Source organism: Magnolia sinica, chromosome 17 (assembly GCF_029962835.1).
Source record: "Magnolia sinica isolate HGM2019 chromosome 17, MsV1, whole genome shotgun sequence".
NCBI lineage: Eukaryota > Viridiplantae > Streptophyta > Magnoliopsida > Magnoliales > Magnoliaceae > Magnolia > Magnolia sinica.
This window is the reverse complement of record NC_080589.1, coordinates 53,235,030-53,307,118: the sequence shown is the minus strand read 5'-3', so window position 1 is coordinate 53,307,118 and position 72,089 is coordinate 53,235,030. Positions and strand designations below refer to the sequence as shown.

Here is a 72,089-nt window from a genome sequence, read left to right as displayed (position 1 = left end):
TGCATGTCACCAGGAAAACATGAAACCCAATTAAAGTTTCATAATAATCACCAACTGAGTTTTGCCTTGACCAAGCTTTCCATCAGGCCAACAACTCTGATTCTCAAATCCCCAAATCTGTAAGCCCTAAAATCCCTAAAATCTGTAAGCCCTAAAATCTCCAAATCTATAAGCCCTAAAATCCCCAAATCTGTAAGCCCTAAAATCCCCAAATCTGTAAGCCCTAAAATTCCCAAATCTGTAAGACCTAAAATCCCCAAATCGAAAGGGGAAGTGAGATAGACAGAGATAAAGGAAGAGAGATCGAGAGAGATTACCTTCGATTTGATGGTAGCTGTTGTTGATGGAGGTTGGGCGGCCATGCATTGGGACTTGATCCGCTGCTACCGCCGATGGGGAAGACTATGGACATCGTCGGTGGATGATGGGTTAGCGTTTGGAGTAGAAAGAGGAGGGCGAGAGAGAGAGAGAGAGGAGAGGGGAACGCAGATAAGCTACTGACAGGTTGAGAGAGGGGGACGTCGATTAGCTATTGACAGGTTGAGAGAGAGAGAGACAGAGAGAGAGAGGTAGGAAGGGAGAAGAGGAGGGCGAGAGAGAGAGGAGAGGGGGACGAGGATTAGCTACCGACGAGCGAGAGAGAGAGAGAGAGAGAGAGAGAGGGAGAGAGAGGGAGGGAGAGATTTTAGGTTTCGGGGTCGTGGGGGCGCACGGGACGGATTAGCTACTCCCCCTGAAACCAGAAATCGGATTGTGTACTGAGTTACTCAGTACGCTCTTATCGTACTGAGTAAACTCAGTTGGGCCCATTGCGAATGCATGTGGTTTATCCACGCCGTCCATTCATTTTTCTAGATCATTTTATGGGTTCAACCCAAATTTGATGCATATACAAAGCTCAAGGTGGAACTATTGATTTCAACCGTTGAAATTTTTCTAAGGCCCCCAGTGATGTTTATTTGTCATCCAACCTGTTCATAAGATCAGAAGGACATGGATGAAGGGAAAACACAAATATCAGCTTGATCTAAAACCTCTGTTGTCCCCAATAATTTTTCAATGGTAGATGTTCAATTCACACAGTTTCTGGTGGTGTGGTCCATTTGAGGTTTGGATATACTCCATTTTTGAGATAAAGCCCTAAAATTATGTCTTAAAAGAGATGGACAGAGTGGATATAATGCATGAATGACACAGGGGTCCACGGAGTTTACTTAGTACGCTTACCGTATTGAGTTACTCAGTACGCAATCCGCTTCCCTGAAACCAGCCCCGTGGCCGGTGTTTGGTGGTCTGTGGGCCCCACCATGATGTATGTGTTTCATCCCATCCGTTCATCCATTTTTAAAGATCATTTTAGGCTCTTATCTTAAAAATAAGAGGATATAAATCTTAGGTGGACCACACCACAGGAAAACAATAGTGATTGGATATCCATCATTTAAATCCTCCTAAGGCCCACTGTACTGTTTATCTGACATCCAATCTGTTGATTTGGTCATAAAGGCCCAGGTGAAGGGAAAAAACAAAGATCAGCTTGATCCAATACTATTATGGCTCCCAAAAAGTTTTTAATGGTCGACATTCATTCAACACTTTTTCTTATAATGTGGTCCACTCGAGATTGGGATATAACTCATTTTTTTTTGTAATATTATAAAATGATCTATAAAAATAGATGGACGGCATGGATGAAACACATACATCATGGTGGGGCCCACAGACCACCGAACACAAAAGTTGAGAGGGGTTACCCTCCATTAAAACATTCATAATTATTTTTTGGGCTCACATAGATGTGGTTCACAAATCTAGCCCATCCATTATGTGTGTGCCACTTGGATGAGGGGTCATACCAAGTTTCAGACGCATCCAAATTTCAGGTGGGGCCCCACCAAGTGCTTTTATATGTTTTAGGCATGTCTTCACATGATTTTAGATGGTATGGCCCACCAGAGTTCTGTATACGGCTGATTTTTGGGATATCCCATAATTTAAAGGGGACCCATCAAATGCACGGTGTTGATTTACGACACACGTCGTGGTGGGGCCCACACAGCTCAACCTCATGGGGAGTTCCCAAGAGCTCAACGTATAGAACCTTTTCTATATATATATATATATGTATATATATATATATATGTATATATATATATATATGTATGTATGTATGTATATATATATATATATATAATATTTTATGTATTTGTTATATCGACACCGTCCGTCCATTTTGAGATATCATTTTAAGTCACGAGCCAAAGAATGAGACATAAAAATCTGTAGTAGACCCCACCACAGAAAACAATGGGAGTGTGATTCCCACCGTTGAAACTATCCTAAGGCCCATCGTAATGTTTATTTGAAATCTAATCTTTTCAAAAGTTAAAAAATACATGAAATGTGGGAAAACACACACAGCACCAACCACCAGCCAATGGATGGTGTAGGGGGAGTAGCCAATCTGTTTCCCTTATTTGTGGTGTGGTCCATTTAATCTTTGAATATGATTCAATTTTTAGATAATTCTGTAAAATGATCTCGAAAAATGGATGAACGGTGTGTGTTGATCCCAAATTTTCGGTAAATCCAAAACTCAAGTGGACCATGCCACACAAAATAGTGTGGAATAATGATTTCCATCGTTGATACCTTCCTTGGGCCGATAGTAATGTTTATTTGCCATCCAACATGTTCATAATATCAAAAAGATATGAATGAAGGGAAAACACAAACATCAGCTTGATCCAAAACTTCTATCAAATGCACGGTGTTGATGTTCGATACACATCATGATGGGCCCCACAAAACTTACTAACATTAATTCTTAAAATCTCAGGGTGTCAATAAGTTGGGTCACAATTTTGACCAGAATATTTAACCCATTTTACATGTCTGGTCCACTCACTCTATTTTACTGATCATTACTCTCAATTTGACTAGTTACTCGCCCCGATCATGCTACATATAAGAAAGATATTGGGCAAACAAGATTAATCAACAATTTAAGTGAATTTTGATTTAAACATATGAAGTTATTACTCTTCAATCTGGACTAATCAGATTGTCCAAAAACGGTTAAAGGTTGTTCATAATATCAAAAATATATGAATGAATAAAAAACACAAATATCAGCTTGATCCAAAACTTCTATGGCCTCCAAGAAATTTTAAATGGTAGAGGTTCAATCACACTATTTCCTGTGGTGTGGTCCACTTGAGCTTTGGATATGCTTCCTTTTTGTTCTTTAGACCTCAAATTATTTGTTAACATGGATAAATGGAGTGCATAAAATAAATAAATAACAGTGGACCCCATAGAGTTTACTCTGGTAAGAGTAATGAGTAACTCACCTAAATGTAGTAGAGAAGGGTAATTCCTTAAAACATTCATAATTATATATTAGGCCTGCCTAAATGTGATTCAAATATCTAACCCACTCATTATATGTGTCCCACTTGGATGAGGAATCAGACCAAGTTTCAACTGTACCCATGTCTGTATTAACTTATAAACAGATTGGATCTCAAATAAACATCGCGACGAGCCCTAAGAAGGTTTCAATAGTGGGTGTCACTATCCCACTCTTTTCTATGGTGGGTCCACTTGAACTTTGGATCTGCCCCGTCAATCAGATGCACCATTCCATGGTGGGCCACAAGCTTAAAAATAAAGTCAATCCATGACTTGGGTGGGCCACACCACATATTATAGTTGAGAGGGTTACCCTCCCATTAAAACATTCATAATCATTTATTGGGCCCACCTAGATGTGGTTCATAAATCCAGCCCATTCATTATGTGTGTCCCACTTGGATGAGGAGTCAGACCAAGTTTCATACACATCCAAAACTCATGTGGGCCCCACCAAATCCTTTTATATTTTTTAGGGATGTCTTCGCACAGTTTTAGATGCTATGGCCCACCTGAGTTTCGTATACGACTGATTTTTGGACTTAAAGGGGACACATCAAATGCATGGTGTTGATGTTCTACACACATCATGGTGGGGCGCACACAGATTAACCTCATGGGAAGTTCCCATGAGGTGACCTTATAGTACCATTTCACTATTTAGGTAACTCCTTCATGGGTGTTACTCTAATCGTGTAGGGCCCACCTTGATATATTTTATGTATATTGACACCGTCCATATATTTTTCCATCATATTTTAGGATGTGATTTCAAATCACAAGAACTCAATAATCTCAGGTAGGCCATACCAATCAAAACAATGATGAATAACTATTAAAAACCTTTTAAAGGCCACAAAAGTTTTGGATCAATTTGATCTTTGTAGTTTACCTTCATCTAGATCTTCCTTACATTATCAACAAGTTGGATTGCAAATAAACATTAATAAAACCTTACGATGGGCTCTTTATAATTTTTAATGGCGAGGTACTATATTATCATTCTTTCTAGTGGTGTGGTCCACTTAAGATTTAAATCTACACAATTTTTTATACCCGACCCAAAAATGGGTTAGAAAAACATAGGGGCCGCAAGGGTATACAACACATCATCCAAATCTCACTTTTGTTATCTAACTTTTCAATTTTTCTTGTCAAAATAAAAAATCTAGTTTTCTTTTCTAAAATATATATTTTTTTACAATTTGTCAATTTTTTCATAATTTTGTTTAATTTCTTAAATTTTCTTTTTCAAAATATCATTTTTTTAATCTCACTTTTGTTCTTTAACTTTTCAATTTTTCTTGTCAAAATGCAAAATCTAGTTTTCTTTTTTAAAAAATATATTTTTTTTTCAATTTGTCAATTTTTTCACAATTTTATTTAATTTTTTAAATTTTCTTTTTCAAAATATCATTTTTTTATCGATATTTTTTCAAAATTATCAACATTATTCAAAGTTCTTAATTTTATTTTTTTTTCAAAATCTTGATTTTTATAAAATTACAATTTTTTTTTTCAAAATTTAAAATTTTCTTAAACTTTGTTAATTATTTTTCTAAGCTTCTCAACTATTTTTTTTTTTCAAAATTCATAAGGTTTTTGAGCCTGGTGCTGGATCCGAGCATTAGAGACGGTCTTTGACAGTCTCTAATAGAGACGGTCTAGGACTGTCTCTAATGGAGATGGTCTTTGACGAGGCTATAAGACAGTTAAGGACTGTCTCTAATAGAGACGGTCTTTGACAGTCTCATAGTACAAGTAAAAGACGGCCAATGACCATCTCTAATGCAGACAGCCAATGACCGTCTCAGATGACTGCATATAAGACGGTCAAGGACCGTCTCAAATGACTGCATATAAGACGGTCAACGACCGTCTTAAATGATTTTTGGACGTTCAAATTTTTAAGACAATATTAAGGACGGTCAGGGGCCGTCTAAAATTTTAGAGACGGTTTACGGCCGTCCCTAAAGTGTCTTTAAACCAAGCAATTTTAGAGACAGTCTAGAACCGTCTCAAAATTCGTCCTTTTTTTTTCCATTTTTCATGTAGTGTATTCCGTGTAAGGCTGGGAGGGAATGGTTTTGGATTTGATTCTACTATTAGAGTCATCTCTCTTTAAGGCTTGAAGTGAATAGTTTTGGACTTGGATTTTAATATCAGGGTCAAGTCTCTCTCTCTCTTTCTCTCTCTCATCTGGGCGTAGTTGGCTTTCAAGAAGTTGAGCATCGGATTAGATCGCTTTGTACCAAAATTCTACCTTTAGAGTCAGTCTGATTTTTGTTGGGTACTCCAATTTTCCAAGGAGTGGGCCTAAGATTGGATGGTATGATCCCACATGGATCAAATTCTACAGTCAAGTCTACTCTTTTGTTAGGTGTATCGAGACTCCAACCAGTGGGCTGAAAATGAATGGGTGCCGCTAAATTCTAAGGAATGGGCCTGTGACTAGATGTGGAAAAATATTTTATTGATTATTTGGGCTCATCGAGTGAAAATCCATTCAAAGTTTTTATTTTGAACAGTGGAGCTTTAAATGAAACCCTAAATTGGGGCTACCAATGCGTCCGTGACTCTTGACAGCCCATGAACCAGCTGGCCATGCTTGCTTCTAACTCGGGCTCAGATGTATTTAGTGGGTTGTGCTTTGATTTCAGCATGAAAACAAGGCCTTTAGAAGTAAGAGAGCTAGGTTATGGTAGACTCATTTCCATCTCAAACTACTCCTAGGATGTATGCTAGTAATGAGTATTAACAAAAAGTTTCAATTCCCAAATCTTATAAAAACTAATGTCTATGTAATAAAAGCCATTAAGTAAATGGGATGGAGTGGTGCTTGGGCCCAATGATTTGTTTACAGGTGGGACCATCTGTTAGAAAATTCTAAACCCAATTAGTAAATGGGTAGGGATTGGATCATGGGTCCATGGGCTATGGCTCGGATTTGATGGGGTTTTTGTCCCAGGCTTGACCAGTTGTGAACCTCGCTCGACCGGTCAAGAGCTGGTGCATGACCAGTCGAGCGGGGCTCGACTCAAAGTCCAGTGACGAATGAGGTATTTTCCCGTTTTGCTCGACCAGTCAAGGGAGGTGCTCGACCAGTCGAGTGGGCCGCTCGACCAGTCGAGGACACTACTCGACCAGTCGAGCTTACGTAGATTTGAGTCCAGATCTTGTGCGGACTGCGAAAATCTGAGGCCTTTCGCAACAGGGTGCGAATGAGAGTTTCCTAAACTATAAATAGGAGGTACCTAAGGCTTTCTAGGTAATACAAGAAGGTTTCCTAAAGCTTTACAAGGGTTTGCTAAAGGATTTAGGGCTATCAAAGGTGTGAAAGAGAGAGATAGAGAGAGAGAGAGAAAGAGAGGAAATTTGTGGAAGGAAGGTTCTGCTTGTAGAGGTGATCTACTGTGCACTTGATATCTCAGTGCTTTTCGTCCTCGTAATCGGTTAGATCTCTCCGTTTTTCTTTTATTCTCTTATAGTTTATCCACTCCTGCATCAGTGAAGAAGGTTATAACGTTCTACTTCATAGTAGATTGTTGATCTGGATGAGATCCCATGGTTTTTACCTCTTTGAAGGTTTTCTCTCATGCCCCAAACCCGAAAATCGGATTTACATGAATCCCGATCACCGAATCCAGTGCCAACAGCCTCCGTAGTACCCCATTCTCGACTCCCAGCGCTCATATGTCAGGTTCCGATCTTGGGATCTTACAAGGAGGATTTTCTAACGTACATTTATCTCGTAAGAAGCATAACCATAAGTTTACCTAAATCACAAAGGCAACATCATCATCACATATCCACTAATATAAACATTTGAATACAATGCTGAAAGAAAAATACATATATCAAAATCAAGCTCCAGAGGTTAGCTATATGCTCCAAGCTCCACGTTGTTGCAACCTAACATCACCTGCATGCATCTATCGTGCATAAGCTTATAGAAAGCTTAGAGGGTGGTATAAGTGTATGCATAAGATAAGTGCCAAGTAAGCAATATCAGAGTAATCAAAGTAATTAGAAACATGCTTATAGGGTCATGAATCATACGATATCAAAGTAAGCAATGTAGATCATAATGAGGCAAATACTAAGGAAGTAATGTAGATCAGTTATGCAATGCGGAGACATAGTAAGCCAAGTATTCAATATAATGCCATAAAGAGTCAAGTATCAGATGCCGAGGATGCAATGCAATATGCGATGCAAATGAAATGACCAAGCTGGAGTGAAGTCGGAATGATAGTACATAGTATCATAGGCTATGGGGTCTATCATAAGGGATTTCTATCCAAACCAGTCCCATACCTAAATTTGGATAGTCAGACTCAATGTGGTAAACTCCTGATCTCAGGTTAGTCGCGCGCCCTAACCGAAATTCTGACCAATACGAAAGTACACATAACAATTAGTTGCGCACCACCAGCTCGAGTGGATAGTGAATGAATGAATGAATGAGTATAATGTTAAGTATAAAACTCCTGCCCAATCAGTCTACAAATCAGTACTATACATCTATGGGATCATCACCGGGGTCTAGTACACTTCAAACTGGCTACCGCCCCTGCAGGCCGTGTAGCCCAGTGAGTAGAAAAGACCTCACTACCTGCATGCTAGCAGTATACCAATGCCTACCCGGCTCGTCGATAGCGGACCCATTTAGGAGCTGGTCAGACTGAGCTTAGTTATGCTTACTCCCTCAGGCGGGTAAGGCCACACCCCCTCCCAACCGACTATAACACAGTGGGAGATGCAGCCTCCTGGTATTCAGCACTCGGGCACTCATGTATCCACTCGGTCTCGACGTTAGGGCGTTCTCTGGTATGAAGAGGGTTTAGGAATTTTTACCCAAGGCCATCTATGGTAGTCCGATGCTCGAACTAAACATTTTCGATGTCCCATCTGGCCATCCACAATATGCCTGTGGAGGCTACGACCCTGATGTCGCTAGGGCGTACAGTAATCACAACACACAATGCAAGATGCATAAGTCATACAATACAGTCATGCATTAATCCTGTGCATACCGTGCTCTCATGTGAGATAACCTCCACCTATCAGGGAGTCTCATAACAACCTGTCCAATGACATATGCAATGGTAAACCACATCTCATAATAAACATGCAGATGATGCGTATGGGCATGTATCATGATACTATGCTATCACATACTCATAATCGGTATTAATAATCGACATCAACAATTGGCCTTGATAATGTGGACATTCAACCAACATTGCCCCAAGGAATGACCCACATAGAGCCTAACATATAGTGGAACCATGGCTTCGCATAAGGGCCTAATATACAACACTATGGGCATTACTCAAGAGCTCAATACACATCACGATGGGCCTCTCACATAGGTCTAAGATACATCACAATGGGCCACAAATACGGGCTGAATACACATCATAATGGGCCTCAAATACGGACAGCATACACATCACATTGGCCTTTAAACAATCGGAATCGGCCTCGACAATCAGAATCGGCCTATACAATCGACCTCAACAAATCGGAATCGGCCTCGACAATCAGAATCGGCCTATACAATCGGCTTCGATAAATCGGAATCGGCCTCGATACTCGACCTCAAGAATCGAAATCAGCCTCGAGAAATCGAAATTGGCCTATATAATCAGTCTCAACAATCAGAATCGACCTCGATAGGAGTTTCAACTCCCGGTCAAGGGTTTGAGTACCCATAGGTGGTGAAATTCAACTAGCGTGAGTGTGTGGGGGTGTGCGTATGTAAAAACAAAAAAAATATCAAAATCGACCTCGATACTCGGCTTCGATAATTGGAATCGGCCTATACAATCGTCCTCCATAAATGGAATCGGCCCATACAATCGACCTCGATAAATCGGAATCGACCTCAATACTCGGCCTCGACAATCAGAATCGGCCTATATAATCGGAATCAGCCTCGATACTCGGCCTTGACAATCAGAATCGACTTATACAATCGGCCTCATCAAATTGAAATCGGCCTCGATACTCGGCAGGGTTCATATATGGATGGCCGATGATGAATCAAGCAATATCAATGGGGCCGAGTAATTTGAGTTAACCCACTAGAGAATGATGGGAATGGGCCTAACTAGGCCTAAGGGAAGGTCACAATGTGGACATTCAACCATCATTGCCCATCAATATAGACATTTAATCAACATCGCTCCCAAGGAGTGGTCCACATAGAGTCATACATATAGTGGGTCCATGGCTTCACACAAGGGCCTAATGCACATCACTTTAGGCCTCCCTCATGTGCTGCATATATATCACAATGGGCCTCAGCACATGGGCCATAATACACATCACATAGGTTGCATCACATGGGCCGCATCACATGGGCCTATATACATCACAATGGACCGCATCACAGTGGGTCACATACGATCACAATGCGCCACAAATACATAACAAGTGGGCCCTACACATGACCCTCAAATACATCACAATGGGCCATCTCACATGGGTCGAAAATACATCACAATGGGCCACGACATATGGGCTGGAAATAGATCTCAATGGGCTACGACCCATGGGCCTTAGTACATCACAATGGGCCTCTCTCATGAGACTTATATACACAACAGGTGGCCCCTGCATATGAGCCTAATATACATAACAGGTGGGCACTGCACCTGGGCCTCAAATACATCAAATGGGCCATAGATACATCAAGGTGGATCCCAAGTGAGAGCCTGGATTACACCTAAAAATCATTTCAATAGTGGTAGGTGCAACATGTGTATCACTGTATACTATCATTCCATGGGGCACATGGCCCACTAACAGTGATCAGCACTCTCCAAACATTATTCGGGTAATTCAACACCATCCAAACATTGTCTATGTAAATCAGCACCATCCAAACCTCGTCTATGCAAATCAGCACCATCCAAACCTTGTCTATGTAAATCTGCACCGTCCAAACATTGGACAACACCACCCAAGTACATCATGGTGTGGATGAGACAAATACATCACGGTGTGGCCACAGCACCACCCAAACATTGTCCAGCACCGTCCAGCACTCAGGACGGTGTGGATGTAATACATACACCATGGGTGGGGTCCACGTATGTGGCCCACCTGATATTTGAATCTGCTTCATCTTTTTATCTCAAGCTTAAAGAAGAGCTCGCTAATGGATGGACGGTGTGGATTTAAAATACATGTTTCCAAGGTGGGCCTTGCCCATTGCCAGGGAAAAACGAATGGACAGTGAGAATATACACCGTCCAAGTATGGACGGTGCTTATATAGCACATGTGGCCCCACAAGATTGCTGACATTAACCCAGCAGTCATCTATTGCTGGATGAACGGCAGGGATAAACACATACATCAGGGCAAGGCCCCACCAGCAAAATCGATGGACGGTCTGGATGTGAAATGGAGGGACAGTTTGGATATAACACATACATCACTGGGGGTCATAGCTGGACGGCTGGATGATATGCATGCAGCATGGGGTCCATGCACCGTATTTGGACAGTGTGGATAAATCACTCACATCACGGTGGATCCCATCGTCCTTACTGGACGGTGAGGATTTCACACGTGCAGGAGGTAGGCCCCATGAATGGATGGTCCATGTGAACACATACCTCAGGGCGGGACCCACCGTCCCAACAGATTGGACGGTGAGGATGGGACCCACACAGTACGGTAGGGCCCCATCGTCCATGGTCTGGATGGTGTGGAAAAACACATGCATCAGGGTGGTGCCAGCACGAGGTGGCCCACCTGATCAAGCTGTTATTTATTTCTTTGTCCAGGCCCATCCAGGAGGGATGGCCAGGATATACGACGTGTCATGATGGTGGGTCCCACGTAGGTGGCCCACCCTGCTTGGGATCAAAGCTGATATTTGTGTTATGCCTACGTCCAGCAACGCCTGCTGCTGGATGGTGTACATACAACACATAAATGGTGGGGTCCCCGTAGGTGGATGGCATGGATAAAATACATACATCATAGTGGGGTACACGTGGTAGTCTGGATGTGTTGTACACATCAGGTGGGCCCCACACCATTATTATATATATATATATAGAGAGCGAGAGAGAGAGATGGTGTAGTTGAGGGACCCCGCCACTATGGGCCCCTCTTAGATCATAACACATACATCAAGATGGGTCCCACCATAAGTGGGCCCTCAAATCATCAAATCATACAAATCAAACCTTAGGGAACACCCATCTTTGATCTCTTCTTTATTCTTCCACCAACACGATTTAGAGCTCCAAGGTGACGATTCCAACGGTCGAGATGTTCTTTGGATGGTGGAGATGGAAGGTAAGAAGTGAGCCACACAAAGCTCTCTCATGGAGCTCTCATGGACGTTGGGTTGCTTGCTTAAAAATGGAAAAATGAGAGAGAGAGAGAGAGGATGGGATGTAAAGAAAGAGAGAGAGGGATGGGTGGTGGAGTGAGTGATTTGTACTTGACATGTAAGGGTGTGTAAGAGAGAGAGTTGACTTTGGGGATGGTGTTGTACTTGACATGATGTGGTGATTGATGGGACATGTTGTAGAGATTCTCTCATAATTCGCAATGCGCGGTGTTTTCCTCGAACTGAACGCGGGCCCACATCTCTTGGCCCGGGTATCGCCTCAGCGCGTAATACGCGGCGTCGGAACCCGCGGCCGCAAGGGTATGAGTCTCGGGTCGAGCCGACTCTGATATACGGGACACGACTCAGGATCGCACGCAAACGTCGATAATAGATCGCCGGTCGTCGGAATTCGATCGGGAGGACCGCGGAAGCTTATGGAACAGTACGCGCTAGGATACGGGCCTCACATTTTTCATATAAAATCTCTTGTGTGGTGTGGTTTGTGCTTTGATTTATTTCATTGCTTTATTATCTCATAATTCTGGTTTGTTCTGAGAGGCTAGATCCTAAGGTTTTGTGCAAGGCCCCCAACAAGGTGGTATCATAGTTAAGTTCATTGAACGAAGTGGGATCGGTTTGGAATTATGGAAGGTGGCTCATCAAGGATGATCAACGTTAATGGTTCTAACTGGACCATATGGAAGGCTAAGATGGAGGACTTGCTTTATTGCAAGGACTTATATTCTCCAATTTTAGGTATATCAGCAAAATCCAAGGATACGTCTGATGATGATTGGAAGAAGTTGGACTGGAAGGCAGTGGGGTTTATTAGACAATGGCTGGATGATTCCGTGTTCCACCATGTGTCTACGGAGACCTCATCCGCTAGCCTATGGCTGAAATTGTAAAGGTTGTATGAGAGAAAGATAGCCAGCAATAAGATTTTTCTGATAAGACGACTTATGAATCTCAAGTGCAAAGATGGTGGTTCCATGGCTGAGCACATGATTGAAGTCAGCAATATATTGAACCAGCTCTCCACTATGAAGATGGTCCTGGACGATGAATTACAGGCTTTACTATTGCTTAGCTCATTACCTGGCAGTTGGGAGATATTGGTTGTGTCTCTAAGTAACTCTGTGCTAGACGGAAAGGTATCTATGGAATAGGTTACTAGCTGTCTCTTCAATTAGGAGACAAGGAGGAAGTCTCAGGGGTCTACTCAGCAAGAGGCCCTTTGTGACATAAGAACGTGGGAGAGGAAAGAACAGGAAGGGTGGAAAGGCCCGAGATAAATCAAAAGGCAAGTCGAGTACCAGGAAGGATGTTGAATGCTGGAATTGTGGAAAGAAGGGCCACTATAAGCATGAATGTCGTAAGAATAAGAACGACAAGAAAGGAAAATGAAAGGAGAAGGAAGATGAATCAGATTCCACTACGGTCGCTTCAGATGGCGACGTTGTAGTTATTCTTTCAGCAGATCACGATGTAGTCTCACGGCTACGAGTCAGGACACCGACTGAGTGATAAACTCAGGAGCTTCTTTTCATGCGACTCCACGCAGAGACTTCTTCATAAGATACATGTTAGGTGACTATGAGACCATGAAGATGGGAAATTCTGACGTATCAAAGATCGTAGGGGTCGGTGATATTTATGTGAAGACCAATGTGGGCTACACATTGGTTCTCAGGGATGTGAGGCATATCCCAAACATTCGCCTTTACTTGATGTCGTCGGGAAGGCTAGATGATGATGGCTATGAAAGCCGGTTTGCTGGTAGGCGCTGGAAGCTCATCAAGGGTTCGTTGATCACAGATATAGGAAAGAAGTGTTGTATACTTTATAAGGCAAGTATCAGCCTGTGCAAAAGTGGGTTGAACGCAACGGAAGATTCAGCTATTGACATGTGGCACAGGTGTCTGGGCCACATGAGTGAAAAAGTGCTTCAACTACTAGCAAGGAAGTGGCTCCTTCAAGATGTGACAGGTATACTTCTCAAAACCTGTATTTGATTGTTTATCAGGGAAACAGTATAAAGTTTCATTTGTTAAATCTGTTTCTCATGTTAATAAAGTGCATGCATTAGATTTGGTTTATTCTGATGTTTGTGGTCCTATGAGGACAAAAACCTTAGGTGGGGTATTGTATTTTGTCATTTTTATAGATGATGCATATACGAGGGTTTGAGTTTATGCTTTGAAATCCAAGGACGAGGTCTTTGGTGTGTTTAAATTGTTTCATACTATGGTCGAGAGAGAGACAGGTAGATCATTGTAGTGCATCTGCACTGACAATGGTGGTGAATACATCGGCGAATTTCATGAGTATTGTAAGTCCCTGAGTATACGGCATGAACAGACGGTTCCCAAGACCCCCCAGCATAATGGTGTGGCTAAGCGAATGAATCACACCATTGTAGAGAGAATCAGATGTATGTTATCCCATGCGAAGTTGCCCAAAATGTTCTAGGGAGAAGCAATGCACACAGCAGTGTATTTAATAAACAGGTCTCCATCAGCCCCATTGAATGGAGAAGTACCTGAGAAGGTGTGGACTGGATAGGATCCATCATACAGTCATCTCAGGGTGTTTGGATGCAGGGCATCCGTTCACGTACCAAAGGACGAGAGGTCCAAGCTCGATATGAAGATCAGGTAGTGTGTTTTCTTGGAGTACGGTGATGAAAAGTTCGGTTACAGATTGTGGAATCCGACCGAGAGGAAGCTCATCAGGAGCAGAGATGTAGTTTTCTTTGAAGATCAGTGTATAGAGGACATTTGTAAGCCAGAGAAGAACCAACCTAGTTCAGGTGAGCTAGAGGATATGGATCCGATTATTCCTCCCGTGGTGCCTGATGACGGGGGAGTATAACAAGGTGTAGAAGACGAGGGAGTTCCTACAGAAGATGGACCAGGGGAGCAATCCCCACTTGATCTACCTATTGAGCCACAAGTGAGGAGGTTATCTAGGGACAGACAACCATCCTAGAGGTACTTGTCGCATGAGTACATTATGCTCACTGATGGGGGAGAGCTAGAAGATTATTCTTAGGTCCTATCTGATGAGTATAAGGGGGAGTGGTTTAAAGCTATGCAAGAGGAGATGAAATCCTTGCATAAGAACCACACCTATAATATGATAAAATTGCCTAAGGGCAAGAAAGCTTTGAGCAACAAATGAGTGTTCAGAAAGAAGGTTGAGCAGAAGAATTCACAGATAAGGTTCAAAGCTAGACTTGTGGTGAAAGGGTTTAGTCAGAGGAAAGGCATAGACTTCGAGGAGATATTCTCACCAGTGGTGAAGATGATATCCATACGGGTGTTGCTTGGGTTGGCGGCTAGCATGGATCTAGAGATAGAGCAGTTAGCTATTAAAACTGTCTTTCTCCATGGTGACTTGGAAGAAGAGATCTACATGCACCAACCAGAGGGGTTCGAAGTCAAGGGCAAGGAACATATGATGTATAGGCTGATGAAGAGCTTGTTGGGCTGAAACAAGCTCCAGGACAATGGTACAAGAAGTTCGACTCGTTCATGTTGAAGCATGGATATGACAGAATGGAGTCGGACCACTATGTGTTCACACGCAAGTTCTCAGACGGTGATTTCTCAGTTCTGTTGTTATACGTTGATGACATGCTCATCATGGGAAAAGACATCAAAAAGATTGACTAGCTGAAACAGGAGTTGGGCAAGTCTTTTGCGATGAAAGACTTGGGCCCAGCTAAATAGATCCTAAAAATGGAGATAATCTGTGACAGAAGCAGTAGGAAGCTTTGGCTGTCACAAGAGCGGTATATTGAGAAAGTCCTAGAGCGATTCAATATGAATGCAGCGAAGCTAGTCAGTACTCCACTAGATGGTCACTTCAGATTGAGCGACATGCAGTGTCCCAAGACGAGGGTAGAGGTGGAAGAGTTGCAGAAGATACCCTACGTATCAGCTGTAGGAAGTTTGATGTATGTTATGGTGTGTACATGCCCAAACATAACATATGCGGTTGGTGTTGTCAGACGGTATCTTGCCAATCTTGACAAAGAGCATTGGGTAGCGATGAAGTGGATACTGCATATCTAAGAGGCTCATCCAGGTTGAGCCTATGCTATGATGACTGTAAACCTATGTTAGAGGGCTACACAGATGCAGATATGGCAGATGACATAGACTCCAGAAAGTCTACATCGGGGTTCATGTTCATGTTTGCAGGGGGAACAGTCTCTTGGCAAAGCAAGCTACAAAAGGCCGTAACATTGTTGATGATAGAGGCCAAGTATATTGCAATCACAGAGTTATGTAAAGAGATGCTTTGGATGAAGAAGTTTCTACAGGAACTTAGCCTGAAGCAGGAGCAGCACGTGGTCTATTACGATAGTCAGAGTGCTATAAACTTGAGTAAGAATCCAAGTCAGCATTCTAAGTCAAAGCACATAGAGATTCGGTATTACTGGATCAGGGATACTTTGGAACAGAAGGTGTTACAGCTTGAGAGGGTCCATATGGACGATAATGGGTCAGACATAATGACCAAGGCTTTGCTCAAGGACAAGTTTGAGGTTTGTAGAAACCTGGCTGGCTTGAAGAAGGTGAATCCCTCCTGGGTCAAAAAAGGGGAGATTTGATGGGGTTTTTGCCCTAGGCTCAACCAGTCGTGAACCTCACTCGACCGGTCGAGGGCTGATGCATGACCAGTCGAGCGGGGCTTAACTTAAAGTCCAGCGACAAATGAGGTATTTTCTCCATGGTGCTCGACCAGTCGAGGGAGGTGCTCGACCGGTCGAGGACACTACTCGACCAGTCGAGCTTATGCAGATTTGAGTCTAGATCTTGTGCAGACTGTGGAAATCTTAGGCCTTTCACAATAGGGTGCGAAAGGGAGTTTCCTAAACTATAAATAGGAGGTACCTAGGGCTTTCTAGGTAATATAAGAAGATTTCATAAAGCTTTACAAGGGTTTGCTAAAGGGTTTAGGGTTATCAAAGGTGTGTGTGTGAGAGAGAGAGAGAGAGATAGAGGAAACTTGTGGAAGAGAGGTTCTGCTCGTAGAGGTGATCTACTATGCACTTGATATCTCAGCGCTTCTACGTCCTCATAATCGGTTAGATCTCTCCGTTTTTCTTTTATTCTCTTATTGTTTATCCACTCCTGCATGAGTGAAGAAGGTTGTAACGTTCTACTTCATAGTGGATTGTTGATCTGGATGAGGTCTCATGGTTTTTACCTCTTTGAGGGTTTTCCACATAAAATCTCTTGTGTGGTGTGGTTTGTGCTTTGATTTATTTCATTGCTTTATTATCCCATAATTCTAGTTTATTCTAGGAGGTTAGATCCTAAGGTTTTGTGCAAGGCCCCCAACAGGATTGGGGTTTGAATGCTCAGCATGTTTTGTAGCAGCCCACTGCGCCAAATTAGTTCCACCATCTGCCACTCTTCTTTGACATAGGACGTGGCACAGATACATTCCTCGCATAGTTGGACCAAAAGAAAGTGGACCGTAAATTTATCATAACTTTTGATCTAGGTATCGTTAACGGGGACGCACAACCTATCAATTTTTACTGAAATGGGCCATCCGAGGTGAACCGACCGACGTAGTGGGTCTCATCTGTCCCTTTCGCCAGAAAATACGCACTTTTAGCTTAAAAATGAAAATTTAAGAAAACTTACTATTTTTAGTAATTTAGTTTATATATATATATATATAGAGAGAGAGAGAGAGAGAGAGAGAGAGAGAGTTTTAGATTTTCTTGTTTTTTAGAAATAACTTGTATTCATGATGGACTCTTCTAGCAAAAGCTTATTTGGAATTTTTATTTTTAGAAATTAGGCTTTAGAAGAGTTTTATTAGAATTAGGATTTTTATTAGAGTTAAAATTTTGCTATTTTTGTTAATCACGAATTTTTTTTTCTATATTAATGGTATAACAGGGACACATACATGAGATAATTAATCAATTTATTTCGAATTTCTAGAAAATTATTTCTTTTTTCTTATTTTCCTCAAGGATTCGTGGTATCTCTATGAGGAGTCTAAGGAAGCTCCGTGGCTTTGGAGTAATTATCCGCCTGAGGAAGATGATGCTCGACCTCAACACGTCCTTCCCTGCATTAGTTTAGCATCAGAGTGAGGCTCTCTCCTCGGATCTATGACTTCTAACGACAGGTCAGGCAACATTCCCATGGACAATGCTTCATCGAATTTACCTTTAACTGCGACGGCTTTCAAAACAACACAGTAAGAGAATCGACAAGTCATTTAAGGGTTACAAGATGCCATCAATTGCATGACGGAGGCCCTAGGGTAATCTGTGTTCATGGCGGTGATCCGCACTCAGAAGGTTCTGGCACTCGTAATCGCATTGATCATAGGATGGTGCTAGTAGTGAACAACAAGATCACTCGATAGATTGTAGGATCCAACGACATGTTTCCATAACATCCCGGACGAGGCATTGATTGGATAGATCGAAGGGATCAACAATTTAAGATGAAAGTCGATCTTCTTAGTTTCAACGATCAACTCCACTTTAAGGACTTCCTCAATTGGTTGCTTGGAGTTGAACGTTTCTTCGTGGACATTGTGAAATATAAGAAAGTTAAACTTGTGGCTTACAAGTTAAAGGGTGAAACTTCAACTTAATGGGAATAACTTCAACTCGAGCAGACGAGACAGATGAAAGGGTGAATTTGTACGTGGTCACGTATGAAGAAGTTATTGTGCATGCGATTCCTGCCTCGAGATTATGATCGAGTATTATTCAGACAAAGCTAAAATTCTTGTCAGGATAGCCGATCAGCAAGGGTTTATGTAAAGAAATCCAATTATTTATTGGCAAGACATGACCTCATCAAAACGAAGTCGCAAAAGGCCATAAGATTCATTAGTGGCAGACACGTGGCCCTTATGAGAACGGAGAACCAATCCAAGACTTCTAAAGCAGATAGACAATCTCTCATAATCAGACATGATTTAGTTAAACAATCTGAGGAGACAGGAGATGTAGATGCATTAATTGAAAAGAAAAAATATATGGAGCCTGTGAACATCCTAAAGGATTTGAAACCAGTGTTACAAGAGTTTAAGGCGAGTGTGCTCAATGAACTTCCTAATAAATTATCTCCCTTATGAGATCTACAAAACTAGATTGATCTTATCTCAGGGTAAGTGTCACGCCTCAAACCTGGAGATCGGACTCACAGGAATCCCGATCTCCGAATCCAGTGCCGACAGCCTCCGTAGTACCCCATTCTCGGTTCCCAGCGCCCATACGCCAGATTCCGATCTTGGGATCCTACAAGGAGTATTTTTCAATGTACATCTATCTCATAAGTAGCATAACCACAAGTTTACCGAAATCACAAAGGCAATATCATCATCACATATCCACTAATATAATTATTTGAATACAATGCTAAAAGGGAAATAAATATATCGAAAATCAAAGCTCCAGAGGTCCGTTGCATGCTCCAAGCTCAATACTACTGCAACCTAATGCCAACTGCATGCATCTATCGTGCATAAGCTTATAGAGACCTTAATGGGCGGTGAAAGTGTGTGCACAAGGTAAGTGCCAAGTAAGCAATATCAGAGTAATTAGAGTAAGCAGAAATACTGACATGCCCATAAATCATACAATATCAGAAATACTGGCAAGTTCATGAATCATACAATATCAGAGTAAACGAAAACATACTAGTAAGTCCATGAATGTTATCAGCCGTACCAAGGCTATGCGATACAAGAAGATAATAAGCCATTATCAAATGCCGAGGATGCAATGCAATATGCGGTGCGAATGAAATGACCAAGCTGGAGTGAAGTCGGGATGATAGTACGTAGTATCGCAGGCTATAGGGTCCATCACAAGGGAATTCTATCCAAACCAGTCCCATACCTAAATTTGGATAATCAGACACAGTGTGGGAAACTTCTGATCTTAGGTTGGTCGCACGCCCAACCGAAATCCTTGCCATGCGAAGGTATTCGTTACAAATAGTTACAAACAGCTCGAGTGGATAGTGAATGAATGAATGAGTATGCAATTCCTGCTCAATAAGTTCACATATCAGTACGGTTCCTCTCTGAGAAATCACCGGGGTCTATTACACTCCAAACCAGATTGCTGCCCCATCGCGCGCAATAAGGTGATTAGAAGAGACCTCACTATCCGCCTGCTAATATCGGGCCCGGCTCATCGATAGCGGACCCATTCCTCAAGCTGGTTAGACTTAGCCTAGCATTGCCCCCTCCTCTTAGGCAGATAAGGCCGTACCCCCTTCCAACCGACCGTGACACAGTGGGAGACGCGGCCTAACGGTATATGGCCCTCATGCGCTCATGCGTCCACTCGGTCTAGACGTTGGAGCAACCTCTGAAACCAAGAGGGTTTAGGGACTTTCACTTAGGGATATCTATAACACCCCATGTAGAACAGATTTCATGTGTCCTATCTGGCCATTCACGAAATACATGTGGAGGCTACAGCCCTGATGTCGCTAGGGCGTACGATGGTCATGTCACACAAATATGAGATGCATGAGTCACACAGTCCAATCATGCATCATTCCTGTGCATACCGTGCGCTCATGTGGGGTAACTCCGCCTATCAGGGAGCCCCATGAACAACCTGCCCTATGGCATATGCAATGGTCAATCACATCTCATAATAAACATGCAGATGATGCGTATGGGCATGTATTATGATACTATGCTGTCACATACTCATAATTGGTATCAATAACCGAACTCAATAATCAGCATCGACATTTGGCCTTGATAATGTGGACATTTAACTAACATTGTCCCCAAGGGGTGGCCCATATAGGGTCAAACATATAGTGGACCTATGGCCTCACAAAGGGCCTGATATACAACACCATGGGCCTCATTCAAGAGCTTAATACACATCATGATAGGCCTTTAACATGGGCCTAACATACATCACAATGGGCTCCATCGCCTAGCCCTCAAATGCATCATAATGGGCCTCATCACATAGGCCTCATATACATCACATTGGGCCTTAAACATGGGCTGAATACACATGACAATGAGCATCAAATACAAGCCGCATATACATCACACATGCCGAATACACATCACAATGGACCTCAACTACGGGTCGCATATACCTCACATAGGTTTTGACAATCGGCCTCGGCAATCGAAATCGGCCTCAACAAATGAAATCAACCTAAACAATCGAAATTGCCACTCGGAATCGGCCTCGACACTCAGCCTCGACATTCAGAATCGACCTATACAATCGACCTCTACAAATGAGAATCGGCCTCAATACTCGGCCTTCACAATCGGAATTGGCCTATACAATCGGCCTTGACAAATCAGAATCTGCCTCGATACTCGTCCTTGACAATTGGAATTGGCCTATATAATCGGCCTCGATACTTGGCCTCGACAATCAGAATCGGCCTATACAATTGGCCTCGATACTCGGCCTAGACAATCGGGATCGACTTATATAATCGGCCTCGACAAATCAGAATCGACCCCGATACTCAGCCTCAACAATCAAAATCGGCCTCGACAAATCGGAATCGGCCTCCATACTCGACCTCGACAATCGGAATCAGCCTATAGAATCGGCCTCGACAATCAGAATCGGCCCCGATACTCGGCCTCAACAATCGGAATTAGCCTATACAATCGGCCTCGATAAATCAGAATCGGCCTTGATACTCAGCCTCGACAATAGGAATTGGCTAATACAATCGGCCTCGACAAACCAGAATCGACCTCGATACTGGGCCTCCACAATCGGAATCGACCTATACAATCAGCCTCGACAATCGGAATCGGCCTATACAATCGGTCTCGACAATCATAATCGGCCCCGATACTTGGCCTCAACAATCGGAATCGGCCTCGATACTCGGCCTCGACAATCGGAATCGGCCTATACAATCGACCTCGACAATCAGAATCGGCCCCAATACTCAGCCTCGACAATTGGAATCGGCCTATACAATCATCCTCGACAAATCAGAATCGGCATCGATACTCGACCTTGACAATCAGAATCGGCCTATACAATCGGCCTTGTCAAATCAGAATCAGCCTCGATACTCAGCCTCGACAATCGGAATCGGCCTATACAATCGGCATATAAACAAGGCGTGGTCCATAGATGAACAGCCGATTAACCATAATATAAAGATCGGCCCTCGGCCGTGGTTATATCAAATCCGATAGCACGGAGCCATCCGTCTATGGTGAATGGGGCTCACTTATTTGGGTTAACCCACTAAGAGAATGATGAGAATGGGCCTGACAAGGCCTAAGGGAAGGTCATAATGTGGACATTCAACCATTATTGCCCATCAATGTGGACATCTAACCAACATTGCTCCCAAGGAGTGACCCACATAAGGGATTCATACACAACGTAACGGCCACACATACATTACTTTGGGCCCCATTATGGGCCTCTCATATATCGTGTTGGGCTTCATACAAGGGCCTCAAACGAATCACAATGGGCAACGCCCATGCTCCTCGAATACATCACAATAGGCCTTGCCCATGAGCCTCGAATACGTTAAATGGGCCTCGAATACATCACAATGGGCCTCACCCATGGGCCTTGAATACATCATAATGGGCACCCATGGGCCTCAGATACATCACAATGGGCCTCACCCATGGGCCTCATCACTGGGCCTCATACGTCAAGTGGGCTACATCACATGGGCCGCATTATTTGGGCCGCATCAATGTGCTTCATGTATATCAAATAGGCCGCACCAATGGGCCTCATGTATATCAAATCGGGCTCGCCTTTATGTATTTTTGAGATCCGACCTATTCATAAGTTAACATAGAGATAAATGAAGTGAAAACAAATATCAGCTTGAGTGGAAACTCCTTTGGCTCCTAAGAAGTTTGAATGGTGGATGTCACTGTCCCCATTAATTTTTCGATGGTGGGGGTCCGCTTGAACTTTAAATCTGACCCATTCTTTTAATCATGCCATAAAATGATATCTCAAATGGTTGGACAATTGGATACAACGCATGCATCATGGTGGGTCCCATAGATAAACGACGTGGCTGAAATAGGTGGGACCCACAGAAGTTGTTGCCGCCAGTACAGCAACTAGGCAGCTGCAACACGTGGCATAGGTGGGTCCCACGTAGGGTTTACCACAACATAAAATATATATATATATAATATATTATATTATATATATATTTATATAAAATATTATATTTAATATAATAACCACGTCCAGGCCTTGGACAGCCTGGACATATGCATACATCAAGGTGTAGCCCCACCGTGGGGTGGGTCCCAACAACGTCCAGGCCCTGGACGGCCTGGATCATACACATGCATCATGGTGTTGCCCATCCAAATGGATAGACGATGTGGATGGGGTCCCACAGACCCTGCTGACGTCAATACGACAGCTAGTAGCTACCTGCGTCAGGCAGAGCAAGTGGGTCCCACGTAGGACCCACCACCATATATTATATATAATATATATATTAATATAATATTAATTTTTTTTTATTTTTTTTACTAGCCTGCTAGTACACTCCACTATTAGTTCACACTACACTGTTAGCCACACCCACTGTCAGTTCACGCACTCCACTGTTAGCCATGTCTAGTGTCCTTAGACGCTGGATGGTATGGATACAACACAGGCATCATGGTGGGTCCCACATGGACGTGGCCCACCTGATTGGATCAATCTGATACTTGTATTTCCTCATCATCCAGGCCTATTGGATGGCCTGGATAAAACAGATGGACGACGTCAATGAAGACACATAATCATGGTGGGCCACACCGTTTGGATGGATGGACAGAGTGGATTAGAATAAATACATTAAGGACGGCCCCACCCACACGTGTGGGGTGGACCACATCCTAGATGGACGGTTGGGATGACATATAAACATCATGGTGTGTACCACATGGATGGGGTCCACCGGTAGATGGCATGGATATAAACATCATGGTGGGCCACACACTTCATCATCATCATTACCATACAAAAAGGAAAAGAGAAAGAAAGAGAAAAAGGAGAGATCAGATGGTGATGGGGGGACCCCGCCACTATGGGCCCTCCATGGTTCGATGGATCAATCTGATACTTGTATTTCCTCATCATCCAGGCCTGTTGGATGGCCTGGATAAAACAGATGGACGACGTCAATGAAGACACATAATCATGGTGGGCCACACCGTTTGGATGGATGGACAGAGTGGATTAGAATAAATACATTAAGGAGGGCCCCACCCACACGTGTGGGGTGGACCACATCCTAGATGGACGGTTGGGATGACATATAAACATCATGGTGTGTACCACATGGATGGGGTCCACCGGTAGATGGCATGGATATAAACATCATGGTGGGCCACACACTTCATCATCATCATTACCATACAAAAAGGAAAAGAGAAAGAAAGAGAAAAAGGAGAGATAGATGGTGATGGAGGGACCCTGCCACTATGGGCCCTCCATGGTTGCAATACATAGATCAAGATGGGTCCCACCATACGTGGGCCCTCAAATCATAAAAATTAAATCATAAAACACCCACCGTTAGATCTCATCTTCCTTCTTCCACCTTTAGGTTCTAGAGTTCTTAGGAAACAACTCCAATAGTTGAGATGGTCTTTGGATGGTGGAGATGGGAGGTAAGAAGGTGGGCACACACAAAGCTCTCTCTTGTGGAAGCTCTTGCTTGGACGGTGGACTCTCATGGAGTTTGCTTAAATGTGAAGGATTGAGAGAGAGAGAGAGAGAGCATGGGATGTAAAGAGAGAGAGGGATGGGTGAGTGAGTGAGGGATGATGGGTATGTACTTGAAATGTAAGGGTGTGTAAGAGAGAGTTGACTTTAGGGTTGGTCTTGTACTTGACGTGATTGATGTGCACTTAATTGATGAGACATGTTGTAGAGATTCTCTTGGGATTGCAAACGCGCGGTTTTTTCTCGAACTGAACGCTGGCCCACATCTCCTTGCCTAAGTATAGCCTCGGCGTGCGAGACGCCGCATTAGAACCGTGGCGACGGCGGGGTTGCTAGGGTACAAGTCCCGAGTTGAGTCGACTCAGGTTAACAGGACTCGGCTTAGAATCACGCGCAAACGTCGGATAAAGGTTGAAGGTTGCCAGAATTCGATTGGGAGGACCGTGGGAACCTACGGAATTGTACGGACTATGATACAGGTCTTACAGCTCTCCCCACCTAATAAAAATTTCGTCCCTGAAATTTACTATCACGTAGGACAAAGCAAGGGGAAGTGGAAGCATCAACTTATACATATACTAATCAATACCATACAAGGTATAATCATTCTATAAACAAATAACAATCTCTAACCTAAACCTCGTGCCCTTAAGATGCCTCATCAACGTTATGATGACCCCACTAATCCTCGGATCCTGGATCAGAAACGATCGAAACGGGAATACTATGCAGCCTCATAATCTCAACAGTAGGGAGCTATATCAGAAAATCTCTAAGTTATTCAAACTCGGGGATCAAACCGTTCTATGTTCTCAACAATCATAGAGTGCAGGGTAGCTATCAGCAGATATGTGATGTTATCTTTAGGTATTCCCAAGTTATGCTCTGATACCAACTTTTGTCACGCCCCAAACCAGGAGATCGGACTCATAAGAATCCCGATTGTCGAATTCGGTACCGACAGCCTCCGTAGTACTCCATTCTCGGATCCCAATGCTCATACGCCAGATTCCGATCCTGAGATCCTACAAGGAGGACTTTTCAACATACATTTATCTCACAAGAAGCATAACCACAAGTTTACTGAAATCACAAAGGCAACATCATCATTATATATCCACTAATATAATCATTTGAATACAATGCTGAAATGGAAATACATATATCGAAAATCAAAGCTCCAGAGGTCCACTGCATGCTCCAAGCTCAATACTACTGCAACCTAATGCCACCTGCACGCATCTATGGTACATAAGCTTATAGAAAGCTTAGTGGGTGGTGAAAGTGTGTGCACAAGGTAAGTGCCAAGTAAGAAATTCAGAGTAATCTAAGTAAACGGAAATACTGATAAGCCCATAAATTATACAATATCGGAAATAGTGGCAAGTTCATGAATCATACGATATCAGAGTAAACGAAAACATACTGGTAAGTCCATGAATGTTATCAGCCATACTAAAGCTATGCGAGCAAGAAGATAATAAGCCATTATCAAATGCCGAGGATGCAATGCAATATGCGGTGCGAATGAAATGACCAAGCTAGAGTGAAGTCGGGATGATAGTAAGTAGTATCGCAGGTTATAGGGTCAATCACAAGGGAATTCTATCCAAACCAGTCCCATACCTAAATTTGGATAGTCAGACACAATGTGGTAAACTCCTGATCTCATGTTGGTCGTGTGCCCAACCGAAATCCTAGCCATGCGAAGGTACTTGTAAGAAATAATTGCACACCACCAGCCCGAGTGGATAGTGAATGAATGAATGAGTATATAATTCCTGCTCAATAACTCCACATATCAGTACGGTTCCTCTCTGAAAAATCACCGGGGTTTATTACACTCCAAACTGGATTGCCGCCCCATTGCGCGTAACAAGGTGAGTGGAAGAGACCTCACTATCCGCCTGCTAATATCGGGCTCGACTCATCGATAGCGGACACATTCCTCGAGCTGGTCAGACTCAGCCTAGCATTGCCCCCTCCTCTCAGACAGATAAGGTCGTACCCCCTTCCAACCGACCATGACACAATGGGAGACCCGGCCTAACGGTATATGGCCCTCATGCGCTCATGCATCCACTCGGTCTAGACGTTAGAGCAACCTCTAGAACCAAGAGGATTTAGGGACTTTCACGCATGGATATCTATAGCACCCCATGTAGAACAGATTTTCAGTGTCCCATCTGGGCATCTATGAAATACATGTAGAGGCTACGGCCCTGATGTCGCTAGGGCGTATGGTGGTCATGTCACATAAATGCGAGATGCATGAGTCACACAGTCCAATTATACATCAATCCTATGCATATTGTGCGCTCATGTGGGGCAACTCCGCCTATCAGGGAGCCCCATGAACAACCTACCCTATGGCATATGCAATGATCAATCACATCTCATAACAAATATGCAGATGATGCTATGGGCATGTATTATGATGTTATGCTGTCACATACTCATAATCGGTATCAATAACCAGCCTTAATAATCAGCATCGACATTTGGCCTCAATAATGTGGACATTTAACTAACATTGTCCCTAAGGGGTGGCCCACATAGGGTCAAACATATAGTGGACTCATGGCCTCACAAAGGGCCTGATATACAACACCATGGGCCTCACGCAAGAGCTTAATACACATCACGATGGGCCTTTCATATGGGCCTAACATATATCACAATGGGCTCCATCGCCTGGCCCTCAAATGTAACACAATGGGTCTCATCACATAGGCCTCATATACATCACATTGGGCCTTAAATACAGGCTCCATATACATCACATAAGCCAAATATACATCATAATGGGCCTCAACTACAGGTTGCATATACATCACATAGGTCTCGACAATCGGCCTCGCCAATCGAAATCGGCCACGCCAAACAAAATCGGCCTCAACAATCGGAATCGACACTCGGCCTCGACAATCGGAATTGGCTTATATAATCGGCCTCAACAAATCAGAATCGGCCTCGATACTCGGCCTTGTCAATCGAAATCAGCATATACAATCAGCCTCGACAATCGGAATCAGCTTATATAATCGGCCTCAACAAATCAGAATCGGCCTATATAATCGACCTCGACAATCAGCCTCGACAATCAGAATCAACCTCGATATTCGACCTCGACAATCAGAATCGGCCTATATAATCGACCTCGACAATCAAAATCGGTCTCGATACTCGACCTCGACAATTGGAATCGACTTATACAATCGGCCTCGACAAATCAGAATCGGCCTCGATACTCACCCTCAACAATTAGAATCGGCCTCTATAATCAGCCTCGACAAATTAAAATCGGCCTCGATACTCAGCCTCAACAATCGAAATCGCCCTATTCAATCGGCCTCGACAATCAGAATCAGCCCCGATACCGGCCTCGACAATCGAAATCGGCCTCGACAAATCAGAATCAGTCTCGATACTCGGCCTCAATAATCGGAATCGGCCTATACAATCGGCCTCGAAAAATCAGAATCGGCCTCTATACTGGGCCTCCACAATCGGAATCAGCATATACAATCGGCCTCGACAAATTGGAATCGGCCTCGATACTCGGCCTCGACAATCAGAATTGGCCTATACAATCGGCCTCGAAAAATCAGAATCGGCCCTGATACTCGGCCTCGACAATCGTAATTAGCCTCGATACTCGGCCTTGACAATCGAAATCAGCCTATAAATCGGCCTCAACAATTAGAATCGGCCCCGATACTCAGCCTCGACAATCGAAATCGGCCTATAAAATCTGCCTCGACAATCGGAATCGGCTTATACAATCGGCCTTGTTAAATCAGAATCGACCTCGATACTCAGCCTTGACAATCGAAATCAACCTATACAATCAGCATATAAACAAGGCGGGGTCCATAGATGAACAACCGATCAATCAAAATATAAAGATCGGTACTCAGCCATGGTTATATCAAATCCGATAGCACGGAGCCATCCGTCTATGGTGAATGGGGCTCACTTATTTGGGTTAACCCACTAAGAGAATGATGAGAATGGGCCTGACAAGGCCTAAGGGAAGGTCACAATGTGGACATTCAACCATCATTACCGATCAATGTGGACATCTAACCAACATTGCTCCCAAGGAGTGACCCACATAAGGGATTCATACACAACATAACGGCCACACATACATTACCTTGGACCCCATTATGGGCCTCTTATATATCGCGTTGGGCTTCATACAAGGGCCTCAAACGAATCACAATGGGCCACGCCCGTGGGCCTCAAATACATCACAATGGGCCTCGCCCATGAGCATCGAATACGACACAATGGGCCTCGCCCATGAGCCTCGAATACATCACAATGGGCCTCGCCCATTGGCCTTGAATACATCACAATGGGCCTCGCCCATGGGCCTCGGATACATCACAATGGGCCTCACCCATGGGCCTCATACGTCAAGTGGGCCACATCACATGGGCCACATTATTTAGGCCGCACCAATGTGCTTCATGTATATTAAATAGGCCGCACCGATGGGCCTCATGTATATCAAATCGGGCCAACCCTTATGTATTTTTGATATCCGACCTATTCATAAAGTTAACATAGAGATAAATGAAGTGAAAACAAATATCAGCTTGAGTGGAAACTCCTGTGGCTCCTAAGAAGTTTGAATGGTGGATGTCACTGTCCCCATTAATTTTTCAATGGTGGGGGTCCGCTTGAACTTTAAATCTAACCCGTTCTTTTAATCATGCCATAAAATGATATCTCAAATGGTTGGACAGTTGGATACAACCCATGCATCATGGTGGGTCCCATAGATAGACGACATGGATGAAATAGGTGGGAACCACAGAAGTTGTTGCTGCCAGTACAGCAGCTAGGCAGCTGTGTATGATGCAACTACTGCTGCTTCACATGGCATAGGTGGGTCCCACGTAGGGTCTACCATAACATAAAAATACACACACACACACACACACACACACATATATATTTATATAAAATATTATATTTAATATAATAACCACATCCAGGCCCTGGACGGCCTGGACAGACGCATACATCAAGGTGTAGCCCCACACGTGGGGTGGGTCCCAACAATGTTCAGGCCCTAGACGACCTGGATCATACACATGCATTATGGTGTTGCCCATTCAAATGGATGGATGATGTGGATGGGGTCCCACAGACCCTACTGACGTTAATACGGAAGCTAGTAGCTGCCTGCATCAGGCAGAGCAGGTGGGTCCCACGCAAGGCCCACCACCATATATTGTATAATATATATATATATATATATATATATATATGTTAATATAATATTAATTTTTTTATTTTTTATTAGCCTGCTAGTACACTCCACCATCAGTTCACACTACACTATTAGCCACACCCACTGTGAGTTCACGCACTCCACTGTTAGCCACATCCAGCGTCTATGGATACAACACAGGCATCATGGTGGGTCCCACACGGACGTGGCCCACCTGATTGGATCAATCTGATACTTGTATTTCCTCATCATCCAGGCCTGCTGGATGGCCTGGATAAAATAGATGGACGGTGTCGATGAAGACACGTAATCATGGTGGGCCACACCGTTTGGATGGATGGACAGAGTGGATTAGAATAAATACATTAAGGAGGGCCCCACCCACACGTGTGGGGTGGACCACGTCCTATATGAATGGTTGGGATGACATATAAACATCATGGTGTGTCCCACATGGATAGGGTCCACCGGTAGATGGCATGGATGTAAACATCATGGTTGGCCACACACTTCATCATCATCATTACCATACAAAAAGGAAAAGAGAGAAAGAAAGAGAAAAAGGAGAGATCGGATGGTGATGGAGGGACCCTGCCACTATGGGCCCTCCATGGTTGCAATACATAAATCAAGATGGGTCCCACCATATGTGGGCCGTCAAATCACAAAAATTAAATCATAAAACATCCACCGTTAGATCTCATCTTCCTTCTTCTGCCTATAGGTTCTGGAGCTCCAAGGAAACAATTCCAACGGTTAAGATGGTCTTTGGATGGTGGAGATGGGAGGTAAGAAGGTGGGCCACACACAAAGCTCTCTCTTATGGAAGCTCTTGCTTGGACGGTGGACTCTCATGGAGTTTGCTTGAAAGTGAAGGAATGAGAGAGAGAGAGAGGATGGGATGTAAAGAGAGAGAGGGATGGGTGAGTAAGTAATGGGTGATGGGTATGTACTTAACATGCAAGGGTGTGTAAGAGAGAGAGTTGACTTTGGGGTTGCTCTTATACTTGACATGAGTTGATTGATGTGCACTGGATTGATGAGACATGTTGTAGAGTTTCTCTTGGGATTGCAAACGCGCGGCGTTTTCTTGAACTGAATGCTGGCCCACATCTCCTGGCTTGGGTATCGTCTCGGCGTGCGAGACATGGCATCGGAACCGCGGTGACGGCGCGGTCGCTAAGGTACAAGTCTCGGGTTGAGTTGACTCAAGTTAACAGGACTCGGCTTAGGATCAATTGCAAATATTGGATAAAGGTCGAAGGTTGCCGAAATTTAATCGGGAGGACCGTGGGAACCTACGGAATGATACGGGCTAAGATACGGGTCTTACAACAAGTTTGCTTAATTGCCCACATTATCTGGAAGAATGTGAGATCTTGTAAACACAAGTGAACGAACTGATCCATAATGGTCAGGTCAAAGAGAGCATGAGTACATGTACTGTGTCAGCTCAAGAGCCTAATGCAAAGTACAAGGAAAATGCCGACAAACATCGACATCAGAAATTATTGGAGTACAATGAGCGAAGTCCCTTGAGCAATGTTGTCATATCGCATATGTGATCGTGTGCGATCGCATATGCTTGTGCGTATGTGCATATAGATTTTTTTGAAAAATTAAAAAAAATCAGAAAAATATGGGGGAAATAAGAAAAAAATGAAAAAATATAAGAATGTAGGGAGAACTTTCCTAAGTTAATAGATAAATAATTTTATATGCCATTGCAATATATTTAAGTAAAATAAAACCAATTAAACAATACATTAAATATTAAGTCATCAACATTCGATAATATTTTTAACAAATATCAATCAACATTACAATCAACAATATCAACACACTTAATAATAGGGCTGAAAGTTGGGCGAGTTCAACCCGACCGACCCGTGACCGACTCGACACTGGGTTGGGCTCGGGGAAGATGTATCGGGCTCAATCTTAAGCTTGGGCCATAGAAACACCAACCTGATAAAACTTGGGTTGGGCTCGGGTTGACGTCTTGGGTTGCCCGACCCAACCCGAACCCGATTGATATATATGTTACTTATAAAATATAATTGAGTGTGGATCGTCTGTGTTGAAGGCACAGGAAATTCTAGTGCCTTTGGGTCTCATTGGCCCACGTCATTTTTGATGACTCATGCTAACAAGATATGCCAGATTTCTCTCTCCCAAATAGATTGCGTGCTACACAACACAATTTTTAAAGGAGTAGTTATCCTATATTTTAGCTTGTTTGTTTAGAAAAAATGATTTATTTTTTTATGATAAATAACTACATATATAATTAAAAATAGCATTTCTATAAAAAATAAGACCTGTTTTGAAATATAATAGACTAATGTAATAACAAAAATATTAGCATGCATCCACCTGACCAACCCGCCCAACTTGACCGATCCCGCTTAGGTTAGGCTTGGGTTGAGAATTCCCAACCCGAGGTTGGGTTGGGTTGGGTTAGGTTTGAGGTATAGGAACATTGGGTTGGGCTAGGGTTGAGCACCAACCCAATCCAACCCGCCCAACTTTCAGCCCAACTTAGTAAGTAAACAAAATGAAGAAGCTATTTATTTATTATTGATCTATTATAATTTATAATTTGTAAAAAAAATAAAAAATAATAGTAAATGGTAAATGGCTATGCTTTTATATACATTAATCTATTTGGCATTATGGCATTTGATCACCACCACTTTATCATCATCACCATCATCATCTGAGTCATGTCCTTCTTCCACATACGCTTCTTCTTCTTTTGTTTCTTCATCATCTGTATGTAGTAACACTTCATTAACATCTAACGGTGGATCTTAAGCTTGATCATTATCATCTCCTCCTTCTATCTCCTCAATTTCTTCAACGAGTTGACTGCTACTACTCGCCTCCCAGCTCTCCCTTATCCTTTGCCTTCGAGTGGAAGTTGAAGTACCTTTTACATGTGTCGATTCATATACAGCATCTTCAACTTGTAGCCATGTCAGGTCCTCTCTAACAAATATCAGGTCCTCTGTCTCTACGAGCCACTTGTTATCTACATCTCTTCTAAGCAGATAGGGTCAAAGAAATCAAACTTTTCTTTTCTACTCTGGAATCATTCTCGTAATTTTTATTATATTGGATAAAGACCAAGTCGTTAAGCTTCTTTTGCTATAAGCGATTCCTTTTCTTGGTGTGAATCTGAATTAAAGAATGCACATTTGACATTGACTATTTAGTTAATTAGCTTACACTTATAACTTATAAATTGAAGTTAGTACAATTACTAAACTTACCACCTTGAACGTGCTCTAGTTGTGCTCGTAACCACTGGCAGAACATGTGAATCTAAGAATCCTCATAGGCAGCTTCTTTAAAATTGGATCCTTCCTGTTCGGGTCCACTCCATAGGCAGCCCACTAATCAGCTGAGAAAAGCAGTTTAAGTAGGTTAGACTTTGTAGATTACATTATAAATATATATATATATATATAAGAGAGCTGAGACATTCATACTACTTACTGGGCAATTTCATCATCTGATGCCTGATGACGATATCCCTTGAGAATATGCCCTCACTCTTTGTATAGAAGTCTAGTAAAGCTGAGATTCTGTCATGTTCTTCTCTATGTGGAATCATTCTTTCTAAGACATCAATAAATCCAACTACATGCATGATAAGTGCTTCTGCTGGATCGGGAGAAGCGAATAAACGAGCTGTATTAAGGATGTAAGCAGCCGAATACAATGGAGATGACATTTGGCTGTCTCATCTTCTATCTATAATATCTATAATTGGCTTGTAATCACGCTTTTTATAGTTAAAATGGTCCATGATCTTATTTCTCGCCCTCTCTATCGCATCATATATATAACCCATTGTAGGCTTCGCGTCCTCGTCCACCACTACAAGAAATCCCACCTTTAGCGACGAAAATTTTCGTCGCTAAAAGATAAATTTTCGTAGCTAAAAAGTTTTAGCGACGAAAATTTTCATCGCTAAATTTGTCGCTAAAAGACCGAAGCAAATGGTTTTTAGTGACGAAAAATTTTAATCGTTGCTAAAGGAAAGCTTTTAGCGACAAAAATTTTCATCGCAAAAAAACTTTTGCAAAAGTTTTAGCGACGAATATTTTTGTCGCTAAAAAATGAATGTTAAACTTTTAGCTACGAAAATTTTCGTCGTTAAAAATATTATGCAAAACTTTTAGCTACGAAAACTTTCGTCGCTAAAAAATATTTGCACAACTTTTAGCTACGAATATTTTCGTCGCCAAAAATATTTTGGAAAACTTTTTGCTACGAAAATTTTCATCGCTAAAATATATTTGCATAACTTTTAGCTACGAAAATTTTCATCGCTAAAAATATTTCGCAAAACTTTTAGCTACAAAAATTTTCGTTGATATGTTGCAACACTTTTAGCTACGAAAAGTTTCGTCGCTAAAAAATATTTGTATATCTTTTAGCTACGAAAATTTTCGTCGCTAAGAATATTTTGCAAAACGTTTAGCTATGAAAATTTTCGTCGCTAAAAGTCTCTTTTTAAAAAAAAATATTCCAGCACAAAATTCCGCACAATTCCTGATATACACCTATTACAATATATTTCATCATATTCATCCTGATATACAACTATTATATAATATATTTCATCATATTCACATTCACATCCATCTAAACCCAAACTAGTAAATCCATCCAAACATGAACTACATTCATCTAAAAACAAACAATCTTATCCACATCACATTCATTCACGCACAAATACATATAAGCTTAACATCATAAACAAAAATACCCTAAACCAAACCTTAACCTAAACCTAAAACCTATAACCTATAACCTAAACCTATAACCTAAACCTAAACCTAACCTATAACTTATAAGTTTAGGTTTAGGAAATCGGGTTCGGGTTCGGGATCGGGTTTAGGTTTGAGTTTTCAAGTTTAGGTTTAAGTTTAGGTTAGGGAGTTGAGATTAAGATTAGGTGTAGGTTTAAGTTTAGGGATTTGAGAATACGTTAAGGTTTAGGTTTAGGAAATCGGGTTCGGGTTATAGGTTTAGGTTTAGGTTAGGTTATAAGTTAAGGTTTAGGAAATTGAGTTTAGGTTATAGGTTTAGGTTATAAGTTAAGGTTATAGGTTAAGGTTTAGGTTATAGGTTTTGAGATTTGAGAATAGGTTTAGGTTAAGGTTATAAGTTTAGGTTTAGGAAATCGTGTTCGGGTTCGGGATGGGGTTTAGGTTTGGGTTTTCAAGTTTAGGTTTAGGTTTAGGTTAGGGAGTTGAGATTAGGATTAGGTGTAGGTGTATGTTTAGGTTTAAGGATTTGAGAATACGTTAAGGTTTAGGTTTAGGAAATCGGGTTCGGGTTATAGGTTTAGGTTTAGGTTAAGTTATAGGTTAAGGTTTAGGAAATTGAGTTTAGGTTATAAGTTTAGGTTATAGGTTAAGGTTTAGGTTTAGGTTATAGGTTTTGGGATTTGAAAATAGGTTTAGGTTAATGTTATAAGTTTAGATTTAGAAAATCGGGTTCGGGTTCAGGATTGGGTTTAGGCTTGGGTTTTCAAGTTTAGGTTTAAGTTTAGGTTAGGGAGTTGAGATTAGGATTAGGTGTAGGTTTAGATTTAGGGATTTGAGAATACGTTAAGGTTTAGGTTTAGGAAATCGGGTTCGGGTTATAGGTTTAGGTTTAGGTTAGGTTATAAGTTAAGGTTTAGGAAATTGAGTTTAGGTTATAGGTTTAGGTTATAAGTTAAGGTTATAGGTTAAGGTTTAGGTTATAGGTTAAGTTTTAGGTTTAGGTTAAGGTTATATAGGTTTAGGTTTAGGTTTTAGGTTTTGAGATTTAAGAATAGGTTTAGGTTAAGGTTATAAGTTTAGGTTTAGGATATCTGGTTCGGGTTCGGGATCGGGTTTAGGTTTGGGTTTTCAAGTTTAGGTTTAGGTTTAGGTTAGGGAGTTGAGATTAGGATTAAGTGTAGGTTTAGGTTTAGGGATTTGAGAATACGTTAAGGTTTAGGTTTAGGAAATCGGGTTCGGGTTCAAGATCGGGTTTACATTTGGGTTTTAGGTCTAGGTTTAGGCTATAGGTTATAAGTGTAAGTTTAGGTTTAGGTTATAGGTTATAGGTTTAGATTAAGGTTTAGGTTTAGGTTTAGGTTATAGGTTTTGGGATTTGAGAATAGGTTTAGGTTATAAGAATAGGTTTAGGTTATAAGCATAGGTTTAGGTTTAGGTTTTTATGTTTAGGTTAAGGTTATAGGTTTAGGTTTAGGTTATAAGTGTAGGTTATAGGTTTAGGTTTAGGTTAGGTTATAGGTTAAGGTTTAGGGAATTGAGTTTAGGTTATAGGTTTAGGTTCAAGGATTTGAGAATACGTTAAGGTTTAGGTTTAGGAAATCGAGTTCGAGTTCGAGATCGGGTTTACGTTTGGGTTTTAGGTTTAGGTTTAGGTTATAGGTTATAAGTGTAGGTTTAGGTTATAGGGTATAGCATTAAGTTATAGGTTTAGGTTTAGGTTTATAGGTTTTGAGATTTGAGAATAGGTTTAGGTTATAAGTATAGGTTTAGGTTAGGGTGTAGGTTAAGGTTTAGGGAATTGAGTTTAGGTTATAGGTTATAAGTTTTTGGTTAAGGTTTAGCTTATAGTTATAGGTTTTGGGATTTGAGAATAGGTTTAGGTTAGGTTATAGGTTAAGGTTTAGGAAATTGAGTTTAGGTTATAGGTTCAGGTTATATGTTATAGTTTATAGGTTTAGGTTAAGGTTTAGGTTTAAGTTATAGGTTTTGGGATTTGACAATAGGTTTAGGTTATAAGTATAGGTTTAGGTTAGGGCATAGGTTAAGGTTTAGGGAATTGAGTTTAGGTTATAGGTTTAGGTTATAGGTTATAGGTTTTTTATTAAGGTTTAGGTTATAGTTATTAGTTTTGAGATTTGAGAATAGGTTTAGGTTATAAGTATAGGTTTAGGTTAGGTTATAGGTTAAGGTTTAGTGAATTGAGTTTAGATTATAGGTTTTGGGATTTGAGAATAAGTTTAAATTATAAGTATTGGTTTAGGTTAGGTTGTAGGTTAGAGTTTAGGGAATTGAGTTTAGGTTATAGGTTATAGGTTTAGGTTAAGGTTTAGGTTGTAGTTATAGGCTTTGGGATTTGAGAATAAGTTTAGGTTATATGTTAAGGGTGTGGTCTCTGCAAGTACAGATATAAACACGGCCTGTCCAAATGGCCAGGCCACTCTAATATTGTCCATAGAAAATAGACAGCTTCATCATGGTCATAATAGCGGTTCCCACCTTCCAGGGACCCCCGCTCAACATCCGAATAGCTCCGACGCACATCGGGGTCTGCTCCATCAATTTCGAGCAAATACAGATATAAACATGGCCTGTCCAAATGGCCTGGCCACTCTAATGTAGTCCATAGAAAATGGACAGCTTCATCATGGTCATAACAGCGGTTCCCACCTTCCATGGACCCCCGCTCAACGTCCGGATAGCTCCGACGCACATTCGGGTCTGCTCCATCAATTTCGAGCAAATACAGATATAAACACGGCATGTCCAAATGGCCAGGCCACTCCAATGCTGTCCATCGGAAATAGATAGCTTCATCATACTCATAACAGCGGTTCCCACATTTCAGGGACCCGCACTCAACATCCGCATAGCTCCGACGCACATCCAGGTCTGCTCATTTAAATAAAATGGATTATTAAGATCATTTAAATAAAATTAGGTGCAATCAACAATCTGACCTGGAGGATTCTGTTAGCATTGTTGACGGCACCTCGAATCTTGTTTTAGGGCCTAGAAATTCAAAATTAGATACAAAAATTAGAAAAACCAAAGAAATTTAAGAAAGATAGTCAAAGTCCATGTGAATGAGCACAAGTATGCACCTACATATGAATTCTGAAAAGCTATTGCATATCACAAAAAAATAATAATAATAATAAATAAAAAATCCTTGCATTTGGATATTCAACAAAATGAGTTAGAATGAATTCATTTGCCTAATTCATGGAAACCTTGCGTTTGGATATTCAACAAAATTAAATTGTAATAATTCAATTCAGTTCAATAAAGTCAGATTTCTGAGAAGGATTTAATGGTTTTAAATCCATGGTTTTTTAGAAAAGGTCCATTTCCTGGACGTTAAATTCAACAGGGAAAGTAAGATGGTTAATATTACTTTTCACAGTGCAAAGTTTCAGTTGTCTCTTCTTTACCTTCCATTTTCTTCTTAACAAGAAAATCCATATTTACTAATATTCCCATTTTTCTATTTTTCAAAAGAATGAGTTCGGACTCCGAAAGCGTCGGCTCCAGCACTCGTACTTTCAGCCCAAACCCTAACCAAGGACTCCAAAATTACCAAGTACTCATAAACATTCATTGCAAGCATTTTCTGTCTATGTGCATGACGACCATACTGTTAAGATCAATCCTCTTATTTTCATTTACAGAAACTAGTGGATGACAAATTATGTGTAACACAGAGATGGTTCAGCCACTTGTGCAATTAAGGAAGGTTCAAAAGGACATACATATTTAAAAGTTGGTCAAATCATAAATAGATGTATTATGGACGGAGACATTGTTTTCATTAATAGGCTACCTAGTACTCATAAGTAGCTTTAACAATTTCTTTATTCAACAATCTTGAATTAACTTTGACAATGAACTTCAAGTACAGCTCATGAAAATTAGCTTTAATCCATACACTTTCTTTACGTTTTTCTCTTTAATTTTGGTTCTCTCTTTCTGTTTTCTGGTTTTAGTGTTTTAGCTTATGTGAAACTAGAGTGGAAGTCTTTTGAAAATGTTATGGATTCATGTGTTCATTCATGCAGCATTTGATCAGGCTCCTGAACCAAATAAAGTTTGAGACTGATATGACTGCCTTCAATGAAGAGTTTCTTTCACTACAAGAAAAGGGGGTTTTAGCCTCGGTTCAAAACTATGGCAAAAAAGGTTAAAAAGTGAGGCTAAAGCCTTTAGCCTCAGTTTTGCCTCAGTTATCCAAACCGAAGTTGAAACCCCTGTGGCTAAAGGCTTTAGCCTCAGTTTTAGCAACCGAAGCTAAAATGACTTTTATAGCCTCGGTTCTTCAAGTGGGGCTAAAAACCTTTTTAGCTTCAATTTTCTCGAAATGAGGCTAAATCAAAATTTTAGCCTCCATTGTTTTCAACTGAGACTAAATCCAAATTTTAGCCTCAATTGCCTCCAACCGAAGCTAAATCTATTTTTAACCTCGGTTCTCAACAATCGAGGCGAAACCCTTTAGCCACAAAATTGAGACTAAAGATAAATTTAGCCTTTGTCTGAGACTAAAGATAAATTTAGCCTTTGTTGGCATCAACTGAGGCTAATTCAATTTTTAACATCATTCTACCCAAAGCAAAAGCCGATAAAGATTTAGTTCACCATATAAAGTGAAAGTATATCACTAAAGAGAAATCAAAACTATAAAATACTAAAAAACCACATACCACATTGGAATCAATGGCTTCAGAAGAAGGATCTACTTTCAGATTATGGACAATACCAGTTAAGGCAATGTCTGCCCCATATCCTTTGGAAACAACAAAGATGGAAGATCACCAAAGCTTTTACTGTTTGCTGTCAATCAATCAGCGTCAAAGGAAGATGCTGAAACAAGACTCAAACAATACAACAGTAGTCTGACCACCAAACAGCAGATTGTCTGTATCATCAACAACTCCCATAGAAGGAGAAAATAAAAAGGCCTCTCTCAACTCTGCTCTTTTCAGTTAATGACAGCAGCAGCTCTACTTAAAAACTCCATAACCTCTATCACTTAAACAGGACACCAGGAGGAAAAAAGAAATGAAAATCAGAATATGATGGAACTCCAGAGCTATGGTTTGCCATCATGCTTTATTATCTCCAACTACCTCCCTTTGGCAGCAACGACAACAATCAAATCATCGAATTTCTCAGTCTTCCCCAGCAATACCTCAATCTATAACAAGTAAGAACAAAAACATTACAACTGCAAACATCATTGTATGCAAACAACTACCTCCCAAAAATAAAAAGTAAATAGGAGTCTGGTTGTTGAGATCAAGTAACTAGTGTAGCCAAAGAGAAGAATTATATATGCTTGTCTTTCTGAAAGAAACGGAGGGGGGTGGTTTAATAAAACCGCAGAAATAATCAACCATGCTGGTTAAAAAAGCATGGGTATTTGAATTTGATCACTTCAAATAAGAAAAGAAGAAGAAGAAGAAGGTAGTAAGGATGATTAATTTGACATGACAAATATTAAAAACTAACATTAACAGTGCCAACCTTCGCTTTTGGAATGAGACGGCCCTTGGATTCATCCTTCATGTCAACTGTAGACATCAAAATCCCTGCTCATGATGGAAAAACAGATTATTATTATTTGTAATTCGCAAGTGTTGACAAGGGAACATGATAGGCAACAACCCAAGTTGGGCTTACTCTTCTCAATAGCTAGCCCTTTTTTCTTCAGAATCTCTACAACTGTGACGGCCGTTGTGAGTGTTGAAGTAGAAAAAGCAAGCAAGTTGAGCTAACATAATGGTGATAATAAATAACTCAAGAATGCTATTGAATCTCATAACCTGTATAAATGATTTGAACCCATTTATTTGGTTCTGTTAATCATGTTAATAACCTATGAGGATTTTATTTTATTTTTTTAAAATCCTACTTAGTTCTATTAATCATGTTAATAACCTATGAGGATTGTTTTTTTTAATAATCTCCTGCTTGCATATAATCATTTTCACTTTTAAGATCTGTGTATAGTAACCCGATGCATGCTTAGAGGAAACCTATGCTTCAAAAGGAATCTAGTTGATTTTAAAAGGCTCCAATTGGCCCCTTAAACAAAAGATTGTGGTAGTATTGCAAGAAAATTGAGATAAGGTGAGGCGAGTAAAGGGAAAATACTAACCCGATCCAGCTCCCTTTGGGCAATCTTGCTGTCATGTAAACCTCTCAGAACATTCTTACATGCATCAACACAACAGCTTTATAGACCTGTATGATAAAGGAAAGAATTAGAGTGAAACAGAGTAGAGAATACAAGAATTTAAGTCAGCACATGGATGTACATTGGATTGTTACCTTGCCAAGAGTTGAAGTTACTAAGACCACATACCACCTGAGTTTCAACCTATCAAACTGGCTTAGCTCAAAGGATACTTCATATGTTAATCCTAAAGAATCCCGGACTGTAGTGAAGAGCCTGTTTACAAGGGCATGAGAAACATGCAACATAATCGGTTATACCCACCAACATCTTGAGATGATACAAAACTGCTAGTTGTTGCTGGCAAACATAAAATCCCAAACTCTAGAATTGTACATATAGTTATCTTATGATAGTCAAGTAACATATACAGAAAAGCATAACAAGAATGAAGTTTTCCGCATGAGAGTGCCAGTAAATAATTCCGTACCAAGGCTTAACCATACAAGCACGCAACTTACACGTGTTGCCATTGACATGACAGGCATTGTTTGTGATGGACTGCGAGCCACACCATTCTGAGGACCACGGATGGAACTCCCATTCTTAGACGCCTCAGCTACAATTAATAGATTATGGTACCCTGCTCAATATTGAAAAATGTCCATGTAATGACAGGGAGGAACATTTTTGATAAATCTACCTTCCAAAGAATCTTTCCCACCACTTGCCTTCTGTTGTGTGTCCTGCACATGATGAGTGGAAATTATGAATACGAAATGTCTGGGTAGTGTTTACATCCAAAACAGTGACAATGATGCTTTATGCATATGCTCCAACTAAAATTGTATTTCTGAAAAGGCATTGGACTCACAAAGTCATATATGCACTCATCTTTTACTGAAGTTGAAAACTTCCATATATGCACTTCCTTCACTGGAACCTTCACTTGCACTGTCACCACTACAGATTTCAAGATTTGTTTCAATTATCAGCTGTAGTCAGTATGCAATTGAATGGGTGCCAAAACATCTTAAATAAATTATGATGATGGAAATAGTCTCCTGGGTATCAATAATACCTTTGGGAGACAAATCCATTCCCAGATGCTCCAGATGTTTTACCCGGCTCACTGTTATCCTTTGCCCATAAGCATATTCAAGCTGCCTAAAGTTCCTTTTGATCTCTTCATGGGTCCCTTTTCCTTACCTTCAGATGACTTACCATCCATTTCCATGCCCTACGGAAAAATGTGTCATGATCCATTTATACAAACAGCATGCCTAACCAAAAAATAAAAATAAATAAATAAATAAATAAAGGTTGGTTTAAGCATGTAACTAACAGAAGCCTCGGTGTTGCCATTTGGTGAAGGCATAGCATATGGACTGAATGGATGAGACCCCTGATTCAAAGTTTATAGAATCACACCAATAGTTAGTGGCATCCAAAACTACAGGAATGGGGCATGGAATTGTCTATGATCACAATGAGAAACTCTAGAAGCTATGATCACAGGTATTAACAAGAAAAATACCCGCCACATGTATTTCGATATTTTTTTCCCCTCATGTTCTGTTTTCCTAGGCAGCTCAATTGATCCCACCTACTTTCCTGTGATAAGATGAGCATGACCTGGATTTCTCTTAATCCAGTTCACCACAGTAGGGCAGGGAACTTCCAAGTTGATTGGCCTTTTATTCATGAGAATTACTAATTCATATTGTATCCTCAGTTATCCAACATCTCAATACAAGGACTTGTTCCTGAAGGGTATGAAAAGGGAAAATGATGACCCTGTTACAAAAACACAACCATTTAAAATAAAACACAAATATGGATATCTGATTAAGGGATAATGCACGGTACGAAAACAACAGTCTGTGAACTATTGCAAGTGTCCTAAATAAACAAATCAACATCAAAACCACACAACCATGGGATTTAAATGATTATGGAGGATCTTTTGTTCACTTAGTAAAATACCTTGAAAAGCATATACGGTGTTCCAGTTTCTATCTGTGATTTCAGAATTTCAAACCATAGGGTCTGTGCCTCAACAACTTTTTTTGCCTTGCCCTGAGTCCAACAAATACAAAGACAATGTGTAACATTTTCATTGAATGAAAGTACTAAAATTTTCAAACTTCAAGCTCCAGTCAAGTTTACCTCTCTTTCATATCTAGTGTACAGTTCTTCAAATTCCTCACCCCAACAATCAGATAAACCTGGAGCCTCATTTGGGCAAAACAATGACCACTCCCCATTGTTGTTCACCCTTTTCATGAAAAGGTCAGGAACCCAAAGGGCATAAAATAGATCCCTAGCTCTGTGTTCTTCCTACAAGAATGCAGCAAAACAAACATTGATAAGGCAGCTCAGAACACCACAATAACCCTCCCAATATTTTTTTTTTTTTTTAAAAAAAAAAAAAAAAAAAAAAACCCTCCAAAAAACATTCATCAAAGCCTAGAGCAGCATGTGTAAAAGAGAGGGCTCTACCACAGCAGACTATCCAACTATGCAGCCATACAAATCAACATAAATTAGGTAGACAAGAATGCAGAATAAGTATTTCAAAATGAATACATATACTTCTCGTTGAAACACAAAATCAGGCATTCTAATGAAGCACTTTGAACTGATATATCCATGCTTGTGCCATACACATTACAGGTGTCATCCAAAGTCAAAAAAACAACCCAGTCGAAAGTCAAATAAAATATTCTTATAAAAGAAATAACAGATCTGAATGCAATGTAGTTTCCATGAGTACAAATTAGCCATGCAACCCATATAAATATACAATTTTGTGTTGAGTGAAAGTAGAGAAAGAAGGGATTTTGTAGTTCTTACCATTTGGGTAATCCTCTTATAGCACCAGTGCCCATGGACGACAAGTAGTCGCTCCAGAAACCGGAACTGAGCAATAGAGAAGTCACTAGGGATGGATGGGACTATCAATGGGCCCAAATTGGTCAAGGAAAATCAAAATTTTGAATAGCCCTTACCTATCAGACCCAACCCAAACAGTTCAAAATTCAAGCAAGAGAAAGCCCAGGGCTAACCAATATGATCTTTAAATAATTGAATCCGCAAAAAAAAAAAAAAAAAAAAAAGGTTCCTGAAACATGTAATTTAATTTAAATAACTTATACAGAGTAATAGACTTCTCTCATGAATTTGGGGAAAAAAGGAAAATTGATAGATGTTATTTACATTTCTGCCTCATGGTGCCAATGTAACCAATCCTTTCCAAAATAAAATTCAAAAATGAATATGACAGAAAGAATTGAAAATATGAAAAAGAAAGATTTTCCATCTGCAGAGTTGCTAAATCTTTTATGTACAACATTTGATTGATCAATATTTCCAAGTCAACTATATAGTGAAATTTATACATTTATAATCTACTGGAGTAATCAGTTAATGAGTTGAGCACTTTACCAGGTGTGCGTGGACATTCCCTCAACTAGAAAATGCACATTCCCTCAGCTAGAAAATTGGAATAGAGTAAAAAAGAAGTCTGACATTATGTTTGTAAAAAAAAAAAGATTTTGATAATCATAATAGTAAGAGAATGACTTCGATGCGGAACACGGACAGTTGGTAGGAATCTATAAGCATTTCAAATAGCATTCAAATTGTCATTTTGGCATATCACAGTTGGTAGGCTTTTGCAGTTCCCTGCATAGATAAAAGGTAAGTGAAATTGGCATGTAGAAATTAAAACTAGAATCATTTGAAGGTTGAACGTTCATTGCATTTTCATCCCTATGTAACAAACTACATGTGTGAGTGTAGAAACATTGGTGTGAGATCTGGGTCTAGGATGGCTGCACTGTGTAAGTGCCCTGACTGAAGCCAATCCACTCATTGAACGAGCCACATGCATATGTAAAGTGAGATGTGCTCATATATAAAAGAAAAGGAAAAAAAAAACCTGTACAGTCTAAGGTCAGCCATATCTAAAAATTAATTTTTTTTTTTTTTTTTAAAAGACCCAAAATAGGGGATGCACATGGTGTCTTGGGGTGGCTCTAGCTTCATCCTCTTCTTCCTTTTCCATTAAGTTTGGCTCTAACTTTGGGGAGAGGATTCTGCTTAGGGGCCAGAAATTGCTCCTAGTTGTATTTCATTAAAAAAAAAAAGTAGTAAAATTTTTGAAGAGCAATAGTATAAAAAGTACTAGAAACATTGAAGCAAATGAAAATTGAAACACAGGAAAAAATCTCCTGGGGCATGGCTTTAAAAACAGGTCAGCTTGGCAATAACCATATAAAAAAAAAAAACTTGCCTCCTTTTCAGCAGCACTAGCTTTACAAGCAGCAATTGACACAACTAATACAGCATTTGCACCAAGTTCCCCCTGCATCCTGAAATGTCGCAGTCCAGATATTATAACTGATAAAGTGAGCATGTAATGAATTTCAATTTACCAAAAAAGAAAAGAAGATTTTCTCTGCATTGGTATATCTATATCATTAAATAGATCAAGTGGACTGAATCATATTGAAAGAAGATACACAGACCCAAAAGAGTGAATTTCAGTTTCAAATCAATTTGCAAATATGCAGATTTTTTATTACTATGTAGTTAGCTAGCAGTGACACCCATTACAAAGTAAAGAAAAGTGTTGGGCCCAGGTGCATGCTTGGTCTAGGGCTGCAACTTGGGTTCAGACCCAAGTTCTGGTTGGCCTAGTATTGGAAAACACCAACCCAATTTGAAAAGTCCATCATGGACACCTATCACAATAACATGACAACTGAAGGTTCCATTAGATTACAACAAATGTGTAATCTTACGTTAGGCCTAGAGCCATAGGGCCAAAAAATCAAGCTGACCTATTATTCAAGTGGGCCACAACGAAGGAAACTGCTGGGAGAGAGACGGGCACCCTTAAATTTGCAAGGTTCACCATGATTATTATTTAAAATCTATTTAAATAATATACTAGCAACTATATGTAATGCCTTATTTACTCCAGTGGAGATCATGCCATCCATCCACATTGCCACTGTAGTGGAAGAGAATAACTGTAAAATTCTTTGGAAAAAAAAAACCTGAATTCCTTGAAATTAGATGAAAATTGGTTTGCTCAAATGTACATGACGATGGATGAGAAATATTACTTTCGGAACAATGGCATCAACATTGCCAATGTAGTGGAAGAGAATGCTACCATCAACTGATAGGTAAGAAAACTTAAATAGGAAGTTAAGAATATAGTAACATGAAATGGTACATAATGTAGTACAGAAAACCAAAACCTTGCATCAGATAACTTATGACAAGAACTTGTGGATTTGCATACCCAACCTACCATCAGTGCCTTTCGCATTTCTGCTCAAGAGTGCAGTGCTAATAAGAAACCCACCCACTAAAATCCAGTCAGTACAAATGAATTAAAAAATAAAAAAGAAAAGAAAAGCTAAAACCAATTCTTGGAAACTGCTCATGCATGAGATGCCTTGTAAATAAGAAGATACACTCCTCCCAGTATTTCACTGTCAATCTACACTAAAAACATTATATTTAACATGTTTAAGAATTAGAAGTCAACATTCACTTTTCTATATATTAGAGTGGCAATGGAGTCATTCACCTGCTTCTTTGTCAAAGGCAATGTAGCCACCTTCACAATAACAGTGAGCAAGATAATTGCAAATCCATATGCATAGGGAACGTGTAAAGTTGCAAGTCCATCCTTCAGCACCTGTCACCAATGCAATAGTTCAATCATTCACACCTACACCAGTCCTCAATGCACCCAAAATCCAGAACAGTTGAGCAAATTAAACACAAAATATTTCACCTGTCATGACAAACAGCAAAAGCAAAGCAATGGGGAGAATGTTTATGCAAGAATGAGTTCAATCAAAACAGGTTATCTACTGTGCTGAACTTCAAGAAATACAGAGAATCCAGAAACTTTCACACAATGTCAGGATGGCAAAATCAAGAAATACAGTAAGTGAATCAGGCTTTTTACAGTATGATGGCACAATCATATACATTTCAACTCAAATCCATCGGATCTCAAACCCACAAGACATAGGACGATTGGTTATTCTTAAATCCAAATGAAGGGCCCAAGATCCATAAACTAAATCCTTAAACCAGGCACACAGGCCACCACATTGACAACAACAAAAATTTCCAGCAATGCTTCAAAGCAATGAATTATTAAAATTGAGCAAGAAAAATCATGAATCAAGTCAAAATGAAATCAAATGAAAAAAAAATAAAGCAATCATATATGATGCACTGAAATTGCAAATGGCTTAGCATTTATGGCCAAATTGCACATTCATGACTATAAGCATTTGTGGACTACCCGCACTCAATGTGCATGGATGGTCCATCACATTGTAAGAGTAGCCTATACTTTGTGCCAGCGTAGTTATACAATGTGCATGGATGGTCCATCACGTGCACACCTAATCAGTTCACATTTTGCAAAGGACGTTTTTACCTATAAAAAAACCTTCCCCATCACTAGAAAAAGAGAGAGAGAGTAAAGAAGAATGAAATGAAAATATAAGGTGAAAGATGCATTGTTAGTAGAAACAATGCAAGTTTCAAGGCCAACACAAAAAAACCAGAATACAGTTTAAAACAACACCAATGATAGTTAAAACTGAATTAAATTACCATTTACACACCATGGCAACTCTATATTCTTCCAACTCATTGATAACAAGTAAGAATTCAAAATAGGTAAAACAAGGTTATGTGAGATAGGTAAACAATCCAGTTAGATCAAGATAACAATGCCATACATGATTACTAGATGCATGGACTTAAATAATAGGTTAACTCTACCTGCCTTCAAACAGGCTATAAGAGATTCTCCCTATCTTCCCAGTCCTCTCCTTCCTACCAACTTCACATCATTGCCTAAAACACAATCAACATTTAGTTTAATATAATCAACAGGAGGATAACTTATCTTTCATTGCCTAAGACAATCACATCATTGCCTAACACACAATCAACATTTCTGACTATTCGCCACTTACATCAATGTATGTACTTTGTCCCAATTGAGATTTTTTTTTAAAAAAAAGAAAGTAGTCACTCTATCATCCGGATTCCAAACTTTTGACTTGGAAAAAAAAGCTATCTATGATGTTTGCAACTGTGTAGCATATATTCAAATTATTACTAGACAAATGAGGTTCTTAATGTGCCCAGTTCTCAGCCTTACAGTTCTTTAAAGATTCAATTAGAAAAAGCAAACCTCCAGAGAGAACCTAGAATTATTTAAAGACAAAGTACTAGAAGAATAACCATTTGTTAGTTTGATTCCAACAATAAACAAGTTCATGGAAGTTAGTAATGCCAGACTGTGGTCTTTAGCTCCCATGTTAGCTAAATGTAAAGCTGATTATAGGCAAGAACCATCAGAAAATTCCTCGTCATCTTCTCATCACTCATAATCCCTTTGATTTATTAGAGCAAGCCACCTAGATGTCCATACTAACTGCAAATTTTGAGATTCATTTGAATATCGGTAAGTTCAAAACAAATGAGAGAAACAGACTAAAATCTACTTGGCATGACTGCTACAACTTTACAGGGTTGCTATATCATCCATCATCATCAGATATGTGAAAATTGTTGGAAATACCTAAGAGGAAACATATAATGCTTGGCCAAGTAAACAAAATTGGTTTTGGTTCTGCCAGAAACCTAAAGGTGGCCCACTTCCATGATCTAGGCCGTTCATCTGGTGGGCCCTATTATGAATGAATCATGCCCCAAAAACTCCCCACTCATAGAATCTTACCACAGGATCAGTGGAATTTTGCAGTCGAATACAGATGATTGGGCAAACCATCCATTTGTAGGCCACAAATCAAACATTGATGATCACCTAATGGAGTTTTTTTTTTCCAACATGGTCCATCTAAGAGAACCCACTATATGGACCATCTGGATCACTGAAAGGTGGAATCCAGCTCTAAATGTGTGGGGTGAGCAAAAGACATGCATTAAGCACGAAAACTGAGAAATTTGGGGGGAAATCTGATACTGGAGTAACAAACCTTTAGAGTAAGAGCGATATTGCATAATTGTAGCATTACAATCATTATCGTGTAAGGGCACTGAATAATATTATACGGGAAGCAAACAATACCAGGTTTCCTATTCTCTTAGATTTATCATATCTACCTATAACTAGAGTAACAAACCTTTAGACAAGCAAGTGGTTTTGTTGTAATTAAAGAGCTGAAAAAATTTAAAAAAATCAAAATGATTAGACAGTTCTGCCCCATAGATGGAATACAAAAGTAGTTTTCTGGGTTATAGAACACAAGAAGGGTAATAAAAATCACAGTAATATGAGAATATCTTCATAAGAAAATTTACCCCACAAAATAAAAATAATTGAAAAGTCTTAGGCAATGATAACTCCAAAAACATAATGTGATTCCTAAAGATTGCTTGCCAAATCTGGGAACAGAGTTACGAAAGTACCCTGAAAGGAATCACATGAAATGCATTACTAACAGCAATAAGAAATGTAGTTTTGATGGCGTACTAGGCAAAAAAAAAATGCATTGGATTGCACAGGGAAACTTCACAGGTAAAAAACAAGCAGGTCTAATATTTCATTAAGGATGTTACGAGTGTTTGAAGAAACAACTAACACTCGTCATGCTCACATTCCATGGAAGACGCATCAAGTGTGAATGGAAGGGAATAAGAAAAAAAAACACTTCTTTGTTGTTTGCGTGCATGAGCTGATCGAGAGAAGTTGGTTCGGGGTGAACCGAACCGAGAGCAAAAACGCAGGAAAGGGGCGATAAATTTCAAAATCATGACAGAAAGATCCCATTTCTTCACTGATAATCAAGATCCTCGGTCGAGAATCGGAGAAGATTCGCAGAACATAAGGAAATCGATAGTTTCGACCGGAATCGAAGAAAAGAAAAGGAGAAATCGCTCACCTTTCCGAGTCCAGTGAGATAGCGAGAGAGAGAGAGAGAGAGAGAGAGAGAGAGAGAGAGAGAGAGAGAGAGAATGCTAGGGCTTTGAAATTTCTCCGTTGTGATTCAAATTCTGAAATAGGATGATTGAGAGAGAGGGAGGGAGAGAGAGGGCTTTGTGCGCGAAAAGGGAGAGAGGGTTTTAGGCGGAGAGAGAGAGAGAGAGAGAGAGAGAGAGAGAGGGCCGGAGAGTTTTTTGGGCGCGCGGCTATGTTTTATAGTGCGCGCCCCTTAATTTTGGGCGTGGATTGGGTACCCACCAGATGGGCGTACAGATGCGCCCCGTAAGGGGCTCCGTGGGGCTCACCATGATGTATATAGTATATCCATTCCGTCCATTCATTTTTATAAAAGATTTTAGGCATGATCCAAAAAATGAGATAGAATGAAGGCCCAAGTGGACCACATCATAGTAATCACGTATGATTTAATCTCTACTATTTCCTACCGTGTGGTCTATTTGAGCCTTCGATCTTCTTAATTTTTTGGATTATATCCTAAAATTATATGTCAAAATAGATGGACGGATTAGATAGAATACATATATTGTAGTGGCCTGAAAAAGTCCCTTACAAAACTGTGAATTTCTAGTTGTGTATAACTTTTTAGATATAGTGTAAATCCAGAAATATAGCTACAGTTTAAATCCGTAGCTAAAATCCTACATAGTCCATAACCTTTGGTCATTTTTTGGTAGTGATTGAATCTCATCTCAACACTAAAATGCAACATGGCATTAAACATACAGGCATATATAAATCGTTGAAAATGCAAATGATGGTCATCTACTTAAAAATGATATGTTGAAGAACATGGGAAAAAGCTAAGTGACAAATCAAATATCAACCATCTTCCTATTTGTTGAAGAAAAATTTAGCAGATCTTTAAAAGAATGAACTGGTTATACCAGTCTGTCTTCCTTGAGTGATACTTTCATATAGCTATCTGATGTTGTACGTGCGGAAGGCATGGAAGCCCTTTCCAATTCTTGTTGGAAATCCTCATTGTTTGGGGTGGGTGCTGAGGGAAGAACTTTCAAATCTTTTCTAAGATTTGATAGAGATGCCAACATCGAGGCTCTTGCAACAGCTGAAGGATCTCTTGACCTTGTTTCAAGGTGAATTTTTCAATAGGTGTACTTTGGTTTCCTGTTATTCTAATTGACGAAGGAGTAGCTGGAGTAGTTAAGTTCTCATTTGCCAGTTGCTGAAAATTTTGAAATTTTGTTAAGGAATCTGCAAAATCAATCAAAAGTCATCACCTTATCCTTCTCAGGACGGATCATCCTTTGGCAGTGTCCTTGGGACCAGGTTCTCTGATTGAGGAGTTGATCTGATTGGTCCCAGTGTTTACAGGGGTTGCCTTGAAAATCTTCCAAATTGGGCCCACAGTAATGTTTATTGTCGTCCAAAATGTTCATAATATTAAAAAGATATGAATAAAGGGAAAACACAAACATCAGCTTGATCCAAAACTTCTATGAATGTTATTTTTAATGGTGGATGTTCAATCCCCACTTTGTAGTCCACTTAAGCCTTAGACCCACCCCATTTTTAATTAATATTTTAAATTGATCCGAGAAGCGTTGAATGGTATGAAGAATGTCAATCCATGACTTGGGTGGGCCACACCACATAATATAATGGAGAAGGGTTTCCTTAAAACTTTCATAATCATATATTGGGCCTACCTAAATATGATTCACATATCTAACCCACTCATTATGTGTGTCCCACTTGGATGAGGGGTCAGACCCAGTTTCAACTGCATTCAAAACTCATGTGGGCCCCACCAAGTGCTTTTACATTTTTTTAGATGTCTTCACATAGTTTTAGATAGTATGGCCCACCTGAGTTTCGTATACGGATGATTTTTGAGATATCTCATAAGCTAAAGGGGACACATCAAATGCATGGTGTTGATGTTCGACACACATCATGATGGGTCCCACAAAACTTATTAACATTAATTCTTAGGTTCTCAGTGTGTCAATAACTTGGGTCACAATTTTGACCAGAATATTTGACCTATTTTACATGTCTGGTCCATTCACTCTATTTTACTGATCATTACCCTCAATTTGACTAGTTACTCGCCCCGATAATGTTACATATGGGAAAGATATTAGGCAAATAAGATTAATCAACAATTTTAGTGAATTTTGATTTAAACATCTGAAGTTATTTACTCTTCAATATGGACTGATCAAATTGTCCAAAAACAGTTAAAGGTTGTTCATAATATCAAAAATATATGAATAAATAGAAAACACAAACATCATCTTGATCCAAAACTTCTATGGGCTCCAAGAAATTTTAAATGGTGGAGGTTCAATCACACTATTTCCTATGGTGTGGTCTACTTGAGCATTGGATATGCTTCATTTTTGTTCTTTAGACTTCAAATTATCTGTTAACATAGATGAATGGAGTGGATAAAATAAATAAATAACGGTGGACCCCACAGAGTTTACTCTGGTAAAATCCTATATGTTCTGTATCCTTTACTCATTTTTTTAGTAGTGTGTTTTTACTTCTCATACACGTATATGTGGCTTTATGGACCACATTCGAGGCAACAATGTTGAATGAGCGTCAACTATTTAAAAACATTTTGGGGCCATAAAAGTTTTGGATCAAACTGATTTTTGTTTTTCCCCTTCATTTGGGCCTATACGACCTAATCAACATATTGGATGCCAAATAAACAGTATAGTGGGCTTTAGGAGGATTTTAACGATGAATATATAATAATTATATATATATATATGGGAAAAGGTTCCATACGGTCGAGCTCATGGGAACTTTTCATTTTTTTACGCTGTGTGGGCCCCACTGTGATGGGTGTCGAACATCTACCCAATCAGTCAGATGCACCATTCCATGGTGGGCCTGGGGCTTAAAAATCAAGTCAACCATTACTTTTTTGGGCCACACCACATATAAAAGTTGAGAGGGGTTACCCTCCATTAAAATATTCATAATCATTTTTGGGTCCACCGAGATGTGGTTCACAAATCCAGCCCATCCATTATGTGTGTCCCACTTGGATGAGGAGTCAGACCAAGCTTCATATGTATAAAATTTTCAGGTGGGCCCCACCAAGTGATTTCATATGCTACTATTTTCCTGTGGTGTGGTTCACCTGAGATTTATTTTGATCTCATTTTTGGGTATCATTCTTAAAAGAATGTTTATAAATTGATTTACGGCTAGGATATAACACAAACATCATGGTGGGGTCCATAGATCCCTACTAGATCCAACGCTCACGGTAGCCTTTTTTTTTTATATACTGTAAATGTATGTGAGTTTTGTATTTTTTGTAAAATTGTGGTGACTCGTTTATATAAATAGTGGTAATGATATAGGGTTATCCAGAACAACCAAATAATGATTCTAGTTGTAGATGGGTAATATGTATATTTTCTTATATAAAAATATCTTAACCATTCAGTAAATAGGCCCTTATATGTATGGTTGTTAATATGGTGTGTTATATAAATGATGGTAAACACATAATTATCAGATTTGAAAGTATCCACTCATTTTAGATGAGAGATTTCCTAACGCACGACACTTCACTCTTTTGAAATTGAGACGAGATTTCCAGACAGCGCAAGCTTCCTCGCCCGAGCTCTGATTCCTTGAAGAATTTCCTCTTCTTGCTAAGGGATTTCCAAACGCCGTGCGGATTCATCTCAAATAGGTGAGCTTCTCATGAAATCCCTTATTTTCCTCGCCGTTTGTTCCTCTTCTTGCTGTTTTTATTCTAGAATCCCTTCCATCTGTCATTGCTTTTTCTATTTTCTTCTTGTGACGTTGCAAGCACACAAATGTTTGGCAGAAAGGCCCATTCCTAATCTTTTGAGTGTTTGGTTTGTTGATGGCCCTGCTGATGTGGCACGATTTCCTGGAGAGAATGCGGCATCTCGCAGGAATCCATCCTCTAGTAGAATATCTCCAAGACAAGCAATCAGGGAAGCCTTCGAACCTTCTTACCTTGGTAACATTCGGCCTTAGCTTAGTTATCCTTTTCCTTGTGTTGCTTTTTTTGATAAAATTCCAGTGAGCAACAAACATGTCAGGTGTTGGATGAAATTCCTGAAACAAATATGTGTAATTATATTTTTGACGCGTGGAATTCGAAATAACCTCAAGAATACTCTCTGGACAGTTGCATTGGTATATGGCCTCTTTTAACAGGTAATGTTCTGGAAAAGAATGTTTCTGGGGTATTAATAAAAATACATTATGGAACTACATGTATACATATATGTATTATTTTCACATCTCTTTCAATGTTTTATATTAGTCCGACTGCATAACTATCTTCTTTTGTTGCGACCTTTGAGCATGAGAAACTATTTATTCATCATTTTGAGGATTTTCTTATGGGACCTGGAATCTGGACTATTCTCATTGAATTCCATGGAACTCGAGATTTCCAATGTTTGAATGCCCCGAGTTCCATGGATTATTCCCAACCTGACCTTACTCAACCTGCATTTGCTCAACCTAAACACAACTTGAATTCAAATTGGATTGTTGTTTTCCAAACCGAACCAACTCAAGGACCTTGACAGCCTCAGCCAAAATGGCCCAAACTCGGGTTATCCCAAACCCAAGTTGTAGTCCTAATTGGGTATACCCAGTTCTCTAATTACAAACAGATAGTCTGAATTTCTTCTTTCCTAATTATGTTAGCCAGATAGAAAGGATTGTAATGGACAAATACGAGAATCTCTACAACTTCTCTATAAAATCAAGGTTTGTTGGATTACCTTGATTTGTTTGACCAAGTTTGATTATTTGCTGCCAATCTGGCATCAACCCCACTTTACCCTGCCTTGGGAATGGTTGGCCTGTTGCTACCATGTGGAATTACAATGCTTAACTAATGTCTATCATACCATTTGGATTCCTTTAATATTTTATTTTGTAATTCTTCTATGATCTCTAGGATCTTGTATGCTTGGGAGAACTAGCCCTTCAGATGTTCTCTATAAGAGGGCAACATGCTCATTGATGTGTTAGCTAAGGGATGGAACTTAGACCTCTTTTGATTACCAGATTCATTTATTCATTGTCTTAATGGATTGTCTTTCCTTTCCTGCATCTGTTTTCCATTTAGAAATATATTCCTTCGAACATAAAACCTTCTAACCATTTACTTATCTATGGTGCCATCATCGTCATCATCCTTATCATAACCTTGTCCCAGCTATTCGAGGTCAGTTTCTCATGATTTGCTTGGCAAAGGTTTTACCACTGGCTGTCCACCTAACATCAACTCTCCTTTTAGCTACATCTTCTTTAGCTAGTTGGTGATATTGTTCTAGAACAATAAACTTCATATCTTGTTCGGAAGTCTTTTTTTCCCTTTTCTGTTTCCTTTGTTTTGCTAAGGTGCACTCAATCGCTTTAATGGAACATACTTCCATTTTCACTCACAAATAGTAACATATGGGTTTCACTCCCAAACAGTCCATTATCTGAGAATGGACTTGAAATCCCTTGCAACTTCCGCTGTTACTTGCAAGTGCAAAACACAACAGTCAAGTTTTCCAGGGATATCTCCCGACATGTAGACTTGTCATCTATTGGCCCCAACTGCACCGATTCCATGTTCCAAAACATAATGATGTCCCTTTATCGAGCCAAATGGAAATGGAAATAAAAGTGTTGAATTTCGGCTTATTGTAGAATAGATACTACACTTGATTTTAGCCAAAAGGGAGAAGATATGTTATGTGTGTTGAACTTCTTGGAAGTTGCAAATCTTTGATCCCATGTTGTGAAAGAAGTCCCTTGTCAAGAAAGCTCTACCCCACCTACAAATGAACCAATGACCAGAGATTAGTTCTATAAAAAAACTATGGACTGACATCATAAAATCCCTTCAGAGAGTAAAAAAGAAATAATCATTGATGTCATAAGACATTAGCATCAAAGCATGAAATTCTAAGACATCCTACCATTTGGTACATGAGAATATACTATTGATCTGACTTGTGGCAATTAAACAATTCCCACAGAGAATTTTCCTTGTCTTTGGGGGGTAAGCTGATATTGAGTGCATGCAATCAACAAAGCCACCCATACATGCAAACCACTGTCCACCAGATGCTTCCCAAATTTCTTTGCTAAGTTACCACAATAGAAGAAACCAAACGGCTCTATAAAATAACTTCAATTACTAAACATATTCCCCACATATTAGGGACTTGTTCAGCCTAATCAAATTGAATTATCTGAACATAATTTTGAGTTTCAATAATTTTGGTCAAGCTAGTTCTAACAATTTGATTGGTAATCACACTTAAAACCTCGCCCACAGACCCGGACCAGTTGTCAAAACAACAGTTGTTCCTCTTGCCCCAAATAGCCCATAGGCTAGCCATCACCACCAACTGCAAAACCATCTTCCCAACTTTACCCACTCCACCTGTGTCCCATGCCGCTAAGAAGTCTTGAATAGACCCGAACCTGTTTATATACTTTTCTCAAATCCAAAAAAGAAGAAGAAGAAGAAGAAGAAAAGAAAATAAAAGAAAATAAAAAAGAATGAAAGAAAAGAAAAAGATGAAGAAGAAATCCAAATTCAATCCTAACCATTCAAGTCCAATTTAACCATCTTCCTAACAACATATTTATGACAAAAGTACCCCAACAACTAATCGACCACTCATGTGGGGCCTACGAACTGATCAGACCACCATCAGGGACTTGGAAAACTGTCCGGACATATTGTGGGGCCTAGATTGCTGATCAAACTGATCATGGGGCCTAGTTCTGTGATCAAACAGATCATGAGATCCACCCTTGGGTTGCATCACCAAGTTGTTTGGGTTGGCTTTACAAATCTTGTTTAGCCAATAATTCCTAAAGCCCTATCTCAATAAGTTAACAAGCCTTCATAATCCTTCTCGCCACCTTGCAAGTCTTTTTAAGTCTTCCTCCCATCCTTTTTTCAAGCCCTTCACCTAATCAAAGTTCCCCTCTTATCAAAGCCATGTGACCCATGTCCAAACCTTTTTAGCTAGCATGAAAACTTGAGCAACTTTGAATTTCTTCATCATGTGGCCAACAAAAGTCACCAGCATTCTGAAAACTCATATGGAACCTTGAGGGGCTAATCCTCATACAAACCTCTGCGAAGGGTGACCCGTACCATTAGCATTCTCAATTTCCTTGTTAAGAGAGAGATGCCCTGATTCAGGACAATCAACCACTTTTGGATTCTCATTAAGGTTCTAAGCTTATGGTCGTCTTCTTATAAGTAAATATAAATGTGGTCAAAATCCTACAATTTACAATTTATGATTTGAGTTGAATCTTAAGCATGATGATTTGAATCCCACCTAGAATCGCTTTTTAGATGAATCCTATGATTCTATGATTTGAATCCTATGATTTACTATTCAAATTAAACTTGTTCTTTTCTATTTTAAGCTTTAGTTGTATATAGTAAGGGGCTCCGTGGGGCTCACCATGATGTATGTAGTATATCCATTCCATCCATTCATTTTTATAAAAGATTTTAGGGCATGATCCAAAAAATGAGATAGAATGAAGGCCTACACCTAATCCTAATCTCAACTCCCTAACCTAAACCTAAACCTAAACTTGAAAACGCAAACCTAAACCCGAACCTGATTTCCTAAACCTAAACCTTAACCTATTCTCAATTCCTTAAAGTTATAACCCATAACCTATAACCTAAACCTAAACCTAACCTAAACCTATAACTTAAACCTATAACCTTAACCTAAACCTAAACCAAAACCAATAACCTTAACCTAAACCTAAACCTAAACCAAAACCTATAACCTTAACCTAAACCAAAACCTATAACCTAAACCTTAACCTATAACCTATAACCTTAACCTATAACCTATAACCTAAACCTAAACCTATAACCTAAACCTAAAACCTAAATGTATTCTCAAATCCCTAAACCTAAACTTAAACTTAATCTCAACTCCCTAACCTAAACCTAAACCTAAACTTGAAAACCCAAACTTAAACCCAATCCTGCCAAAAAGACATGGATGAAGAGAAAAATCAAATATCATCTTGATCCAAGACTTCTGTAGCTCTCTGAATTTTTATTTTTTTTTTTAGTTTAGGTTCAATCTCCACATTTTTTATTATTTATTTCTTTGTGGTGGGTCAACTTGAGATTTTGATCTGCCTCATTCTTTGACCCTTGCCCTAGAATGATTGTATAGATGAATTTATGGTGTGGATACAACACATACATCATGGTGGGGCATTTATAACTTGTTTACGTCACTTCATTAGCAAATATGTATGTCCTTTTGAACCTTCCCTAATTGCACAAGTGGCTGAACCATCTCTGTATGTTACACATAATTTGTCATCCACTAGTTTCTGTAAATGAAAATAAGAGGATTGGTCTTAACAGTATGGTCATCATGCACATAGACAAAAAATGCTTGCAATGAATGTTTATGAGTACTTGGTAATTTTAGAGTCCATGGTTAGGGTTTGGGCTGAAAGTATGAGTGCTGGAGCTGACGCCTTCGGAGTCCAAACTCATTCTTTTGAAAAATAAAAAAATGGAAATATTAGTAAATATGGATTTTCTTGTTAAGAAGAAAATGGAAGGTAAAGAAAAGACATAACTGAAACTTTGCACTGTGAAAAGTAATATTAACCATCTTACTTTCCCCTTTGAATTTGACGTCTAGGAAATGGACCTTTTTCAGATAATCATGGATTTAAAACCATTAAATCCTTCTCAGAAATCTGAGTTTATTAAACTGAATTGAAATATTACAATTCAATTGTTGTTGAATATCCAAACGCAAGGTTTTCATGAATTAAGCAAATGAATTCATTTTAACCCATTTTGTTGAATATCCAAATGTAAGGATTTTTTATTATTTATTTATTATTATTATTATTTTGTGATATGCAATAACTTTTCAGAATTCATATGTAGGTGCATACTTGTTCTCATTCACATGGACTTTGACTATCTTTCTTAAATTTCTTTGGGTTTTCTAATTTTTGTATCTAATTTTGAATTTCTAGGCCCTTAAATAAGATTCTAAGTGCCGTCAACAATGCTAATAGAATCCTCCAGGTCAGATTGTTGTTTAGACTTGATTTTATTTAAATGATCTTAATAATCCATTTTATTTAAATGAGCAGACCCGGATGTGCGTCGGAGCTATCCGGATGTTGAGTGGGGGTCTCTAGAAGGTGGGAACCACTGTTATGACCATGATGAAGCTGTCCATTTCCTATGGATAACATTGGAGGGGCCTGGCTATTTGGACAGGCCGTGTTTATGTATTTGCTTGAAATTAATGGAGCAGACCCGGATGTGCGTCGGATCTATCCGGATGAGCAGGGGTCCCTGGAAGGTAGGAACCGCTGTTATGACCATGATGAAGCTGTTCATTTCCTATGAACAGCATTGGAGGGGCCTGACCATTTGGACAGGCCGTGTTTATGTATTTGCTTGAAATTAATGGAGTAGACCCGGATGTGCGTCGGAGCTATCCGGATGAGTGGGGGTCCCTGGAATGTGGGAACCGCTGTTATGACCATGTTGAAACTGTCCATTTTCTATGGACAGCATTGGAGGGGCCTGGCCATTTGGACAGGTCGTGTTTATGTTTTACTTGAAATTAATGGAGCAGACCCGGATGTGTATCGGAGCTATCCGGATGAGCGGGGGTCCCTGGAAGGTGGAAACCGCTGTTATGACCATGATGAAGCTGTCCATTTCCTATGGACAGCATTGGAGGGGCCTGACCATTTGGACAGGCCGTGTTTATATCTGTATTTGCAGGGACCACACCCTTAACCTAGACCACACCCTAAACCTATAACCTAAACCTATTCTCAATTCCCTAAAGCTATAACCTATAACCTATAACCTAAACCTAACCCTAAACCAAAACTTATAACCTAAACCTTAACCTATAACCTATAACCTAAACTTATAACCTATAACCTAACCTTAAATTAAACCTTAAACCTAAACCTAAACCTATAAACTAAAACCCTAACCCTAAACTTAAAATCTAAATGTATTCTCAAATCCTTAAACCCAAAACCTATACCTAATCCTAATCTCAACTCCTTAGCATAAACCTAAACTTGAAAACCCAAACCTAAACCCGATCCCGAACCCGAACCCGATTTCCTAAAACTAAACCTTAACCTATTCTCAATTCCCTAAACCTTAACCTACAACCTAACTTAAAACTAAACCTATAACCTACACTTATAACCTAAACCTAAAACCTAAACTTAAACCTAAAACCTAAATGTATTCTCAAATCCCTAAACCTAAACCTACACCTAATCCTAATCTCAACTCCGTAACCTAAACCTACACCTAATCCTAATCTCAACTCCGTAACCTAAACCTAAACCTAAACTTGAAAACCCAAACCTAAACCCGATCTTGAACCCCAACCCGATGTCCTAAACCTAAACCTTAACCTATTCTCAATTCCCTAAAGCTATAACCTATAACCTATAACCTATAACCTATAACCTAAACCTAAACCTAAACCTAACCTAAACCTCTAACTTAAACCTATAACCTTAACATAAACCTAAAACCTAAACCTAAACCAAAACCAAAACTTATAACCTTAACCTAAACCAAAACCTACAACCTAAACCTTAACCTATAACCTAAACTTATAACCTATAACCTAACCTTAACCTAAACCTATAACCTAAACCTAAACCTATAGCCTAAATGTATTCTCAAATCCCTAAACCTATAACCTATAACCTAAACCTAAACCTATAACTTAAACCTATATCCTTAACCTAAACCTAAAACTTATAACTTAAACCTAAACCAAAACCTATAACCTTAACCTAAACCAAAGCCTATAACCTAAACCTAAAACCTAAACCTATAACCTATAACTTATAACCTATAACCTAAACCAAAACCTATAACCTAAACCTATAACCTATAACTTATAACCTATAACCTATAACCTAAACTTAAACCTAAACCTAAACCAAAACCTAAACCTATAACCTAAACCTATAAACTAAAACCTAAACCTAAACCTAAACCTAAAACCTAAATGTATTCTCAAATCCCTATACCTAAACCTACACCTAATCCCAATCTCAACTCCCTAACCTAAACCTAAACTTAAACTTGAAAACCCAAACCTAAACCCGATCCCGAACCCGAACCCGATTTCCTAAACCTAAACCTTAACCTATTCTCAATTCTCTAAAGCTATAACCTATAACATATAACCTATTACCTAAACCTAAACTTAAACCTAAACCAAAACTTGTCACGCCTCAGACTCGGTAACCGAACTCACAAGGAACCCGATGGCCGGTTCTGACCACAACAGCCTCCATAGTACCCCATTCTCGGCCCCTGAGGCAGGTTCCGATCTTGGGATCCTACAAGGAGGATTTCCATAATATTATAATCATTTTTCAATATGAGAATACCCAAGATCACAGCAAGTACATCTGAGAATAACAAAGGCACATATCGCAAAATCCACTATGAATTTGAACTTTTACAAGTTTACATCAAGTTCAAAAGAACATACATAAGGTAATAAAAAAAGAGAGAAATCGGCAACACTGGAGTCCTCACTACTCAACTCTACTCCACGCTCTGCTACTACGACACCTGCCTAGAGTCTCCTGCATGCATCAATCGTGCATAAGCTTATAGAAGCTTAGAGGGTGGTGAAAGTGTGTGACAATGGTGCACAGAAGAATAGTAGGAGATACGAGGAAAGAACATGCTCAATGAGAATATCACTATCCTTACCAAGGCTTATCATGAATACCATGAAATGAGTACTGGGAGCCATACCAAGGAAATGTATGAAGGGGCTTGTACAACCAATGCTAATGCGATGCAAGTAATGCCAGTACTCATAGCCAAACCATATGTCAAGTATATTTCCAATCATAAGGAAATCATCGGGGTCCATTATACTACTGAATGACTACCCCTCTACAGACCCGGGACAGTCAAACGAGCATAAGGGACCTCACTACCCGCCTGTGGACAACCAATCACCAGCAAGGCCTGACGGTAGTGGACCCATTTACGAGCTGGTCAGACTCAGCCTAGCAATGCCTCCTCACACCAGGCAGGTAAGGCCACACCCTTATCCAACTAACTACACGACAGTGGGAGTCGCAGCCTAATGGTATAAGGCCATCGTACGCTCATATATTCCACCCGGTCACGGCGTTGGAGCAAATCTTTGGTACGATAGAAGTTTTGAAAATTTCACCCATGGAAATCCTATGCACCCGGTATGCTCAACTAATATTTTCAGTGTCCACACATATGACCATCCACGAATACCCCTGTGGAGGCAAGGCCCTGATGAAGTAAGGGTGAATATCCACAAGCTATGCAATGCTAGATGTATGAATCACACAATCACCCATGCATCAACCCAAGCATCCATCTCTCGGGGAGATACCAACATGTCATACACAATGGCACAACCATGGCTAATCATACCTCAACCAAGCATGCATATGATGCGTATGAGAGTGGGCCATGAAGATGAATTGGGGTGCCAATGAGGTGAAGATGAACTCTCTACCTAACCATGAAGGGTCTAGGTACTTAACCAATTCCTCATAAGGAGTACAACCTCTAGTGGGGGCCCATATACCTGGGGTAACCCACGAGACTAAGGAGAACAATGGTATGGGCCTAAATAGATGAAACGGGCCTAGCAAGGGTCTATGGTGGGCCTTTAACCACCCATAGAAGCCCATGGGCCTACCTTAGGGCCACCAATGTGGACATCCAACCACAATTGGTCCCCAAGAGGTAGCCCATCTCTAATTGATCATGGATCAAGGCCCAAGGCCCACACAACATCAAATATAAGAAACAGGCAGCCATAATCATACCACAAACACTCATGTTGGGCTTCAAAAAGGCGGCCCAAGGCCTATCCAAAACATGGATCCACAGGAAACACACATAGCCCAACCCATATATACCATTATGGGCCCATGGGGGAAAGGTTAGGGCCTAACATAAAGGCCACTAATCTCATATATTGTGGTGGCCTAGTGGGTAGCCCATTGCTCAAACCACATGGGCAAATGTCATGCTCTTAGTCAAGTAAGTTGGGCCTACAACCCGGCCCAAGTATTAAAGTTGATTTGGTGGGCAACCAAGGGCCTATCTTCTTGTGTAATCCTGCCCACTAACCCAACACAATAGTATGGTAAAAATGGCCTAAGAGTTCAATGGGCCTATCTGGAAAGTTCCAGCCCAATTGGGCCTAAAGAGTTCAACAACTAGTTACATTCATGGACCCAATTAAATTCAATTATGGTGGGCCTCAAAAGTGCATTTATTAAGCCCAACATTTAAGGAACCAAAGGTATAAATTATTCCCTCTAAGATCTTCACAATGTGGTGGGCCCCACTCCTCAAATTTTCAACCCAAAGGCCAAGCATAATTATAACAAGTTGCTGGATTTTTAACCCAACAGGTTTATAGGCCTATTGGAGTCCGGTAATTGTTTCATTTGATTAGGACATCAGCCCAAGTGGTCCAGCTATCAAGTCAAAGGGCCCCACCACATAAGGTTACATCATACGACATAAGGGAGTAGGTGGGCCACACTGTTAGACTAAAGTCCAGCAGGTAGCCCACATGGGGCGTCCCATATGGGCCTGGGTGGTCCAAGGCCTGGACGGCCTGGCTATATATACATCAAGGCGGGCTCCACGTACACTAAAGTGGGTCCCACAGGGGATGTACACGTAGGGTGGACCCTCCCTACGTGGGCCACCCATGGATAGGATGGCTGGGATATACAACACATCAAGGTGGGCCCATGAAGCAGGCTGGACGCCCCAACCTGGGCGTCCCTGCCTAGCTGGCCACTCCTGGCCGCACCACGGCCAGGTCAAATGACCGTTGGGTCTAAAATTTTATTGAGTGACACTTTCATAGGTGGGTCACACCCCTCAAAATTTCAAAATTTTTGGATATTCTTAAGTATTTTAATTAATTTAAATAAAATAGTCTGTCTAAAAAATCAGACAAACCTGGACGTCCCAACGTGGTGGGCCAGTCCAACCCTCTCCACGGTGTGCACAGGGGTCCATTGGCCCTAAAAATTGGTAAGTGGGTCCCAACATGGGTGTGCCACCTCCCTGTAAATTTTGATTATTTTAAGATACCCAAAAGTATTTTAATTAAATTGAAGGATACAATCTGTACAAGGTGGAGTATTGTTGGAATATAACTGTGCTGAATTTGGGCCATTCCAATGGGTGGGTCCTGGGCCTCCAAACTTCTGGAAATTGGGGGCCAAGGACTCTCATCATGTATAAAATAAGAGGAAACCTAAAAATGTGGCCCACCATTATCAAAATAATTTATGAATTTCAGTTTACAACAGTCTACATTGCTGGACTGCACAGCAGAAAATCAGGCTGACCACCCCTCTTGGCCTACCCTTTTGAATAACCAAATGGAGTCAGTTGGGGCTGAAATTTAGCATGCTTATAGGTAGGATATACATATTCAAAAATCATATTTTACTTGGTATAAAATTTCCCACCAAAAGCCCTAAATTCTGGCCTCAAGTTGGCCCAAAATCTGTCCAGACAGATTTGGACAGTAACATGTTGCTGTCCAAACCACCCCAAAAGATAATTAAAAGGGAAATAAATTACCATTTCCTCAAGGTGGGGTCCACCTAGATGGGTCACACAACTCTCAGACCCAATCCCCTTCCAAGATCATCCATAAAATCAAGCCCAAAGGCTGTCCAAAATATGCCAACAATATGGGGCAACAAGGTGGGCGTAGACGTCTAACCACTTGGGCCTAGTTGCATGGCACATCAAGTGGGCCACACATACATCAGATTTACTATAAAGATAAGAAAGAAAAGATGGATAAGAAACACAATCCGGCCATGGGGTAGGGCCCCGCTGCTAATGGGCCCTCCCAAGAATGAATCATACCCATACAACTACATTGATTGTACATGCAACATAAAATCACTACATGCATGATCTATAATTGCTATGGATGATTGAAATGCCATCCCAACATGATCTTTAGGGTCTATATGACCTTAAATGGAGTGGATCATTAAATACATCATGATGGGGTCCATGGAGAATGGCCCCATCATGGATCATGACATGCAGGTAGGATGGGCCAAAGGGCCACATCCATGGGATCAAATGGGATCCCCACCATGGATTGGTGGGTCCCATGTGATCCATCCATGAAGAAATAATGAGATTAAAGAAAAGAAAGGAATTCAGTAAAAGAATAGTCACCCACCTTAATGGATCCCACTCCAAAGTTACATCAATCTACTCTTCATGCTCCAAGAGACATGTTTCAATGGGTGAGATGGATTGTTGAAGGTTAGATGGGAGGCGATTTGAGGGAGAAGGGGCTAGAGAAGAGAGGAAGATGGAAGGAAAGTTGCTGGAATTTTGTAAATGGAAGAGAAAATGAGAAGAAAGAGAGAGGATTTGTAAGGAAGTAAGGATTATGTTGTAAGAAAGCAAATGATGGCCTATGGTGACAATAACAAAGTTGCTATATTTAGGCTAGGTTTGGGTGGTGTCTAGAGTGGGTGGTGAAAATTCCATGCAATTGTGTAGTGTTTGTGGGTGGTGTGCATGGGAAGTTGTGCCATGGAAATGGTCCACAAATTTTTTTGTACAAAAGCGGGCCATATGGTGAAATGCTCATAACTTTTTATCTATAAGTCAAATGAACGCACAAGACGCGTCGATGCAACCGCGACGACGATGCGGTCACTATGACATTAAATTTGGGTCAATCTAAGTCGGGTCTACGTGACCTGACTTAAGGATGACCGTAAAGACTACCCGAAGGTCGCGGGTCGCTGAAATTTGACCGGTAGGATTGCGGGACCAAAATGAATGAAATGCATACTCACACACACACATGCACACATGTGAACTCGGGTCGGGTCTCACAAAACCTATAACCTAAACCTTAACCTATAACTTATAACCTATAACCTAACCTTAATCTAAACCTAAAACCTAAACCTAAACCTATAACCTATAACCTAAACCTAAACCTAAAACCTAAATGTATTCTCAAATCCCTAAACTTAAACCTACACCTAATCCTAATCTCAACTCCCTAACCTAAACCTAAATCTAAACTTGAAAACCCAAACCTAAACCCAATCCCGAACACGAACCCGATTTCCTAAACCTAAACCTTGACCTATTCTCAATTCCCTAAAGCTATAACCTATAACCTAAACTTAACCTAAACTTATAACCTAAACCTATAACCTAAACCTTAACCTATAACCTATAACCTAAACTTATAACTTATAACCTAACCTTAACCTAAACCTAAACCTATAAACTAAACATATAAACTAAAACCTAAACCTAAACCTAAAACCTAAATGTATTCTCAAATCCCTAAACCTAAACCTACACCTAATCCTAATCTCAACTCCTTAGCCTAAACATAAACTTGAAAACCCAAACCTAAACCCGAACCCGATTTCCTAAACCTAAACCTTAACCTATTCTCAATTCCCTAAACCTTAACCTATAACCTAACTTCAACCTAAACCTATAACCTACACTTATAACCTAAAACCAAAATGTATTCTCAAATACCTAAACCTAAACCTACACCTAATCCTAATCTCAACTACTTAACCTACACTTAAACTTGAAAACCCAAACCTAAACCCGATCCCGAACTCGAACCTGATTTCCTAAACCTGAACTTTAACCTATTCTCAATTACTTAAAGCTATAGCCTATAACCATAACCCATAACCTAAACCTAAACCTAAACCTAACGAAAACCTATAACCTAAACCTAAATCAAAACCTATAACCTTAACCTAACCAAAACCTATATCCCAAACCTTAACCCATAACCTATAACCCATAATCTAAACCTAAAACCAAAACCTAAACCTATAACCTAAACCTATAAACTAAAACCTAAACCTAAACCTAAGCATAAAACCTAAATGTATTCTCAAATCCCTAAACCTAAACCTACACCTAATCCTAATCTCAACTCCCTAACCTAAACCTAAACCTAAACTTGAAAACCCTAACCTAAACCTGATCCTGAACCCGAACCCAATTTCCTAACCCTAAACCTTAACCTATTCTCAATTCCCTAAAGCTATAACCTATAACCTATAACCTAAACCTAAACATAAACCTTAACCAAAACCTATAACCTAAACGTTAACCAATAACTTAAACCTTAACCTATATAACCTATAACCTAAACCTAAAACCTAAAACCTAAAACCTAAAACCTAAACCTAAACCTATAACCAAAAACCTAAAATCTAAACGTAAACCTAAACCTTAACCTAAACCTAAACCTAAAACCTAAAACCTAAAACCTAAACCTAAACCTATAACCTAAACCTATAAATTAAAACCTAAAATCGAAATGTATTCTCAAATCCCTAAACCTAAACCTACACCTAATCCTAATCTCAACTCCCTAACCTAAACCTAAACCTAAACTTGAAAACCCTAACCTAAACCCGATCCTGAACCCGAACCCAATTTTCTAAACCTAAACCTTAACCTATTCTCAATTCCCTAAAGCTATAACCTATAACCTATAACCTAAACCTAAACATAAACCTTAACCAAAACCTATAACCTAAACGTTAACCTATAACCTAAACCTTAACCTATAACCTATAACCTAAACCTAAAACCTAAAACCTAAAACCTAAAACCTAAACCTAAACCTATAACCTAAAAACTAAAACCTAAACCTAAACCTAAACCTAAACCTTAACCTAAACCTAAAACCTAAAACCTAAACCTAAACCTATAACCTAAACCTATAAACTAAAACCTAAAACCGAAATGTATTCTCAAATCCCTAAACTTAAACCTACACCTAATCCTAATCTCAACTCCCTAACCTAAACCTAAACTTGAAAACCTAAACCTAAACCCGATCCCGAACCCGAACCCGATTTCCTAAACCTAAACCTTGACCTATTCTCAATTCCCTAGAGCTATAACCTATAACCTAAACCTAAACCTAAACCTAACCTAAACCTATAACCTTAACCTAAACCTAAAACCTAAACCTAAACCTAAAGCAAAACCTATAACCTTAACCTAAACTAAAACCTATAACCTAAACCTTAACCTATAACCTATAACCTGTAACCTAAACTTATAACCTATAACCTAACCTTAACCTAAACCTAAAACCTAAATCTAAACCTATAACCTAAACCTATAAATTAAAACCTAAACCAAAACCTAAAACCTAAATGTATTCTTAAATTCCTAAACGTAAACCTACACCTAATCCTAATCTCAACTCCCTAACCAAAACCTAAACCTAAACTTGAAAACCCAAACCTAAACCTGATCCCGTACCCCAACCCGATGTCCTAAACCTAAACCTTAACCTATTTTCAATTCCCTAAAGCTACAACCTATAACCTATAACCTATAACCTATAACCTATAGCCTAAACCTAAACCTAACCTAAATATATAACTTAAACCTATAACCTTAACCTAAACCTAAAACCTAAACCTATACATAAACCAAAACCTATAACCTTAACCTAAACCAAAACCTATAACCTAAACCTATAACCTTAACCTAAACCTAAAACCTAAACCTAAACCTAAACCAAAACCTATAACCTTAACCTAAACCAAAACCTATAACCTATAACCTAAACCTAAACATAAACCAAAACCTATAACTTTAACCTAAACCTAAACCTTAACCTATTCTCAATTCCCTAAAGCTATAACATATAACCTATAACCTATAACCTAAACCTAAAACCTAAAACTAAACCTAAAACCTAAATGTATTCTCAAATCCCTAAACCTAAACCTTAACCTATTTTCAATTCCCTAAACCTTAACCTATAACCTAACTTAAACCTAAACCTATAACCTACACTTACAACTTAAAACCTAAATGTATTTTCTAATCCCTAAACCTAAACCTTAACCTATTCTCAATTCCTTAAACCTTAACCTATAACCTAACTTAAACCTAAACCTATGACCTACACTTATAACTTAAAACCTAAATGTATTCTCAAATCCCTAAACCTAAACCTACACCTAATCCTAATCTCAACTACTTAACCTAAACCTAAACTTGAAAACCCAAAACTAAACCCGATCCCGAACCCGAACCCGAATTCCTAAACCTAGATCTTAACCTATTCTCAATTCCCCAAAGCTGTAACCTATAACCTAACTTAAACCTAAACCTATAACTAACACTTATAACCTAAACCTAAACCTATAACCTAAATGTATTCTCAAATCCCTAAACCTATAGCTACACCTAATTCTAATCTCAATTCCTTAACCTAAACCTAAACTTGAAACCCCAAACCTAAACCTGAACCCGAACCCGATTTTCTAAACATAAACCTTAACCTATTCTCAATTCCCTAAACCTTAACCTATAACCTAACTTAAACCTAAACCTATAACCTACACTTATAACCTAAACATAAACTTATAACCTAAACCTTAACCTATAACCTAACTTAAAACTAAACCTACACTTATAACCTAAACCTAAACTTATAACCTAAACCTAAAACCTAAATGTAATCTCAAATCCCTAAACATCAACCTAAAACCTAAATGTAATCTCAAATCCCTAAACCTAAACCTACACCTAATCCTAATCTCAACTCCCTAACCTAAACCTAAACCTAAACTTGAAAACCGAAACCTAAACCTGATACCGAACCCGAACCAGAACCTGATTTCTTAAACCTAAACCTTAACCTATTCTGAATTCCCTAAAGCTATAACCTATAACCTAAACCTAAACATAAACCTAAATCAAAACTGAAACCTATAACCTAAACCTAAACCTAAACCTAAACCTATAACCTTAACTTAAACCAAAACCTATAACCTAAACCTTAACTTATAACCTATAACCCATAACCTATAACCTAAACTTATAACCTATAACCTAACCCTTATCTAAACTTAAAACCTAAACCTAAACCTATAAGTGTAGGTTATAGGTTTAGGTTTAGGTTAAGGTTGTTTTTCTTTTCATTTGTCTGGATCACCTCTCATGTGTTCTCTCTCTTTTCATTTGTTTTTTTCTATGAGATTGTTTATGTTTGGATGGATGCAGATTATGTTTGGATGAATGTAGTTTATGTCTGGATGAATTTACGTAGTTTGGGTTTAGATGGATGTGAACGTGAATATGATGAAATATATTATATAACAGGTGTATATCAGGAAGAATATGATGAATTATATTCTAATAAGTGTATATCAGGAAATTTGAGATAGAATTTTTTTTTTTTAAAAGAGACTTTTACCTACGAAATATTTCGTAGGTAAAAGTGTTTTGTCTAGGTTTTTAGCTAAGAAAATTTTCATAGCTAAAAGTAATCCATTGCATTTTCAAGCCTTTAGCAACGGAAATATTCGTCGCTAAAATTCTCATCCAGGATTTTTAGCTACGAAAATTTTCGTAGCTAAAAGTAATTTATTTCAATTTTTTGAAAATTAGTTTACAGCCTTTAGTGACGAAAATACTCGTCGCTAAAAGTCTCATCCAGGATTTTTAGCTATGAAAATTTTCGTAGCTAAAAGTAATCCCTACCATTTTTTTGAAATATTGTTTGCAGCCTTTGGTGACGAAAATATTCGTCGCTAAAAGTCTCATCTAGGATTTTTAGCTACGAAAATTTTCGTAGCTAAAAGTAAGTAAGCCATTCGAATATATGGAAAAATTGTTTGTAGCCTTTGGCGATGAAAATTTTCGTCGCTAAAAGTCTCATCCCTGATTTTTAGCCACGAAATTTTTCATAGCTAAAAGTAATCCATTCCTATTTTTTGAAAATTTGTTTGCAACCTTTGGCAACAAAAATATTCGTCGCTAAAAGTCTCATCCAGGGTTTTTAGCTATGAAAATTTTCGTAGCTAAAAGTAATCCATTCCAATTTTTTAGAAATTTGTTTGTTGCCTTTGGCGACGAAAATATTCGTCGCTAAAAGTCTCATCCAGGGTTTTTAGCTGTGAAAATTTTCGTAGCTAAAAGTAATCCATTCGAATTTTTTGAAAAATTGTTTATAGCCTTTAGCGATGAAAATTGTCGTCGCTAAAAGTCTCATCCATGTTTTTTAGCTGCGAAAATATTCGTCGCTAAAAGTAATCTTTTAGAGACAAAAATTTATTTCGTCGTTAAAAGCAACTTTTAGCGACGAAAAGTTATTTTGTCGCTAAAAACCCTCTTTCTTGTAGTGTAAAACTTACTATTTTATAGTAAAAATGAAATAAAATGGACTTTTGACCATCGATACGATGGAATCTCACAAATCCAGCGTGGGCTTGACATAGTGGGGTTGGTTGCCTAAAGTAGCTTCTCCTACCCCAAAATCATATATGATACATCGAAAAATTCATTCTGGTTTGCGAGATACGATTGTTTTAAGGTTTTCATGGTTTAGATCATTTTTGCCTCCGATCGGGCCTTCTCTCGTCCATCTTTGTCGTGAAAATGTCCACAACCCACTCTACACCAGTCCCCCCCCTCCCCTTCAAAAGAACTGGACCTCGAGTTCTCATCTAGCTTTAGTTCATGATACTTGGTCAGGTCCGTAATGTTGAAAGTACGTGAGATCTCTATCATCTGGAACTTCAGCAATGTAAGCACTGTCATTGATCTTTCGGGGGATCGGTATTGGTTTAATCTTTTTATTCTTCAACTTGTTGTAGGTTCTAGTCGAAAATCTCTCCTTGCGTCGATGGAACACCTCGAACACCTTTTGCAGCCGATACTTGTCGGCTTGTTCCTTATATTTGTCATTCGAGGCATGCAAATTGGCTTACACGCACATCCACATGAATGCCCATAATTCGGTCCGCTATATGTTCTGCTACAATACTTATGCCCAGGAGCTTAGGTAAAGGGATCAAGTTAAGTGTGTGGTGGGGCACTCAATCATAAACAATCTGGAACGGGGACAAACTGTCTGTTGAAAAATTAAACTTCTTCAAGTTAAGGTATAACTTGTTAACAGCAAGGACTTGTAACACTTGCATGAGATATTCCACGTGCTTCATCTTACCATGGCTATATATCAGGATGTCATTAAAATATACTACCACAAACTAGCCAATGGACGACTTCATTACTTGATTCATTAGACAGATAAAAGTGCTCGGTGCATTTGATAAACTGAAGGGCATGACCAGCCACTTATACAACCCTTACTTGGTTTTGAATACAATTTTCCATTCATCACCGGGCTGGATATGAATCTAATGGTACCCGCTCCTCATATCGTGTTTAGAGAACACCTTGGCAC

General features: G+C 39.7%; 1 protein-coding gene and 2 long non-coding RNA genes across 3 annotated transcripts; 1 reads left to right on the top strand and 2 right to left on the bottom strand.

Annotated features, from left to right (window-relative positions):
- Window positions 1-39,246: 39,246 nt before the first annotated feature.
- LOC131231105 (uncharacterized) lies at window positions 39,247-40,400 on the bottom strand. Its single transcript, XR_009164204.1, has 3 exons — window positions 40,208-40,400; window positions 40,052-40,116; window positions 39,247-39,722 (listed from the first exon to the last, which is right to left on the bottom strand). It is a non-coding gene; the product is annotated as an uncharacterized LOC131231105 (long non-coding RNA).
- A 916-nt stretch (window positions 40,401-41,316) lies between these two features.
- On the bottom strand, window positions 41,317-43,643 carry LOC131231103 (ribonucleoside-diphosphate reductase large subunit-like). The gene is made up of 6 exons (XM_058227196.1): window positions 43,560-43,643; window positions 42,873-43,043; window positions 42,690-42,782; window positions 42,049-42,500; window positions 41,785-41,943; window positions 41,317-41,449 (listed from the first exon to the last, which is right to left on the bottom strand). The coding sequence occupies exons 1-4, from the start codon at window positions 43,560-43,562 to the stop codon at window positions 42,435-42,437; spliced, it is 333 nt and encodes a 110-aa protein (XP_058083179.1). The 5' UTR covers window positions 43,563-43,643; the 3' UTR covers window positions 41,317-41,449; window positions 41,785-41,943; window positions 42,049-42,434.
- Window positions 43,644-58,817: 15,174 nt separating this feature from the next.
- On the top strand, window positions 58,818-59,614 carry LOC131231106 (uncharacterized). Its single transcript, XR_009164205.1, has 2 exons — window positions 58,818-59,246; window positions 59,411-59,614. It is a non-coding gene; the product is annotated as an uncharacterized LOC131231106 (long non-coding RNA).
- The last annotated feature ends 12,475 nt before the right edge of the window (window positions 59,615-72,089 follow it).

What these genes read in the sequence shown, in the direction of transcription:
- LOC131231103 (XM_058227196.1), bottom strand. An exon ending in ACACTAGATATGAAAGAGAG is followed by an intron (nt 42,783 to 42,872) that starts GTAAACTTGACT and finishes TGTTGGACTCAG; the next exon opens with GGCAAGGCAAAAAAAGTTGT. An exon ending in CACCGTATATGCTTTTCAAG is followed by an intron (nt 42,501 to 42,689) that starts GTATTTTACTAA and finishes TTTTTGTAACAG; the next exon opens with GGTCATCATTTTCCCTTTTC.